Here is a 72,089-nt window from a genome sequence, read left to right on the forward strand (position 1 = left end):
TGTGAAATACCACATTAGTAATTAATTAAAATTTTTAAATTTTAAATTTTTAATATTTTATATGTTTTGAATTTTTAAAAATTAATTAATTGTTTATGTGGCATACATGTAAACTATCACACGAATGCTATGTCAGCAAAGTTAGCCGATGTTAACTTTTCCACCTGCTTTTGAGTAATTTAACAAACAACACAAATTTAAGGGCTAAAAAAGATGAAAGATTACATGAAGAACTAAAATGACATTTTGTTAATTTATGCCATTTTTCATTTGATTTTCGATAGATAATAATCACCAAATAAAATGGACTTTAAGCTACTCCCTCACCGCTGCAACATTTACTTTAGGTTAAGAAAGAAGGTGTGGGTTTTAGGTCTTTACCAAAAAAAAAAAAACTGTTTGAACCCAGATAAAAACATCGTCTTGATGTGCTCTTTCTGCCATCAACATTGCCTACCCAATTTGCATTGTTGTAGTCAACCAAGCTCATATTGTTGTTTTTTAAGAGCCATAGCCCAAGCTTAATTGTGCCATTAACATATCTAATAATTCTTTTCACTACCTTAATGTGTGACTCTTTTGGACTAGTACCTTGCACAAAGACCTACATTAAAACACAAGCTTGGTCTATTAGTAGTTAAGTAAAATAACTGTCAATCATACTTCTGTAGGTGGTTGGGTTGCAATTCTCCTTATATCTACAAAAATCTTATCAACATTTAACATAGGAGTTCTTATAGTCTTTGCACCCTCCAACCCAAACTTCACAAGATTTTTGTAGTACTTCTCTTATGACAAGAATATTTCATTTTTCAATTGTTTAATTTGGAAAACAAGGACATATGAGAGTTCTCCCACCATGCTAATTTCAAATTTCTATTGCATCACCTTCATAAAACCATCTTTTGCTTGTAGAGAAGTAGAACCAAATATGATGTCATCCACATAAATTTGAGCAATAGTATGTTCAATCTCTTAAAATGTAACAGATACTTTTAAAAATATCAAAGTATTTGATAGAAAGCTTCATTCTTCTCCATATATCGTAGGGCGTTATCCTTGTTTTTGGCTTCAAGAGAGTCTGTTAATGCCATGAACATCTGTATTGATTTCTTAGCCCAAAACTTATGAAAGATATTCTTGCTATTAAGCATCACTTGAGCTATATCTTGTGTGGTGTGATTCTTTCTTTTCACAACACCATTTTGACGAGGCCTTTTTGTTGCAAAAACTTATTGTTAGATCATTTCTTCATCATAATAAGTGGAGAATTCTTCATTCTTAAATTCTCTTCCATGACCACTCTAGCCTCTGATGATCTTGCCAATTAATTACCTTCTTTTTTGTTCATCAGTTTCCTGTAAAGCTTTCTAAATTTAGCAAATGTCTTTGAATTTATCTCAAGAATCTAAATGAAGTATACCTTGAGTAGTCATCAAAACATACTAGCACATATCTTTAAGGGATTTGTTGTCTAGACCAATTACAATTGAGGGTGTGACCCCTTTTGTTGCTTACCCTTTATGCAGTCTTCACACACATTCAGAATGACTCCTTTTAGCTTTGGAAAACCTCTCACGGCATCAAATCATACAAGGAATTGTAGGCCTTTGTAATACACAACTTTTCACACCCAACTTCTAGCTTTGAAGAACTAGAATTTGTACACTTTATAGGTTCAACCAGCTTGTAGCAATTGTCAAAAGTTATGGCTCTTTGCATCACTGGTTCCTCTAATTTGTTGATCATTAGAAACTTATTTTTGGTAAAATTCACAAGCATCCCTTATTCAAAAAGTTGGTTGATGCTTATGAGCTTGGCCTTTAAACCTTCAAGTAGAAAAACACTCTAATGCTTTGGATACCACCAACATTGAAGGACCTTTTCCTAAGATCTGACTATTTTTTCATTGCTAAAAGTCACACTACTTTTAAAATTTTCCTCAAAGTTTGTGAGACAAGATCTATTATTGGTTATATGACATGAGCATCCGTTGTTGAAATACCTCAAGATCAATAATTTGTTTTAGATATTTGTGAGCAATAGTTATACATATTTGATATTTTCTTCTCCACACCAAGTTTTATTTTTGACTTTTAACAATTATACACCTAGTTGTAACTTGTGTTGTATCTACTTGCTTCATTCTCAAATCTCTTAGCATTTTAAAGTATTGTGGCCTAATGTGACCTAGTAGACCACAATAGTGATGGACAACCTTGTGGTTTTGTTTGATCTGTTTCCTTGTATGCATCACTTTAACCTTCTTGGAATGTTTAACTTGATCAACGACATTTTTTTGCCTTAACAAACATAGTTTGTGCCCCACCTTCTCCTTTCTCTTATCATAACCAAGACATCTCTATCATGGATCTCTCTTTTTTAAAAGCTAAGATTTTATCAAAGCTTCAAGTTGCTAGAATTGAAAATTTTCAACATAGATAAAGTTGAAGCAAATTTTCTCAAGGTGGCATTCAACCTTGTTTTCTTGTCTTCTAAAATAGAGCATTTAACTTTCATTTGCTTGATAAGTTTTTGATTCTCTAATATCTTAAAAGAATTCTTATCAGTAAGATTTGCATTAATATTGCACTTGCTCCCATTTATCTAACATTTTATTGTAAGTCTCCAAGAAATCTACATTTGACTCAAATTAGAATCACTGTTAGCTTCACAGTTAGTTGCAACTAAATTATCTCTCTAAGTGGTAAAGGTAACATAATTGCTGACATTCTTTTTATCTTTATCTAAATTGTTGGATGAGCTTTTTATCGCTTTAAATGACACACATTGACTTATTATTCTTTTTGTGTATTTGCATATTTAGCTTGGATGTGATCAATTCCATGGATTTTATGACATTGAATACCTTTCTTTTTCTCTTTGGTGGATTTTGTTGGGATATAGTGCCCTTAGTGTAGTATTTTCATCTAAGTATACTTGTATTTTTGAACAATTTGATTAATAAAATATCCATTAATTATATTAATATCCTTTGTATATTGTTCTTAATATTTTTGCATGCAAAGCAAAATAGAAGTAAAGATTGACTCAATGGTTAACTAACATTTAACTAATACTAAGCGATATTACGTGGTCAGATCATAATACAAAAAGATAACTTGTATTAGTATATGAACTTATATATGTCCTTAGTCTAATTGAAAATGAGCAAATTGATTGAAAGACTAATATACCATCTATCAAGTCCAATTCGAAAATGCTTTGTCTCGAGAATCGGAGCGGATGACTCCCATAAGATAAAAACATAGATATGATTGACTGAACTAACAATACATCAGAAATGACCTAAATAGAATAGATCCTAGATCCGTTTATGGATTTATTCACTTGTGACGTTCATAACGTGGCATACCTTAATATTGAGTGGATGTTGGACTATGTATGCATGATTCGTATACTTTGATTTAAGTAGAAACTTAAGTTTCAAATAGATAAGGAACCGAAAGTTGGTACGTATGGTGTATGACTTCTGTAGTATGTAGCATCATTCACAATAGTGGAATTCATAGCCCAAGAAATGGGTAAATGATATCCTCTTATTGGCATTACATGATAGATGAAGAGTAAACATGATCATGAGTCATTTGTCTTTATGATAAATGACTTGATTCCTATTTGATAGTAAATGACTTTTTATGAAGGAAGATATAATGGTTACCATAAGGTAAAATAGAATCATATTGGGAGAACAAATTTATCCCAAAAAAATTAAGGATATCCTATTAAGGTAACAAACTTATGACAAGGTCATTAGACGAGAACTTATTAAGTAGCTTTTGTAATGGTATGTACTAAAGGAGAGCTTAGTCATGATACTATAGTGGAATGACTTCGTGATTCAATAAGTTTATAATTAATAGACGAAAAACTAGAACATAATTATAAATTATTTGAGCCCTAATTATATATTTCTAATCAGTCCCTCCACTAGCTCATTGAAACCAAAATGAATTTCATGTAGAATAAAATGAATAGAAATGGATGGAAATGATGAAGTTAGAGAAATGTGTCACATTCGCAAATGAATGCGATTTCTCACTAAGTATAGAAATAAATTTAGAATAAATTTAAGGTTTTCAATTATTATTTAATTAAATAATTAAAATTCTAAAATGGAATTAAATTAACTTATCATTGTGAACCTGTTCAATATGGAAATAAATTATATTTACTTATAAATTCTTTTACAAGAAAGTTGTCTTGGTTTTAACGAATTGAATTGGGTTGAGAAAATTATTTAATTGGAAAATTAATTTAATTAAATAATATTTATTTAGGAAATAGAAAAACATGTATTGGGTTGGATTAAATTATAAACTGGGTTAAAAGTCTAAGAAGCACATATAATTGGACCAAATACATGAGAGGCCCAAAAACCCTCATAATAGAGGAGAGGAGAGACAACCTTGGTATTATTAACTAGGGTGTGCTACCCACCTTTACTCTACTTAGGATAGGATTGCGTTCTCTTTTAAAATAATGTTATTTCTCTAAGCCTTATTCAACCAGGTTTCTTCTTTATCTCCCTATAAATAAATGACACCGAATGACCTAAAAAAAACACTTCTTGTATATACAATTATCATTATTTTTCCAGAAAATAGTGGTAATTTATTTACTTAAAATAAATTCTATTTTATGGGAATTACGATCTTTATTTCTTTTTATGGAGAGAATTAATTTCCTACTGAAAGTAATAATACCATTTCTTGTTCTATGTTTGGTTCGTGTTGCTCGAGCTCACACTCAATGCAATTTGAGGTACGAGGATAGTGGAGAAGACTATTTGGTTAAAAGCGAGGACCAACTCAAGTCCGTCTCACACAAAGCACATGTACTTTTTCGGTAAAAGTTTATTGCTAAAATATCACAAATCGGCTCGATGATGAAAATTTTTACACTTCTACTATAACTATAAACCATTTTTTAATATAAATTTTCCAATAGATTCTTCATTGATTATAACACCTTTATTCTTATTTTTAGGGAAGTTTTTGGTCAGCATCTCACTTCCTGTTTCTTGTAAGCATCTTCTTGAAGGTTTTGGTGAAATTTTGAATGAGTAAAACCATATGGTCTTAGAGTTCTTGCATGGCAATGTTGCCTTTAGTTGCAACTACGGTTGTAGCTTGAAGTGCAATGTTCTTTCCTCCCTTTCTCTTGTTTCTCCTTGATTCATCTCATAAGTTTGCAATGAACCAATGAGTTGATTAATACATATGGTGTCAATATCCTTGGCCTATTAAATTGTTGTTACTTTGATAGAAAATTTCTTAGGTAGAGATCTAATAACCTTCCTAAAAAGCTTTAGGTTCAAATATTCTTCTCCTAGAGCAAACACTTGATTGGAAATATCACACAACTTTGCTTAAAACTTTACAAGAGTTTCATAAGACTAGTTCCTTAATGGGCAGTTTTAAGTAAAACTCAGGCTTGTTTAGCAACTATGCACTTAGAATTCCTCTTGAACTTTTGCTCATCTACACCATAAAAAATGGCATTTAAGGCCTTAGAATTGGTATTAGCAAGTTTACTTGATTAGTAGTCCAATTAATCTCAGGATTTGGAGTCTTCACACCAAAGGCATTAGTAGTTGGATGTTTTAAGCTTGTAGCGATCGAGCACCATTCCTTATTGTCCATAGAATTTATGAATGTCATTATTCTTACTTTCCAATAGGTATAGTTGGATTCATCCAACATAGGGGGTCATGACATAAAAGATCCTTTCATTTCAAGAAAAAATGAAACAAAAGATCAACACTTAGTATGTCAAGTGTATAGCTTTGATATTAGATTGAAAGGAAATTTGATTTTTTGGTAAATATAAGCCCATATATTGGCTAAATTGAAAGTAGATCAAGTGACAAGTGAGGAAAATATCAATGAACACAAAAAAACTTGGTCATGTAGTTCGAATTCCTCTTAAGTTCGCGGGGCCTTACTTAAAGAGTTAGTGTAATATACTTCAACGAGTACAAGTCATGATGTAAGTCATATACATTACCATGTAGCAACCTCACTCTTATAATAGAATCTGGATCACTATCACTAAGACTTTTCCCTTGAAAGTTTAGTTATAAACTAAGTGACTTGAGTTTACTTACAAAATGCATTAAAAAATAGGTTCATCAATGAAAAAAATGATAAATGCTCTCTCTAGTATGTCCCACCTAATACAATTCTATCATATATAAGAGTTTTTGACTTTCTAGGTTAAAAATCAATTACAATCAAATTATCCCACAAGTATCACAAGTGAACATTATTGATGGGGCATAGGAAATTTTCACACGATCAACAATTCAGACCCCAATATGTTTTGGATCAAAAGATTGCCAACATAGATAAGGTAAGTTATGGTTTAATCTAGCCATGCTCAAGTTTTAACTATCATTATAACTAAAGCCATAATTTATTTTTTGAAAGAAAAAAGATCACAAGGGTCAATTCAATTAAATTGCATCACTGATAACAAGTTCATGGATTTCCAAAAGGTCCATGTAAAAAAAACCAATTACAAGAATTAGAACTCACTTTTTTACAAATGAAATCTGCCACCATGTTACAACATTGATTAGCCCAACATAATGTTGTTTATTTAAAAATTTCCATGGCTTTAATACTATCTTTGATGCGTACACCAATGATAGTGACATCCGTACTATGATGATTCACTCTATTAACGAGGCTTGCATTGTTAGCTCAAACACCATAGCTATCTTGATATTTGGAGCATACGCCATCTTTATGCTTTCTTCAAAAGCATAAATTTTAGCTCATTCTGCTGACATCATCTCGTTTTTGTCCCCCCCCACCGCCTATAACGAAACCCTCATAATCCCCAGTAATAACCTGAAATCCAGTTCTATTGTTACTTACAAAAGCATCAAAGTTTATTTTCACGTGACCTTTGGAGGTTTCTCCCACCTTTTAACAGCAGGGTTAGCAGGTAACAAAGGGTTGTTAATCAAGTTAAAAATGCAAAAGTCCTGACTGAATGTTCTAGCTCTCTCCCACACAACATGCATCTCTTCTTCTTTCCCACAGAAGATGAAGTTATTCCTATTGTTCCAGCTGTTCCATAAAGTGGTCATGAGATTGACAGTAACTCTTTTATCCAACACCCGCTTCACGTCTTCCAACCAGTCCATGCAACAGTGATAGTTTTTCGTAATGAGGCTATTATCAAGGCCACCAGTAGAGAGGATTTCCCTAGCTATTGGAAAGTCTTTAACGGTATGAATAAGGGTTTTTTTTCTGAGCACCGCACTTAGGACACTCCAGAATAAAGCCTTGTCTAATAGATGCAATCTTGACGTTAGTGGGAAGGATCTCATGCGCCACCTGCCAAGTGAAGTCCTGGATTTTAGGAAGGGTGTCGAGCTTCCAAATAGCTTTCCAAAAGAAACGATGAGGGCTGAGTCCCATTTGCTTCAACATAAGCTAGGAGTATACAGAATTAGTCGAGAACAAACCAAAAAGGTTGTGGAACCACACCACTCAATCGCTTTGGCTTTCATCACCAATCGGTAAATTATAAATTTGGTCCCCCAAGTCTTTCCCATATAACTCGCACACCCTTTCATTGTTCCATCTCCTATTATTTTCGATCCACAAGTCTTTCACCCTTATCTCATTAGGGTTCATAATGTTGGATGTTAAAGCATCACCATTTAAACCTTCCAGTCTCCAATTATCAGTACGAATATTAATGCATTCACAATTGCCAGCCTGCCAGCCAAAACCATCCTTAAGAACTTTAGCCGCTTCAACAATGCTCAACCAAGTAAAAGAGGGTTTGTCCACTCTTTTGGGATGGAAAATGTCACCTTCGGGAAAATACTTATGGCTCAAAACTTTGTAACATAAAGTATCTTTGAAGGTTATAAGACTCCACACTTGTCTTTCGAGATCCAAATTATAGCCGAATATCCCTAAACCCGAGCCTGCCCATGCCATTTGGGTGGTAAATTCTCTTCCACAGAAGCATTGTCCAAAACCTGTCTCTCTCCTTGCCCGTCCACCACGTCTTACAAATCTTGCCTTGCATATATTCTATAACACCCTTAGGAGCTAAAAACATTGAAAAAGCATAAGTTGGAAGAGATTGAAGGACAACTTTGATAAAGATTTCTTAACCACCAAAGGATAGAAGTCTCTTTAACCAGCTATTTATCCTGCAAGGAAAACAATTAGTAATCTCTTGGAGAGACAAAGTTTTCTTCTTGGTAACTGAGAGAGGTAAACCAATATAGTTGTCCAATTTGTCCACCACCTTCATACCAAGTAAATCACCAAAAAGTTGACGTTGCACCCTAGGAGTATTCGGGCTAAAAAGGATCATTGATTTGTCAAAATTAATTTTTTGACCAAAAAAATTAGCAAACTCCCTAAGAATATTAAGAAGGGCATCAACATCACATTTTTTATTCCTCACAAAAAAGGGCATCACTGGTAAAAAAGAGGTGGTTAATTCGAGGGCTATTCGTAATGGCTCGGATACCCTTCAACCAATTATTACTTCGAGCATGAATGAGCATCCTCGAGAGTGCCTCCATGCCAAACAAAAAAAAGATAAGGGGAGAGGGAATCCCCTTGACGAAGTCTCCTATTGGGATTAATTACCTCCGATAAAATGGTGTTGCATTTAACAACGTATCTCATAGACCGAACACAATGCATGATTTTGTTGATCCAATTTTCCTTGAATCATCTTCTTCATGACCTCCTCAATAAAGATCCACTCCACGCTGTCATAAGCTTTACTCATATTGAGCTTAATGACAAAGCCTTTATTAAGGCCATTTTTCGAACTTTAGAGATAATGCATTAATTCGTGGGCAATCAGAATATTGTCATGTATCATTCTCCCCGGGACAAACGCACTTTGGTTTTGACTAATGCAACAAGGGAGGGCAACTTTGAGCCGGTTAGCAAGCACTTTAGAAATAACCTTGTAAATAAACCTGCATAAACTACTAGGGCGGAAGTGAGTCATATCACTCGGGCCCTTAATTTTTGGGATAAGGATAATCATTGTGTCATTTAGACAAGAAATATCTTTGTTCCCATTAACATCTAAATAAAACAAAATAATTTCACTTCCCACAATCTCCCAATTATTTTTGAAAAAGCTACTCGAGAGGCAATCAACCCCAGGAGCTTTCTAGGGTCAATCTGTTTGATTGCTTGAATAATATCACCCTCTTTGAAATCTTTTGTGAGCCAATCGTTGGTCTCATTGGTAACACACTGGTGAATGTAACTCATATTGTGTTCTTCATAACAAGAGGCATTAGAACGAAACAAACTACTAAAATAATCCCTCGCCACTTTACAAATGTTTTTTTGTTTCAGTCAACCATCTCCTGTTCGAGTCTTTCAGCTTAATAATGTTGTTCTTCTTTAAACGACTAGTAGCCCTTACGTGAAAGTAGCGTGTATTTTTGTCACCTTCTTTGAGCCATTTGATTCAGGACCTTTAAGCCCAATATATTTCTTCTTTTGCGTAAAGGTGATTGCGTTTAAAATGAGCCTCTTTCAACAGTATTCTTGTACCGTGAACTACTTCAAGTGTGGGCTCGAACCAATTGAATCAAAACACAGAATTAGAAATAGTTTTCTGTTCCTTTTGGGGTGAAAACAAAAATTCTCTCTTTTTTAATAAAAACCGATAGAATTGTTATTCAAGAAAAATATATTTAATAGTTAAGAATAAATTCTCTCTATTTTTCGATAGAGTAACAAACTCTCAAAGTTGTGTTAATAGCTCTACCAGTGTCATCTATTTATAGGACGAGAAGTAGAATCCTTGTTGAATTGTAGACGTTTATTGCAACTAGAAAAATAACTTCCTACTTAGAGTAGGATTAGGGTGGATGACATCCCGTAGTATTCCTACTAGGGTTGTCGCCCCCTCATATGCATGAGGAATTTTTGGAACTCTCTCTCATCTAGTCCAATTACGAGTACTTACCGGACTTTTGACCCAATACCTTGTAATCTGATCCAACCCGAATCTTTTTTTCGATTTCCCAAAATAAACTTCAATATATTTATATTAAATAATTTTCTCATCCCAATTTTACCCCAATAAAATTATGACAATTTTACCTTTGGTAAAATTTCTGAAAAATATAGTTAATATTTCACAACTCAACTTGTTCACTATGATCGAATGATTTGTTTTCATTTTTGTGCTTTAAAATAACGCAAAAACATAAGCCCATTATCCCAATCATTTTTAACTCATTCATATACATTTGCAATTGAATCATTTCTCATTTTCATTTCTATTTCTACATTTTGAAGAAAACCATAATCATTTCTTAATGTTTTCCATTTCTCTATTTCTATTCATTTTGTTTATTTTGATTCAAACATGTAATTCATTTATGGTTTCAATGAGCTAGTGGAGGGACCGATTGGACGTATGTAATTATGACTCAAATAATTTATAATTAAGTTTCGGCTTTTTGCCTATTAATTATAAATTCATTTAGTCACGAAGTCATTCCACTATAGTATCTGACGGAGCACTCCCTAACGACATAGCATTACGAAAGCAACTACTCAGTGCTCGTCTAACGAGCTTGTCATAAGTGTGTCTCCATCATAGGATATCATTGATCTCTTTGGGATAAGATATGTTCTCCTAATATGATCCTATTTTATCTCATGATAACTATTACATCTCCCTTCATGAAAAATCAATTATTATTAAATAGTAATCAAGTCATTCATCACAAAGACAAATTACCCGTGACCACATTTACAAGTGAGTAAATCCATAAATGGATTTAGGATCTAGGTATGCCACATTATGAATGTCACAAGTGAATAAATATATAAATGGATTTAGGATCTATTCTTCTTGGGTCCTGTCCGATGTACTGTTAGTCTAGTCAGTTACATCTATGTCTCTATCTTTTGGAAGTCATCCGTTCCGATGCCCAAGACAAAGCATCTCCCCAATTGGACTTGATAAATGACATATTAGTCTTTCAATCAGTTTGTTCAGTTCTTATTAGATTGAGGACATGTTTAAGTTCGTCTACAAGCTGTCTTTTTGTATTACAATCTGACCACGTAACACCGCTTAGTATCAGTTAAACATCAAACAACCAGTGAACAACATTTGCTTTCATTTTGTTTTGAGTGCAAAACCCATGTGAGGAATCCATACAAAGTATTAATGTAATTAATAAATAAATTTATTAACCAATTTGTTTGAAAAATTACAAGTGTACTTAGACAAAAATATTAAACTTAAGGCACTAGATCTAACACGTTGTTTCACAGATTCTTCAAACGAGCTCTATACTCTCAATGGCGAAAATGTCCACCATACGAAACTTACCCTCAACTTTACCCAAATTAGTTTGGTTCCATGCTCTCTTTCTCTGTTCGGTTCATCCATGCTCGACTTCTAATCAAGCTTGCTTGGGAATATCCAAGAAGGTTTAGATTAATTTTATCATTTGCTTAACTTTATTCATTAGAAAATAAAAGAAAAGGAAAAGAATAATGTATAAAATTCTGTAAAAATTTGGAAATGAAAAAAATATTTTTTTGAATATAAAGAATTCAGTTTATGTTTAGATTTGATTAATGAAATGATTTTTATATTGATTAGTTAGATCTAATTTTAGTTTCAAAATTAGGTTATACTCAAATCGAGATTTGATTAAGAATTATTGTTATTCAATTTTGAATGAAATTGAATTTAAGAATCATGTGAAAAAAACAAATACTTGGTTTATTTGGTGGGCAAAGATTATGTTTCTATTGTGAAGAATTTGTGAAGAGAGAAAATACAAAGGAAGAAGAAAAGGAAAATAAAGAAATAAAAAGAAAAAAATTAAATTGTTCAAAAAAATTATATGGACTATTGTAACAAATGGAAAACATAGAAAACCACGTTAAAAGAAATAGAGAAGGAGGAAAACGGAGGGAGAAGCGTAAGAGAATGGAACATAAAGAAAAAAAAGAAAGTTAAAAGAACATAAAAGAAAAAAATTGCTCAAAATAAAAAAATATAGGGACCAATTGTATAAGTTAACCTAAAATTTTCGTTTGAAATGATGATTTAACATGTCACATCAACTTATTGTTACATCTTTAATGACAATTAACAACTTAGTGACTAAAACGTTACAACACGATAATATAAATGACTAAAACATAATATTTTAAACATAAGTAACTATAATGTAACTTGAGGCAAACAAAAGTGACTATTTTGATAGTTTACCGTTATAGGTCTTGTTTGATATATCGTTGAAAAGTATTAAATTAATTTGTAATTAATATTTTCAATTATTTAATGCTTTACACATGTTTGATTATCCAAAATAAAAACAAATTGATAGAAATTTTTCTACAAAAAATTAAAAAATGATAAGTAGATAAGAACTACTTATTACTTAATTGAGAATATTTTCAATTAATTTGAAATGTTTAAAATTAAGGATAAAATGTAAAATATAATTTTTTATAATTTAAAATTTATATTAATCAAAGAATCTAATTATATTTTGTAATTAATTTTAAGTAATACATGAAATAAATTTTATAACTTAAATTCAATACTTAAATTTTTAATACTAATTTTTAACTAGTTTTTTTAACACTTAATTTTTCATTTTATCAAAAGACATCTTTTTTTCTAAAATAAATTAAAATATTAATAAAAAGATAAAACAAAAATACAAATTCACATAATTTAAAATTTACATTTATAAAATAATTTAATCATATTCAACTTAATTTTAATTAATATGCCAACATTTTATAAATTAAATTTAGTATTTAAATTTTGAATACTTAATTTTATCATTTAATTTCTCATCATTTAATTTTTTAATTTTTAAAAACATTGATTTGGTAAATTAAATATTAGATATTTTGTTTTATTTTATAGTATATATATTTAATTTGATCTAAATTAATAAGATATCAAATTCAGCTTTTAAAAAAATAGTTAAAATAAACTGATATATTTGCTGCGAATAGTGCTTGTCGGTTTCAAATGAACGCCATTTACAAATAAATCTCAATTATAAAGAGATTTATATAACATAAATTTCCTAAGAAATATGAACGTGTTGACTTTTATAATGATGAAAGCAAAGTTTAAACCAACCAAAGTTTGTATCAAGGAAATCTAATCAGGGTAAATATTATGCTTACTTTTAGTCAAACTGAATCTGGAATTGGGCCATAGTTTAGGTCCTACAAATTTATATTCCCTCATTTTCTTTTTATAACTTTGCTTACCAAGAAGTTAATAGACTCGGTGTAGGATTTAAGATTTTAAGTGTAGTAATTTCGTCTATGTATATTTGTATTTTTTAAATAAATTGCTTTAATAATATCCATCAATTACATTAATATCCTTTGAATATTGTCTTAAATAATTTTTACACATTAAACAAAATGGAAGCAAATATTGGTTATCTAACGTTTAACTAATACTAAATGGTATTATATGGTCGGATCGTGATACGGAAAGACAACTTGTATTAGTAGATGAAACTAAATATATCCTTAGTCTAATCAAAATTGAGCAAACTATTGAAAAACTAATATACAGTCTATCAAGTCCAATTGGGGAGATGCTTTGTCTTAAGCATTGGATAGGATGACTCCGAGAAGATAGATACGAATATGTAACTGATTGAAATGATAGTACATCAAAAAGGACCCAAGAAGAATAGATCCAAAATCCATTTATGGATTTATTCACTTTTGACAAAGAAGAGGGGCCCGACACACCCTAGTTAAATACACTAGGTTTGTCGCCCATCATATGTAATATAAGGGGAATTGAGTCTCTCCTATATTGGGTCCAATTATATGTGTTTCTTGAACTTTTAACCCAACACTTTATCATTTAATCCAATCTAGTATATGTTTTCTATTTTCCTAAATCAATATTATTCATTTAATTAACTTAAGTAGATAAATTAATATTCCAATTAAATAATTTTCTCAACCCAGTTCTAATTCTGTTAAAGCCATGCAACTTTACCATAACTAGGGTGTGTCAGGCCCCTCTTCTTGTTCATATTGTGACATACATTAATCTTGAGTGGATGTTGGACTATCTATGCGTGACTTGTATACTTTGATGTAATTAAAAGCATAAATTCAAATAGATAAGGAACCGAACAATAGTGCGTTGGGTATACGACTTCTATAGTATGTAGCATCATTCACAATAGTGAAATTTAGAGCGCAACTAATAAGTACATGATATTCTCTCATCGACATTACATGATAGATGAAAAGTAAACATTGCCGCGAGTCGTTTGTCTTTGCGATCAATGACTTGATTACTATTTGATAGTAATCGACTTTTCATGAAGGAAGATGTAATGGTTACCATGAGATAAAACATGATCATATTGGGAGAATAGATTTATCCCAAAGAGATTAATGATATCCTATTAGGGTAACACACTTATGACAAAGTCATTGATAGAGGGGCCCCTCAATTCCCCTTATATTACATATTATTTGTGTTTTACTAATTCAACCAGAATTCTCTTATCTTTTCCTATAAATAGATGGCATTGATAGTGCTTCAAATAAATTTATATACAAGTTTCACATAACTTTGAGATATTTTTATTCTGCCAAAAATGAGAGATAAATTATTTTCTAAGTATAAATTCTTTTTCCTGAGAATTACAATTCTATCGGTTTCTATTAAGAGAGAATTACTTTCCTACTAAAAGTAATAAATCATTTCTGGCTTTGAGTTTGCTTCATAATTATTTGAGCCTACATTTGAAACAATTCATGGTATAAGAATAGTAAAGAAGGTCGCTCGATTGAAAGTTGGGAATGTCTAGGATTCGTCTCTCTCAAAGCACATGTATTTTTTTGGGAAAAGACTTATTACTATAAATATCACAAACAAGCTAAATTTCAAATTTTAATTTTGAGTTGTGACAGAAAACTAATTTCTAAACTGGAACTTTCCAACTCTAGGGGCCGTTGGGACTTAGCTGCCATCGTTGGTGTCTTCTCCTTTTCTCTCAAATTCAATATGAGTTCCTGGAGCTTTGGTAAAAACCTTTTGCTTCTATTAGAATTTTCCAGAATTTGCTGTCCTTGTTGTTCCCTATCCTTCATCTTAATTTTTTAGGGTTTTTTCCTCCTCAACTGTTGGATTGTTTATGGTTTCTTCTTCTTCATTGTTTGTCTCGAGGTTTTGAGGTTTAAGAGTTGTTTTTCTCCTATTTTCATAGTTTTATTTTTTTCGGAGGAGCTGGTGACCTGCCACAAATCGTAGTGACAATTTAATTATCTTTTATTGCTTTTTTTATTTCGTAGTTTAGATTCAAATTATTGCCAAATAGGCATTTTAATGCAATATTTCGAGTTAGTTGACCAATTCGACCAATACTGGCCTTAAGGTATTTTAATGCTTTCATTGAGTGTGTAGGACACCTAATTTTAGGCCCAAAAAAACCAGGAATGATAGCCGAGTCACAACACAATCAATCCAATTCAAGATTTTACATTTAAAGTTGTGTGTCGCAACACGCACTAGGTTGTGTCGTGATACATGTCTGACGGAGGGAAAGAATTAATTAAGGGCATTTCTGTCTGCACAATCCATATTTAGTGCGATTAAAGCTTGTTTTTACCTAAATTGAGCAGCTAACTTTGCCTATAAATAGTTAAGCATAGGTTAAGCTTGGGAGCTTTTTGCCAAGCCATTTTAGGGTTTAGTTAGTAGATTTAGGATTTTAATTTAGGTTTTATATTATTCTAAAATAGTTTTATTTTCTTGTTCTTCGACTGGGATTGGATTTGAATCCAAGTCTTCGTTCTTAAATATTTTCACATTTTTCATTCACTTCCTGTTTACAAATGATGACATCTCAATCAACGTTAAAGGATTTCACGAATTCGAGCACATCTTGTTTATCAAACGGACCAATTTTGTATCTTTCTCTCTTTTAATATAAATTGTGTGTTTTGCATGATTAATTTAATTGTAATGAAGATGGTTCTTAAATCGAAGAGTGGTTAAGTCTTTTAGAGAGATTAACGACTGGATATGAGAGTGATTAACGAAAGAATGAGGGTTTCCTATAAGAATGAATGGATATGAGAGTGATCAATCGACCACTCTATTTCATTGAATTAGTATTTTTGTACTTTTGACTTTTGTTCAATTTAGTCCTTTTAGGGATAACTTAGCTTAATCAACTTGGAATTATGGATTGTCGTAATTTAACACTTGACCATTAGCTATTTAGACTTCTTAGTTGCATGCTTGATCGTCGTCCATTCACTTTATTACCCAATCTCTCTTAGGTACAATCTTTGGAATACTCCAAGTGTTCTATTCTATACTTACAAATATTACAACTGATCTCTCACACTTACAGCCAAAATTAATTTCAAATCTAAATTTGTGTTAATTCTCTACTCGGCATACGTACGTCGTGGTGTGATCATGCCACCAGTAGCGGTCAAAATAGGTCAAGTTCACTCATGTTCAATAGCTTCCTAGGTTGTTTCATTAATAGATATGGTGAAAGTCCTCATACGAGCCTTCCAATATGCATAGTTTTTTTAACCAAGTAGCAACAGGGGTCAAGTAATCAAACTACCTTCCTTTATGGATTCCATGATTTGAACATAGGATCACCTTCAAACAACTCTTGAAGTCTACTCAGATACTAATTGAAAAAGTTTTCAGTTTACTCTTTGTCTCAATTTGATGTTGCAACTTATGTTGCAATAGAAGTTGAAACACAACAATTTAACAAACAAAATATAAAAAGAGAGTAAGCCAATGAGAGAAATCAACATATGGTATTTGTTAGCGTAGTTCGAATTCACCAATCCTACACTGTGGAGCCTCGCTCAGTGAATGATTTTATTCAACAATAGATCTGAAATCCCATTGGCTAAAGCCCAATCTACCCTTGTAAAAAGAAGCAATTTTCACTCCCAATCAAGTACCCCAATGTTACAATCACTCACCCCAAATAACCTCACTTTCAACAAGTTTTAGGGTTAGTTATCCATTGTTGTTGTAGTTGAAAAGTGCATGTAGTAGAAAAGTGGTGTGAAAAAGTAAGTGTGTTAGTTTTTAGTGTTTTCCATTGCTGCCAAAAAATGTGGTTGAAAGTTAAAATGTCATTTTTAGGCATGATAGTAGAAAGTAAAAAATTAGTTAAGTTTAAGATATTTAAATAATTAATATAATGATACATGAAAATAAATTTTAAATACCTTTTAAGTAAATAATATAAATTATTTGTAAATTTGATGATCTATAAAATATTTCTTAAAAATTAAATATAAATGAACTAAATTTAAATGATTTAATATAATGATAAATTATATTTAAATAATTTAATATAATGATACATAAAATATTTGATTAATTTAATATAATGATATATAAAATATAAATTAATCTATTTTTATATACCTTTTAAATAGTTGAAATAAATAAGGGTATTTTAATATTTTTCACTTTCAAATGCAAAAGCCAAAAAAAATTACATCCCAAATTTTACGTTTAGGTGGAAAAACACTTTTAACCCCTAAAGTCTTTCCAACAACAATGAAGAACAAACCCTTACTCTTCAAAGCATACTTAAACAAAAGAGTACAAAGAATATATAATAAAGATAAATAAATAGTCAACCAAAAGCACACCAACATGTGTGACAAAACATCTTATTTATAGGTTGAAAATCAATAACTCTCCAAGTAATTTTGATGAGATAATTCAGCATATTAATCTAAGATAATTATCCTCAAAACTCTCTTTTAATTTTAAAAAATGCTTCCCTTTCAAGTAAATCTGATCAGTTTTATCTCGAACGAAAATAAATTGATTTAAGCCTTAATGGATAAAGATAAGGTTTGCATTCAATCAACCTCTCTTCTCTCTTCTTCCATTTGAAATTATATCTATCAACCAAGAGAAAAATAATTGCAACTTCAATCTAAGAATCATCTGCTGATAAAAAAACTAATCAAGATGAATCAAATAAAAAATGCCGACAAACTTACAGCATTTTAACTGACCCAACATGTTATCCAAAGTTTCGAACAAGGAATGAAATATGTTGTCTCAAGTGTTGTGCTAAGAGATGTTTGAGCAATGAGTATAACAAGAATGTATTAGACAGCTAAAATCTCAGCAATTTCAAAATTCATCGTTTTAAAAATGTTAATGTATATTTCTATTTCGTTTGGAAAAGTAATTTTCAGAATTATTTAATGGAAAAAGTAGTTTCAAATTTGTTAAATAATTTTGCAAATTCCTTGACATATTTGAATGTAGAGAGAAATAAACTTGGGTTTATATAGAAAGAAGATAAGGGAGAAGAAAGAAAAAGAAAAAAAAGATAGATTTAATGATTAAATATAAATTACACTTGAAAATGATAGTTAAAATATCTTAAATTTTAAGGCTCAAGGGTCAAAAAAAAAGTTTTTAGTAAAAAATAATAATGCAATTAAGCTTTTAGGAAAAAAATCATACTATTGAGTCTATAATGATTCCAAAAAAAAATCAATTAGGTCATTTCATCAACGAAAACCATCAATTGATCGGTTTGATTGTAAACTTTGATAACTTGGCAAAATGTGCTGACGTGACATGCTGGAACGTTAAATAGTGTTGATGTTGAATGACACATCAGCAAAAAAATAAAAAAATATATGTAAAAAATAAATTAATAAAAAACACATATAGATCTAGAATGAATCTGGACAACAGTTTGTCTAGATTCATTTAAATCTCGACAACCATTTGTCTAGATTCATTCAAGGAGAGTGCAAAACTGTCTTTTTTTTAAATTATAAAATTATTAAAATTAAATATGTAAAAAATTCAAAAATATTAATAATATATAAAAAATTAATAAAAATGCATATCTTGAATGAATCTGTACAAATGATTGTTTAGATTTAGATGAATCTATGTCCAGATTCATTTGGGTTAGTGCAAAACTATAGAAGAAAATTATAATCTATCTTACCTTTGGCGGATTCTGAAACCGCAGAAGTTTAAAGTCTGATGGTGAACTTCGGTCTCTTTAAGTTGAAATGTTCTGCGGTTGCTGATGTGTGTTTGGGACAATGTTTTTCATATGTTTTGCTGATGTCTTTTAGGTGTTGTGTATTCAGTATTCATGTTCTGGATACTGTTTTAGTGATGGTATGTGTTTTGTAAATACGGTTTTGTGGTTTTCTACATGTGGTTTCTGGGCTTAGTATTCCTTATTGTAGCAGCAGAGTTTGCCCTTCTTTGTTTTCAATAAAAAAATATATTTCATCTTATTCATTTTTATAAATTATAATTTTTTTTATAGTTTTGCACTAACTAAAATGAGTCCAGACATACATTTGTCCTGATTCATTTGAATCTAAACAATTGTTGTCCAGATTTATTCTAGATCTGCGTTTTATTCTTTTTATTTTTAAACTTTTTACATATTTAAATTTATATAAAATTTAGAAATTTTTCTATAATTTTTTTAAAATGTATAGTTTTAGACTCATCTAGAATGAATCTAGACAACCGTTTGTCTAGATTCATTCTAAATGTATATATATTATTAACTTCAAACTATTTTTTAGAATTTTTAATTTTTCTTGCTTGGCACTGAATTTTAAATTTTTTTTTGCTAATATGGTATGCTACATCAACATCGTTTTCCACGCCAGCAAAGTTAACTATCAAATTGGTCAATTGACAGTTTTCGTTAACAAAAGGACTTAATTAATTTTTTTACAATCATTAAAGACTTAACTGGATGATTTTTTTTTTCTGAGCTTAATTGTATTTTTATTTTTTACTAAAACTTTTATACCCTTAAGCCAATTTTTAAATATAAATGAAACTTATATATTTAATTTCAAGTTCACTCCATCTTTATATGAGAAAGAATTACCTTACTTTGGGAGAGAAAAATATTTAAAATTTAATTTAAAACACAAAAAATGCTCAAATTTTAATTCTAGACTTTTTGAAAAAGAAATAGACACGACAGATAGAGGAAAATAACAGAAGATTTAGGATCATCTTTCTCTATATGGCTAAAGTCTTTTAACAATTAAGAAAACTTGAGTCTACTTTGATAGCAAGGAATCATCTGCTAATTTAGCAAGGAAATTTCTAGGGTTCTTTCTTTGTCAACTATGGTCCTATTTACTTTCAAAACAAATTGATTGATTACAAACCAAGAATATAAGAAGCGTGATAGCAGTTCTTTTATAACCAAGTCGCCACGTTAAGGACGATTCATCGATGGAGAAATACATGACAGATCTACGCTTTGAAGATAAGGAAGAAGTCTTACAATTTGGGAGGAGATTATTCCACAAAAATCAGGCTATGATCTTTGTTTGGTGGGTTGTTGTCTTATAGCAAGGGTGGTTCACTTTCTTGCTTTAAAAAACACCATGGCAAATTTGTGACATCCTTTGGGGGGAATTCAAATATCAGATCTAGGAGTTAAATGATATTTCTTTCTTTTTTTTCCTTGAAGTTGACGTGGAGTGTGTAACACCCCAAACCCGTCTCCGTTGCCAGATTAGTGTTATAGAACATTACCATGCAGTCGGAAAACAATTAACATCATAACATTTAAATAAATTAAACATAGTATATATCATTCAATGACATGCATTTTATCCTTAAATCGAGCCTTTAAGGCTCTAAAAATAGCTTAGAAGTAATTCGGGACTAATTGGAAACAAAACAAGAAGTTTAAGAAAAAGTTACAAAAATTGGAAAACAAGGGTCACACGGCCGTGTGACATAGCCCAAGCCGTGTAACATTCGAACAAGGGACACACGGCCGTGTCCCAGCCCGTGTCCTCACTCGTGTAACTTACTGAGATGCCTCACACGCCCGTGTGCCAGGCTGTGTAGCTCTCTGAGTTGCCACACACCCCTGTGTGCCAAGCAGTGTGCTAGATCGTGTAACTCACTGACTTGGAATACTAAGAAATCTCAAATGACACATGACTGTGTCGCCAGGCCGTCTGTACCCAAAATTTACCTAAAATCAAGCCATTTCATAACCAATTCATGCATAACTAACCAATCCATTTGTGCACACTTTCAAGGGACTTAAGCATCATTCAAATACACATAATCATGCCATTTCAAAAAACCTAATTAACCTAACTAATATGCCATTCAAAGGTACCACAATTGCATCCAAACATCATTTACCTAAACATGTCAATATTTCCATTTTCCAAACATAATAACCTAGTTCAAATATGTACTAAAACATGTCACAAGTAACCATTTTCAAGCCAACATCAACATGCCAAAAGAACCTTATAAACAAGCATTAGAAGATAACCAAAATGACATAATTTGGTGAGAAAATAAGGTTCACCAAACCAAACATGAAATTCAAAGCTCATACATATCAAATCACCATTAACACATTTACAAAGTACCATTACTAAACAACCTATACATGCCATTATTAACCTTGACCAAAATACACAAAATCTACCAAATTAGTTGCTGGATAGTGTGATAGGTCTCCGACGAGTTTTCAACTGATCGAGCTTTCGATAATCTATAGAACAAAGGAAAATAACTATGTAAGCAACGAGTGCTTAGTAAGCTCGTATAAACTTTAAACATAACTTACCACTTCCAATAATACAATTCATAGATTAAGTATAAACCATTACCAATGCCATAAGCTTAGTAAAAGCCTATACAACATCATCAAATTCACAAGTTAGTATACTTGTTCATGATACATATGAAATCAACCATAATATATGTAGTTTACCATGTATATACATAACATTTAACTCATCAATGTTGCCATAAGATCATGATTCATTCCATTTGCATACGTACCATTTTATTTCCCTTTTCTTACCCATGGAACCATCTAAAATCACATCGGATGCTTAAGAAAGCTCACACATAGTGTGTCTTTACATATAACCATAACCTTTCCTTCACATCAATGCTCACACGAGCTACGAAATGGGCCTACTCACACAAGCTGCGCTTCGAAATGTAAGCTACACGATGCTACTTACATGAGCTATGAAGAATCAGCAACAAATGCAGGACCTCAGACATCGGTAGGACATTCAAGACCATCACCCGAAACATGAAATCCCTAATGACATGTCATTTGTATCCAAAGAATTCTTAAAGTTCAACCGGGACTCGTTATCTGTCAATTCATCATAGCATTGATACATTTGTATTCAAATTAAATTATATTAAAACAACATGGTAAATAGTTAATTTGGCTAACATTAAAACAATTGTAGTTCATACGAACTTACCTTGATAATTAGGGGCATAGAAATAAAGTCGAACTAATCTAAAGCTTTAGCTTTTCCTCGATTTAAGTTCGAATGTGGTTTATCTTGATTAAATTGATAATTTCAATCAATTAAGTACTTATAGTATTCAATTTAATGCATAGTTCATATTTATGCAAAAATTATGAAATTATCCTTAACATTTGAACTTTTCACAATTTAGTAATTAAGCTCACAACTTGAAATTCAACCATTTTAATCATCCATACTAACTAACTAATTTTCATAGGGACTTATACCAACTCACTTAAACCAACATTTCATAATTTAAACATGAAATTTTTCTATTTTCACAAATAAATCACTAAATGCAATTTCACCAAAAATCACTTAACAAAACTTGTTTATTTCACAACCAAGGTTAATAATCTATCAAATAACTACAAAACCAATTCAAAAACATCTATGTCAAGGCCCTCAATGTAACAACCCATTTTTAGTGAAATCGGAATAGTGATTTCAAGACCACAAATCGAAAGTCAAAAAATTTATTTTAATATTATTTTGTGATCTAAAACATGATAGTATTATAGTAAAAAATTTCGTTAAGAAATTTTTCCGTTTACATGCTCAATTTGATGAAAAGGACTAAATCGCGTAAAGTGTGAAAGTTGTATTCTATTAGCTAAAGGTGTTAAATTGCTATAGAAATTTAAAGTGGAGGTCCTTATATGGTAATTAGACCATTAAAGGTGATAGTGGATGTGCATGGCTTGGTAATTATGAAATTTTTAAAGGGTAATTTAGTAATTAGCCAATTAATGATAAAAATAAAATAAACCAAAATGGACATCATCTTCACACATGCATTGTAACACCCCAACCCGTGTCCATCGACGGATTAGAGTTACGAGGCATTACCGATCAAAATTTAATATCATAAATCAAGCAGTTATCCAAACATTTATGTCATTTCAATTTACTAACTATACTACATATAATACAAATATTATTTTCAAATTAGGCTTAACTATACTAATTTATAAAACTATTTACAAATATGCTAAACACATCACACTAACATATAAATAACCGAAATTTTTGCATAAGCTTAAACATCATATATATATATCAAATAGATCACAACCATAAAACCAAACTTAACCAAAATGAATAAGCCATTTTCGCATGGCTCAAATTCACACATCCCAAAATTTAACATATAAACTAGACTATACATGCCATAGGTTCAATTCAAAATTTATAAAATACCAAAGACAATGATAGTGTGATAGACTATGCTTGATGATCCCGAGCTCGTAACGCGACTCCAAAATCTATAAAAAGAGTAAACAAATACAAACACACATTAAGCTATTAAAGCTTAGTAAGTTATACAAAAAAATCATTTATATATAAATGCATAATAATACTTATTCCATCATTAAGATAAAATAAACCAAATATCCTAATATTTCATACCATCTAACACTTTAAATAAAAAAATCACATTGTATTTTCATATAAACAAACCATATGGCAGATACACATAAATATTTAGCAAAGCCAAATATTCAATAAATCATTATGTCAAAACATGCTTATATTCAAATGGTAAACTCATACTATATATTTCATTTGAAACTATTATCAAATTATAACAATCAACTTACCTTAACACTAATTAAGCAAATGGCTAACACATACCTGAATAATTTAGCTTTTACTATTACTCACGTAAGATTTTTATAACATAGAGACTTGTATAAAACACCGGCATAAAGCCTGCTAGGCGCAAAGCCCGATACATTCCACCGGCACAAAGCCTGCTAGACATAAGGTCTGATACATTTCACCGGCACTAAGCCTGCTAGACATAAAGTCTGAAGTAATTCACCGGCATCAAGCCTGCTAGACGTAAAGTCTGAAATAATTCACCGGCATCAAGCCTGCTAGACGTAAAGTCTGAAATAATTCACCGGCATCAAGCCTGCTAGACGTAAAGTCTGAAATAATTCACCGGCATCAAGCCTGCTAGACGTAAAGTCTGAAACATCTTATTTTCAAACTATATATATAGTATATAAAATCCATGTATAGAGATTCAGCTCAAAATTCATTACTTATATTTTTAAAACACATGGATATATAAATCTCCATCACCAAATCTAACTTGATAATTCAATAATTCAACCAAAACATATTTGTATATATAACCTCATACTTTTGATTCTACTACTAATATCATAAGATTTAACTTATAATATACTATGTGTCTTTAACATTCAAACATATTAAAATAATCTAAGCTAATAATTTCATACCATTTATTCAATACAAAACTTGTACATTTGCATATACGTTCACATTTGACTTCATGTATACATATATAATTCCAAACCTAATTTCAATTCAAGAAATTATACATGTACATTTATACATATTCGAATCTACCATATAAATATATAAATTCATACTCAATTTCAAAACATAAACTTATACATATATATATGACATATCTAAATTCAATACACAACACATATATCTGCATACTCATTAAAAATCTATATATATACAATTATAACATACATATACCACAAATCAAATCCAAGAGTTTATATATAAATGTACTTATATAATCATTCAAACCTTATACATATATATATATATACATATGCCTTATACATATCTTTGATTAATCTAATAATTTATACATGTATATACTTATACATCGTTTATACTTCGACTAAATTTAAAGGTTTATATAAGTATAAACCTATATATATATTCAAACATTAATAATACATGTATATCATTCGTACTTTATTTTATTTCAATCAATATGCCTTTAAATTTAAGTTCAACAAAATACAATACATTTACATACCTATATATCAATTTAACAACATTAAATAGCTATTAGACTTACCTCGGATATCAGCGGACACGATCGACTACTCGACTACTTTCGTTTTCCCCCGATCCAATTCCGTTTTCCTCGTTTCTTGATCTAAACACATTCAAATTTAACCTTTTTATTCATCAAAATATTCAATTAACTCCAAAAATACATAAATGGACAAATTACTATTTTGCCCCTGACATTTTACACTTTTTACAATTTAGTCCATTTTTGCACAAAACACAAAATACATAAATTTTGCCCACATTATGTTAGGGCCGAATATTTCATAGACCCATATAGATCCTTGCATGTCATTTATTTCACCTTTTAGTCCCTCAATTAAATATTTTTTTACAAATTAATCCAAAATAATTAAATTCATCAAAAATTCAAGAACACACATTATAATCTATCACATATCTTTCATATTTGATCATCCAACTATTACCAAGCTCAAGTATTCATAAATGGCATGTCTCAAAATCACTATCAAATTCTAAAATTAAAGCATGGGCTAGATATAACACAAAGCAACGATCACAAAAACGTAAAAATCATCAAAAACCGAAACCAAACATACCTTAAATCAAGCATCAAAGATGGCCGAATAGCTTGGTTGTTCTTCTTTTATTTTCTTTTCTTAGTTTCGAATAGATGATAAGGAAATAAAAGATGATGGTGGTCTTTATTTGTTTAATTATAATATTATAATATACTATATATTATAACATTTATAATTAATATAAAAACTATATATATATATTATACACATAATGCCGCCCACTATTCTTATTAATGGTTAAATTGCAAAACTAAACCTCCATATTAAAAGAACAACCACTATTCAGCCCCTTTTTAAAAATAACCATTAAACTTTTATTTTACGCGATTTAATCCTTTTTATTTAATCGGACACTCAAACGGCGTAAATTAAAGCACCTAAATTTTTACACTAGTAAATTCACACATAATAAACACGAAAATAATATTAAAATATTTTTTGACTCGGACTTGTAGTCCCGAAACCACTATGTCCGATTAGAGTCAAAACCGGGTTGTTACATGCTTGAACCGATTTTTATAGCAAGAAACACCATTGGAAAAGTTTGAAAATTTTGCAAAGAAAGTCCCTTGCATGTAAGTGTCATCTTGTCTCGTTTTTGTTAATTTTTATGTTTTCAGTATCGTTGTAGCTTAATCTAGCTAAATAGAGGACTAATTTGCAATATGGTATGTAACACCCCTAACCCATAATCATCGTCAAATTAGGGTTAGGAGGCAGTATCATACATGATACCACTCAGAGCAGATATACATTAAAACTTCATAAGAACTTAATTTATTTTCGTAATTAAAATATATTCACTCACATTCATACAAAATATAATCCACATAACAATCATCTAGTTTATACATGCCACACTTAAAATTTAAAAACATTTTAAATAACAAAACTATAGATAGGGTGATGATCTTGCTGACGGTTCCCGAGCTTGAAGCTTGATCTTTAAAAACTATAAACCAAAAAGATATAAACAAATAAAGTAAGCCATTATAGCTTAGTGAGTCTATAGCCTATCAAAATCACATGAATAAAATACATGAATATCAAATAATTTTCTGATTCTATAAATATACTTTGAAATCTTTAGATCTACTTCTAAGTGAAACACAGAACCAAATATACGTACACATCATTATAAAACTGAATAATAGTTCTTATACACATATAATTTTTCAACTGTTAAAACGAATATACATATGTATATATAATAGAACACATATTTACTAACCAAGTTTCAAATCGTTGAACTCATAAAACTTAATAAATATATATATATATAAAAGCTCCACGAATATAAAGGTATGATTGATACATGTTTATCACAAACATATAATAAAGATAAAAATATACTTACCTCGTACATTAATTCAATGTAATTATAATTATTCTATCCACCTTTCATAACTTATCACATATACCTGTACATTTATCATAATTACTCGAATTCTTTTCTTGATCAACAATTCCTTATAAACAATATCAATATATAATTTAAGTTCCAATATACACATAGGAATATTCCTTCAATTTCTTAAGCTAATCAATCACATACCAACACACACACATATATATATATATCTTTCAAGTTCCTTTTGTAAATCAATAGGTATAAACACAAATTTGTCAGTTACTTAGACCGAATGTAAATGTAACTTCCTCAAATAATTGAATCTGTTCAAATCACATATATAAATAAATTCACCGGCAATTGGCCTGTTAGGTTTCAGAAACTTGATTCAATTTCATCGGCAATTAGCCTGCTAGATTTATCGTTCAAATAATTTTACCGGCATTAAGCCTGCTAGACAAAAGTCCGAATTACTTCACTGGCATTAAGCCTGCTAGGATTTAAACCTGAAAATTTCATTTCACATATACAAAGTACTTTCTCAAATAATTCTTTACAACAAACACATATTTGGGGTACACCATAATCAATCAATGAAGAGTTTGTAAATCTTATCTTTAATTCAACATAAACATTTAATAATTTCATAAACACTCACACGTATATATATCCTACTACTTAACTAAATTTAATACAAAACTTTACATATACTTACACTTATACGAAATAACTATATATGTATATTATTACCTATTCGATGTTATCCATTTATATATGAATATACTTCACATTTAAACTTTGAAATATGTTCAGACTTATTCAAAAATATACATATATACTTCAATTCACATAGAGACATTAATTGGATTTATTTAAGCATATACAATATATATACCCTTAATCAAACTCAAAGATTATACTTAATTATACATATACATATACATATTCGAAAATTGTTTTTGCAATTATAGCCCTTATATTATCAAATATTTCCAAATGAAGATTCAAACATATAGATGTACATATATATAATTATATCCATCTATGCACCATTCTTAACTACATTTAATCCCAAAGCTTAATTAGACTTATATTCATATAGTCGAATATAAGTGTACACATATAAGCCATCCATATATCGAACTTAATCAACCAAAGTATTTTTGATTATAACTTAACATACAAATACAATAGATATTCATACTCATATATATATATATATATATATATATATATATATATATATATTGAATTACTAACATTAAATAGCTAGTCAACTTACCTCGGACGATGAAAAATCGAAGTCGGACGATTATTCGACTATTTTGGCTTTTCCCCGATCTAACTCCGATATATTTGATTCTCGATATAAATATATTCAAAACGAGCTAATTTAATTATTAACACATTGAATTTAGTCCAAAAACACATAAATGGGAAAATTACCATTTTCCCCTAACATTTACACTTTCTACAATTTAGTCCCTATTGCATAAAACTCAAAATACAAAAAATTTGCCCACACCATACTAGGGCCAAATATTCCTAGTGTTCATACAAGTCCACACATTTCATTTATTTCACATTTTAGTCCCTCAAAAATTTTGATTTCACAATTTAGCCCTAATTACTCAATTTCATCAAAAATTCAAATACAAAACATATTAATATTTCACCTATCTTTCATATTTCATCATCAACTAACAAAAAGCTCAAGCATTCATCAATGGTAAAACTCAAAATCACCATCAAATTCTAAAATTAAAACATGGGCTAAATAGTATACAAAGCAACGATCACAAAAACATAAAAATCATCAAAAACTAAGACTAAAATATACCTTAATTAAGCTAAGCAATTTTTGAAACCCTAAAAGCCATGGTTGAGTTCTTCCTAGCTTAGTTTCGGCTTTGGAGAGATGAATGAATTATGATTTTAACCTAATTTTAATTATAAAACATAATTTGCTATTTGACCAAATTAACCTTATTATTAATTTATAAAACATATATACTAAGGTTAGTATTGTAATGTGCCACCCACTAACTAGTTTATGGGATAATTAGTATTCAACTCCTTCCACTTTAAAAGACAACCTCATTTAAGTACTTTTAAAATTTAACCTCTAACTTTTTATTTTACGCGATTAAGCCCTTTTTACCGAATTGAGCCTTCAAACTATCAAATTTTCACATGAAATTTTCACATATATAACTTAAAATGTAATAGACACTAAAAAAATATTAAAATATTTTTCTAACTCGGATTCGTAGTCCCGAAACCACTTTGTCCGATTAAGGTCAAAAATGGGCGGTTACATGGTAGGTCTAGGGTTTTTCCATGAGAAAATTTTAGTTATTCTTGAATTTTAATGGAATAAAATGAATCTTTTTTGTTAATTAAACAACTTCTGTTAAGTGATTTTTAATGAAATTGTCAAACAGGGATTAAATTGAGAAATATTAAAATTATGTGTTAAATATGTGAAATTGTGTAATGTATGGGCTAGTATAGGCTTATAAGATATCTAGCTAGGCTTGGGTGTAGTGAAATTACATGAATTTCATTTTAACGAGCCTAGGGACTAAATTGTAAAGAAGTCAAAAGTATAGGGGCAAAATAGTAATTTTAATAACATGAATTTTGGTTAATTTGAATAGAATGATGCTTAAATTAGTTAAATTTTATTATATAGATCAAGAAAAGAAACATTCAGATTTAAATTGGGGAAAGGATAAAGTCGTGGAGTAAACGGTCAAATTTCTATCGTACGAGTTCGAGGTAAGTTCGTGTAATTAAATTGCATTTTTATATGCTTTAATTGAATTATGGTTTAATTATTATGTATAATTATCGAGCGCATAACTAACGATTTACGAAATACCGAGTCCCATTTTTAGGAATTTGTAGGATACAAATGACATGTCATTAGGGTTATTGATTTGGTTGTGGACTTGCATGTGTTTCGGGCACACCACAGCTCGTATGAGCTTACCAATTTCAGCTCATGAGAGCTTACCAATTCACAGCTCGTATAAGCTTACCGTTATTCAGCTCAGAGGAACTTACCATTTATCGCTCGTATGAGCATACATGTACAAGAATTGACGGATTACAATTGAGTAACCTCGTGTGTACTACCCGCGTATCTAACGATATTGTAAGTGGTTCAACGGGCATAGTGTTATTACCAGATTATACAAGTTCAATACGAACTAGTACAGGTATTTACATGGAGATGGTTGATATATATATGATATACGAATATATGGTAGAGATGTTACATGTATATGGAATTGGAATAATTTTTGAATTCATACATAGTTCACGACTTTTATGTGTATACATGGCTAACTTGGTGAATGGATATGTGATAGGCTTTGGCCAAGTTGAATTGAGTTATGCTTTGAGTTGCTTACCTAAATTTGTGGTTATATGGTAAGTTTAATTCCATGTTTTATGAACTTACTAAGCTTAATTGCTTACTCCGTTTATTTTTCCGTGTTCTATAGTGTCTCAGAAGCTCGTTCAGATTGGAAGTCGTCAAGGATCGCATCACACTATTAAACAATATTTTGGTACTTTTGACATATATATATTTAGGTTAAATGGCATGTATAGGTCTTTTGGCTTTTGGAAGCCCATATGTTTTGTTTTGTTGTGTTGTAGCCATTTAATTTGGCATGAATTTGGTTATGTATATATGTAAATAGCCTTATAGTATATGATGTATAGAACTTATGTGAATGCCTTTATTTTGAATTAGTATTTTGGGTATCAAATGGTTGAGATTTATAAGTGGCATACATGCTAAGTTTTAGGCACAAAGATTTCATATATGTATTTGACCAATTAGGTAAAATTGGATACATAGTTGGCATGATTATGAGTGGCCATTTGAGGTGTCTATATGTATCATGATGATATGTGATATTATTACATGTTATAAACTTGACATTGGTTGGTTTTGAGTTCCTCTTTATGCCATGGTTGTATGCATATTGATGTGTGTAGGTTGGCACCGATTTGGGTGAGAAATATGACTTGGAAAATGACCTATTTTTGTCCACTCGGGTAGAGACACCGGCGTGTGTCTCAACCGTATGTGACACACAACCAGATGACATGGCTGTGTGTCTCCTATAACTCCTTAGAAATTAAGTTAGTATATTCACACGGCCAAGTACACGAGCGTGTGGCTTGACCATGTAGCACAAGTCAATATATCCTCTAATTTACAAACGGCCTAGAACACGGCCTAGCACACGGGCGTGTGGTCTAGCCGTGTGATCGAAGTTAGTATGCTTTCTAGTTTGGACACAGGCTAGGACACAGGTGTGTGACCCCATTTCGAATGTCCACACGACCTTAGACATGACCGTGTCTCTTGGCCGTGTGAGACACACGGCTTAGGCCTCGAAGGCTCGTATTAGGGACTATATGAATGAATTTGAATGGTTATTGATTTGAATGTGAAATGTACATGAGATGTTTATTTAATTGATTTATAAGTTTGGTAATGCTTCGTAACCCTGTTTCGGCATCGGATATAGGTTATGGTTGTTACATTTATTGGTATTAGAGCTACAGTTTAGTCGATTCTCAGACTATCGTAGTGTATGTGAGTCTAGCTATACATGCTATTTTATAACCTGTGATAGTGTGGTATCTCTTGATAGTTTAAATCATGTTTTCATATAGTAATGGATTCCAATCGAGCAAACTCCGATGATGTTGAAAGTAACGTGTCAACGTCCGTTCACAGAATGGCTTCTTCAGGATCGAGACTCGTATCTGAGGGTCGTGGAGGAGAGGCTAAGGAAGCCATCTTCCATTTGATGAATGAGTGGTTCACTGAGTTTGTTCGAACTAATCCGGCTGCTTAGCAACTTCTACCCCCACCTTTTCCCCAGCCGGTCCCCGTAGCTTCGCAAGTTTTGGAACCTGTACACATGAGCAAACTACCCGTTGATAAAATCCACAAATATGGGGCCGAAGAGTTTAGGGCTACTACTGGTGACAATCCAGAAATAACCGAGTTTTGGCTAGAGAATACGATTAGGGTTTTTGATTAACTATCTTGTACGCCAATAGAATGTGTTAAATGCACTGTATCTCTTTTGAAAGATTCGACATATCAATGGTGGAACACGTTAATTTATGTAGTACGAAGAGAACGGATCACAATGGAATTCTTTCAAACAGATTTAAGAAAGAAGTATATAAGTCAACGGTTTCTTGATCAAAAGCATAAAGAATTTTCGGAGCTAAAACAGGGTCGTATGACCATATCTGAATATGAAAGAGAGTTTGTCAGACTGAGCAAGTATGCCCGTGAGTGCATTCCAACCTAGGTGGTTATGTGTAAAAGGTTTGAAAATGGGTTGAATGAAGACATTAAGCTTTTAGTTGGAATACTTGAATTGAAATAATTTGTTGTATTAGTAGACAGAGCACACAAAGCTAAGGAGCTTAGTAAAGAAAAGAGAAAAGTTGAATTTGAAGCGAGAGATTCGAGAAAGAGATTTACGGGAAAGTCACATCAGTCAGCATCGAATAAATCTAAAGAACATTATTATCGTCCTACTATTTTTTGGGGCATTTTAATATAGATATAGATGCGAGACACTCTAGTCCTGAACCCCAGGTTACGTCTGTAGTTAATGTGGGTAGTGTTAGAAATGCTAGACCCAAGTGCAAACACTGTAACAGGCCACATTATGGCGAGTGTCGAGTGAAAATTGAAGCATGTTTCAGATGTGGTTCCTTCAACCACTACATTAGATATTGTCCTGAGAAGTCTGAGAAAGAAAAAACTTAAATCGTGAGGACGACCAATACAGTTGCTACTGGTAGTCGAGGTGCAACAAGAAATTCTGCAGTGAGATCCGAAGCACGGGCACCAGCTAGAGCTTATGCTATTCGCTTTAGCGAAGATGCGTCGGCACTAGATATTATCACTGGTACTTTTTCTCTTTATAAAACTGATGTAACTGCTTTGATTGATCCCAGATCAACCCATTCTTATGTATGTACAAATTTAGTGTCTAATAAGAGTTTACCAGTTGAGTCCACTAAATTCATGGTTAAAGTGTCGAACCCCTTAGGTCAGTATGTCTTAATTGATAAAGTCTGCAAGAATTGTCCTTTGATGACTCAGGGTTACAATTTTTCGACCGATTTGATGCTTTTACCATTTGATGAATTCGATGTGATTTTGGGCATGGATTGGCTGACTCTACATGATGCTGTTGTAAACTACAGACGAAAGCTTATTATATTAAAATGTCAGAACGGTAAGACTCTTCATATTGAATCCAATGATTCGAGTGGGTTGCCTATTGTGATATCGGCTATGTTAGCACAGAAGTATGTGAGAAAAGGTTGCGATGTTTACCTTGCATATGTACTGGATACAAAGGTGTCTGAATTGAAGATTGAATCAGTGGCAGTGGTTTGTGAATATTTAGATGTGTTTCCAGAAGAGTTACATTGGTTGCCACCTATCAGAGAGGTTGCTTTTGCTATTGAGTTATTACCGAAAATGTCACCGATATTGATAGCTCCGTACAGAATGACTCCTACAGAGTTGAAAGAATTGAAAGCTCAGTTGCAAATGTTAATAGATAGAAGTTTTGCACGACCGAGTTTCTCGTACTAGGGTGCACCAGTTTTGTTCGTAAAGAAGAAAGATGGTTCAATGAGATTGTATATTGACTATCATCAGCTTAACAAAGCTACGATAAAAAATAAGTACCCATTACCACATATCGATGATTTATTTGATTAGTTGAAACGTGTAACGATATTTTCAAAGATTGATTTGCGATTTGGTTATTATTAGTTGCAGGTCAAAGATTTGGATGTGCCGAACACTGCATTCAAAACCAGGTACAGACATTTTGAATTTCTTGTTATGCCGTTTAGGTTAACTAACGCTCCTGCAGTTTTTATGGATTTGATGAATAGAATTTTTAGACCGTATTTAGACAGATTCGTAGTTGTATTCATTGATGATATTTTGATCTATTCTCGAGATGAGTCTGAACACGCCGAGCATTTGAGAATTATGTTACGAACTTTGAGAGATAAACAATTATGTGCTAAATTTAGCAAGTACGAGTTTTGGCTCCGTGAAGTTGAATTTTTCGGTAACATTGTTTCAGCGGAAGGCGTCAGAGTTGATTCGAGCAAGATTTCAGCATTTGAGACAGCGAAGGTGGCTTGAACTGTTGAAAGATTATGAACTAATTATTGATTATCATCCGGGTAAAGCGAATGTAGTCGCGGATGCTTTGAGTAAAAAATCCTTGTTTGCCTAAAGAGCGATGAATGCGCGATTGACTTTGTCAAATGATGGATCGATATTAGCTGGGTTAAAAGTCAAATCGGAGTTTCTTCAGCAAATCTGCGAGGCTTAGAAATGTGATAATGAATTGCAAGCTAAAAGAGTACAGTGTGAGTCAACTACAGATTCAGAAGATTGGATTCGATGATTGTTTGTTGTTCCGAGGTAGAGTTTGTGAGACAAATGTACTGGTGGTCCAGTATGAAACACGACATTTCTGACTTTGTGTTCAGATTTTTAATTTTTCAACAGGCTAAAGTTGAACATCAAGTGCCTTCAGGATTATTACAGCCAGTGATAATACCGTAGTGGGAATAGGATAGAGTTACGATAGATTTTGTATCGAGATTACCTCTATCTTCAAAAAAGAAAGGTGCTATCTGGGTCATTGTCGATCGTTTTCCAAAGTCCACACATTTTATTCTGGTGCGTACAGACTTTTCACTTGATAGGTTGGTTGAGTTGTATATTTTTGAAATCGTCAGATTAGATGGAGTGTCAGTCTCTATTATTTCGGATAGGGATCCGCGATCTACATCACGATTTTTGAAGAAGCTATAAGAATCTTTGGGTACGCGGTTGCATTTTAGCATCGCATTTCATCCTCAAACCGATGGTCAGTTTGAGAGAGTGATTCAAATTCTTGAAGATTTGCTTCGATGCTCTGTTTTAAAGTTCGAAGGTAATTGGAAAAAATATTTACCGTTGGTTGAATTCACGTATAATAATAGTTTTCAATTCGCGACAGAGTGTTTTTGAAAGTATATTCTCCGTTTTGGTCACAAAGAAAAGTTAAGTCCGTGATTTATAGGACCGTACGAGAATATTGAGAGAATAAGGCCAGTGGCATATCGACTTGATTTACCATCAGAAATTTAGAAGATTCATAATGTATTTCATGTATCTATGTTACGACGGTACCGATCGGACCCTTCACATATAATTTCTTCGACAGAGGTTGAGATTCAGCCCGACATGTCGTATAACGAAGAACCGATCAGAATTTTGACACGAGAGATCAAAGAATTAAGAAACAAAAGTATAGCTTTATTAAAGGTTCTTTGGCAACGTCACTGGGTTGAGGCTACTTGGGAACCCGAGGAAGCTATGAGAAAACAATACCCTAACTTGTTTTCTGGTAAGATTTTTGGGGACAAAAATTCCTAAGGGGGGAGAGTTGTAACAACCCGTTTTTAGTGAAATCGAAATAGTGGTTTTGAGCCCACAAATCTAAAGTCAAAAAATTTATTTTAATATTATTTTCTAATCTACAACATGATAGTATTATAGTATAAAAATTTCGATAAGAAATTTTACCGTTTACATGCTCAATTTGATAAAAAGGACTAAATCGCATAAAGTGAGAAAGTTGTGTTCTATTAGCTAAAGGTGTTAAATAGCTAGAGAACTTTAAAGTGGAGGTCCTTATATGGCAATTGGACCATTAAAGGTGATAGTGGATATGCATGGCTTGGTAATTATGAAATTTTTAAAGTTAGGTAAGATTAATTTAGTAATTAGCCAATTAATGATAAAAATAAAATAAAACAAAATGGCCATCATCTTCACACATGCATGAACCGATTTTACAGCAAGAAAAACCATTGGAAAAGCTTGAAAATTTTTCAAAGAAAGTCCCTTGCATGTAAGTGTTATCTTGTCCCGTTTTTGTTGATTTTTATGTTTTCAGGATCGTTGTAGCTTATTCTAGCTAAATAGAGGACTAATTTGCAATATGGTTGAAGGTCTAGGGGTTTTCCATGAGAAAATTTTAGTTTTTCTTGAAGTTTAATTAAAGAAAATGAATATTTGTTGTTAATTAAACTATTTTTAAGTGATTTTAATGAAATTGTTAAATAGGGATTAAATTGAGAAACATGAAAATTATGTGTTAAATATGTGAAATTGTGAAATTATGAAATTTATAAGCTAGTATAGGATTATAAGATATTCGGCTAGGCTTGGGTACGGTGAAATTACATGAATTTCATTTTAACGAGCTAGGGACTAAATTGTAAAAAAGTCAAAAGTATAGGGGTAAAATAGTAATTTTAAATAATATGAATTTTGGTTAATTTGAATAGAATGATGCTTAAATTAGTTGAATTTTATTATATAGATCAAGAAAAGAAACATTCAGAATTAAATTGGGGAAAGGATAAAGTCGTGGACTAAACGGTCTTATTTCTATCGTACGAGTTCGAGGTAAGTTCGTGTAATTAAATTGCCTATTTATATGCTTTAATTGAATTATATGTATGTGAATGGTTTAATTATTTGTATAATTATCGAGCACATAGCTAGCGATTTACGAAGAATACCGAGTCCCATTTGCACCTTAGGAATTTGTAGGATACAAATGACATGTCATTAGGGTTACCGATTTGGTTGTGGTCTTGCATGTGTTGCGGACACACCACAGCTCGTATGAGCTTACCGATTTTAGCTCTTGAGAGCTTACCAATTCACATCTCGAATGAGCTTACCGTTATTCAGCTCAGAGGAACATACCATTTATCGCTCGTATGAGCATACATGTACAAGAATTGACGGATTATAGTTGAGTAACCTCGTGTGTACTACTCGTGTATCTAACGATATTCTAAGTGGTTCAACGAGCATAGTGTTACTAAAAGATTATACAAGTTTAATACGAACTAGTACAGGTATTTACATGAAGATGGTTGATATATATATGATATACGAATATACGGTAGAGATGTTACATGTATATGGAATTGGAATAATTGTTGAATTCATACATAGTTCACGATTTTTATGTGTATACGTGGCTAACTTGGTGAATGGATACGTGATAGGCTTTGGCCAAGTTGAATTGAGTTATGCTTTGAGTTACTTACCTAAATTTGTGGTTATATGGTTATGTGGTAATGTACAAGGACGGCAGGATTTTATTTGGACGGTGGAGCTAGTACTCTAAGCTAGTAAAATTCATCATTTGAAAGTCATCATTCATAATTCTGATTCTTTTTTTTTTAATTTTTAAACAATCAACCCTACATCACTTAAACAGTCTCAACTTTCAACCACTTGAATCGGCAGATTTGCTTCAATTTGATCGCACATTACTTCCTTACATTAGAGTATTCCCTTGCATAATAGAGAGGCTACAACTTACTGATTTTTTTACATTACTAATCAGCCTCTAATTTCAGCGAAAAATCACTCCAATTAGCACTTTAATTAGCCAACAATCCTTCGATAAAAAACTAAAAATCAAGATGAACTCCCAATTGAATTAACTAGCCTAGAGAAGGTGAGTCAATATCATTCAAGTTTGGTTCAATATCTGGAGGTAAATCAATAAAATTGGGGTATTAAGGCTTCAAATTGGCTAACTAATTGAAGATAGTGTCAAGGTCGGCCTATGTGGGTAACGTGGCTTGCATCCTAATGCCTCTTAAATCATGTTCATGTGGATTAAACGTATTACTAGACTCAATAAGATCTAAAGCAAGTTCTAGATTAATTGATAATTGATAACAATAATCACACATGAATAAATAATAATGCTCTCACAAGTTAGAATGGATTTCCCAACTTCACACTCTAGGCTCAAATTTCTCACAAGGACCACATAATTGATCAATTTAGCAAACTAAATTTAATCCAATTCTGATTTTAAAGTACAAAATTAAGTATGAAATTGATTTTAAAGTACACAATTTAGCAACTCCTCCAACTCTTGCAGCTTCAATTTGCGCTCTTCCCCTGCTAAACTATAGTCCAAATTGCATTGCTTAACAACCTAAAATGACCTATGTTCTAGCTCTATGGGAAGATGACATGCCTTACCAAAGACAACCCTATAAGGCGACATCCCTATTGAAGTTTTGTTGGCTGTTCGAACAGCCCACAATGCTTCATCTAGTTTATGGCTCCAATCTTTCCTATTAGGCTTGACAATTTTCTCTAAAATTCCCTTAATTTCTTTGTTGCTACTCTCGGCTTGCCCATTGGTTTAAGGGTGATAGGTTGTCGATACCTTATGGGTAACTCTATATTGTGCAAGTAAGGCTCTCAAGGTTCAATTACAAAAGTGGGTTCCCTTATCACTAATTATAGCCCTTGGTACCCCATACCTATTCAAGATGTTGGCCTTAAGAAGTTTCACAATGGTTTTAGCATCATCGATCCTAGTTGGAAATGCTTCTACCCATTTCAACAAGTAATCAACACACACAAGAATGTATAAATAACCGAAAGAGGAAGGGAAAGGCCCTATAAAATCAATGCCCCACACGTCAAATATATCACAAACATAGAAATTATGTAATGGAATTTGATTTCTACTACTTAAGTTACCGATTCTTTGACATGATGCACAATTTTTACAAAATGCATATGAGTCCTTATGAATGGTCAGCCAAAATAACCCACACTCAAGTATCTTATAGGTTGTTTTCTTTGGTCCAAAATGTCCTCTACCCTCTTGAGAATGACAAAAATTAAGCACGAATTCTATCTCACTATCATCGACACAACGCCTAATCGTTTGGTCGCTACAAAATCGCCAAAGGTATGGCTCATGCCACAAGTAGAATCGGGATTGACTTGTAATTTTTTTCCTCAAGTGTCTAGGTGCATTCGTGGGAAACTCTTTGGTCACTAAGTAGTTCACCATGTCGGCATACCATGGTAAGGCACTAGACACACTATAAAGTCTCTCATCAGGAAATAGATCACTGGGCTCACTCCTCACATCCCCGGTCTTTATCCTACCCAAATGATCAACCACAAAGTTCTCTTTACCCTTCTTATATTTAATCTCTAAGTCGAATTCTTGCAAGAGAAAAATCCACCTAATCAATCTAGGCTTGGCTTCTTTCTTATGCAGTAAGTATTTAAGAGCACTATGATTAGAAAATACAATGACTTTAACTCTTAACAAGTATGCTCTAAATTTCTCTAAGGCAAAGACTATGGCATAGAGTTCTTTCTCGGTTGTGGTGTAATTGCATTGAGCTGGGTTTAATAGCTCACTAGCATACCTAATTACATAGGACTCTCTACCATTTCTTTGTCCCAGTGCCACACCAACAGCCCTATCACTAGCATCACATAAAATCTCGAAGGGTAATGCATAATTTGGTCCTTGAATGATAAGTGTTGTGATCAATTTTAGTTTCAATTCATCAAAAGATTTTTTACAATTCTCATTAAATTCAAATGTGACATCCTTACCTAGCAATGCACATAAAGGTGAAGATATTTGTGAAAAATTCTTGATGCACCTACGATAGAAACCTACATGCCCTAAGAAAGATCGAATTTCTTTTACAGTGCTCGGATAGGGTAAGTTTTTAATTACCTCAACCTTAGCTTGGTCAACTTTTAAATCTCTAGCGGAAACGACATGACCCAAAACCACACCTTTCTCAACCGTGAAATGACATTTTTCAAAGTTTAATATCAAATTTGTAACAATGCAACGCCTAAGCACTAATGCAAGATGATGCAAACATTGATCAAATAAATCACCATGAACAGTAAAGTCATCCATAAACACCTCCATTAAATGTAAAATAAAATCTGAAAAAATGCTCATTATACCTCTTTGAAATGTGGCCGGTGCATTGCACAATCCGAAAGGCATTCTCTTGAAGGCATAGGTTCCAAACGGGCAAGTGAAAGTGGTCTTTTCTTGATCCTCGGGTGCGATTGGAACCTGTAAGTAACCTGAATAGCCATTTAATAAACAAAAATGTGAATGACCAGCTAGCGTTTCTAACATTTGATCCATGAATGGGAGAGGATAGTGGTCTTTCTTAGTGGCTTTGTTTAGCTTCCTATAGTCTATGCAAACCCGCCAACCATTTTGCACTCTTGTAGGAATTTCTAACCCTTCCTCATTGGTAACTATTGTGGTTCCTCCTTTCTTAGGGACAACGTGGATCGGACTTTACCCATTCTGAATCAGCTATAAGATAGATAACATTAGCCTCTAACCATTTTAAAATTTCTTTCTTAACCACCTCCATCATTGGTGGATTCAATCGGCGTTGGAGGTCTCTCTTAGGGGCTGAATTTGGTTCTAGGGCTATCTTGTGAGTGCACAAGGTTGTACTAAGTCCCCTAATATTAGCTAGTGTCCAACCGAAAGCTTCCCTATGCTCCCTAAGAACTCTAATCAGCTTGGACTCTTGGATTTCGGTCAAGGCATTCGACACTATCAACGGCAAAGTTTGATTCTCACCTAAATAGATATACTTTAAATTTTCGGGCAGCCCTTTTAGCTCAAGTTTAGGTGGTGAAATTAGTGAGGGAATTTGTTTATCGGTCACCTCAATGCTAGGGAAAATCAGTTTAGAGTATGTCAATTGAGGAGAATTTAATACACAAACCGAATCAATCAAAAAATTAGAAACAACAAATTCATGATTATTCATATCGGCATCAAAAATACTTTTAGTTAGAACACTCTCTAACTCATCATCCTCTCCTAATTTATAGACATTTTGAACAAGATTATCAATTACATCAAGGGCATACACAGAATTAATATCGGTGGGATATCTCATAGCATCATATATGTTAAATTTTATTATCTCACCATCAAACTCCATAGTTAAGTTCCCCCTATGTACATCAATTTTTGTTCTAGAGGTCTTAAGAAAAGGTCTACCTAGGAGTAAGGGTACATCACTCGAACTAATATTAGGTCCCATGTCCAAGACATAAAAATCGACCTGAAAGACTAACTCGTTTACTTGCACTAGGACATCTTCTAAGATGCCATCGGGGTAGGCATTACTCCTATCAGCAAGTTGAATTATCAATCCCGTTTCTTTTAATGAACCTAAGTGTACCTTGTCATAGATACTCCTAGGCATGACATTTATAGAGGCTCCTAAATTGAGCATAACACTATCAATTTTAAGGCCTCCTATCTTACAAGGTATCGAAAACATTCCATGATCTTTGTACTTAAGTGGGAGTTTCTTTTGAAATACCGCGGATACATTTTCACCTAAACCAATCCTCTCGTTTCCAATCAATTTTATTTTATATGTGCATAATTCTTTTAAAAACTTAGCATATCTAGGCACTTGTTTAATTGCATCAATTAATGGAATATTAACTTGTACCTTACGGAAAGTTTCCAGAATTTCAGCGTTGACGTCGTCTGATTTTTCCTTCCTCATACGCTGCGAAAAAAGGGCTTTCGGCACATAAGATCGCTGCTGATTATTAGTTCTCGAACCACCTTCAATTTCTGGCTCAAGGGGCTACGTTTGCTGCTCTAATTTGTTGCGTGGTGCGAAACAGTGGACTGCTGTAGGTGTGATTTTTCTGCCTCCCTTAGGGCTGTTCGTGGCTGTTGTATATCAGCCCTTGGCATGGCTGAAATCTCCTTTATTTTATCACTGAATCGGACGTCTTTTACATGGGTTTCGTCCTCTTCATCGCTATATTGGACCTTTTTCAGAATAGGTCTTAATTCCTTTCCACTTCTCAAAGTTATTGCACTAACATTGTCCCTCATATTTGTCACCGGTTGTGATGGCAATCGATTGTTTACTTGAGCCAGCAAATTTCCAAGGTTAACATCGGTCGAAGAAGCTCAATTTTTTAATTGTTTCACGGCTGATTTAAGAGCCTGAAATTTCCCATCGGTCTCTTTCTTTTGATCGAACATCATCTTCATCATTTGCTCAAGTAAGGCATGTGTCTTAGTCCCGACATTTAGGTTTTGTTGGGGCTGTTGTGGTGTATTATATGCTCAGAAATTTTGCTGTTCAAATCCAGGGGGTGTGGCTCGGTTTTGGTACCTTAAATTAGGGTGGTCTCTCCATCCTTCATTGTAGGTGGCTGAATACGGATCATACCTTCTTTGATTTGGGAAAACGTCATTAACTTCCCCTTCTCGCAATGTAGGACACATATCCGTGGCATGTCCCTCTAAATAGCAAATACCACATAGTGAAGCTTCCGAATTGCTTCTAGTCATCAACTTACTCACCATAGCTCTTAAGTTAGCTAATTGAGCTTCCATCATACTCCATTGCCCCTCATCCACTCGTCTACCCAAATCAGCCATCCTCAGGCCAAATTGCTGCGTGTTTTGAGCCATATTAGTAATTAAATTTTGGGCTTGCTCAGGTGTCCTGTCGATCAGCGCACCTCCACTCGCTGCATCAATCATACCTCGGTCTTGTGGCGTCAACCCTTCATAAAAGTATTGTACCAAAAGCTGCTCACTAATTTGATGTTGCGGAAAGCTTGCACATAACCGTTTGAATCTCTCGCAATACTCATATAATGACTCACCTACCAACTGTTTTATCCCACAAATTTTCTTCCTAATCGATCCTATCCGTGATGCCAGAAAGAATTTCTCAAGAAAGGTTTTGTGCAGCCCCGTCCAAGTCGTGAATGAACCCGGTGGCATGTAATATAACCAGTCCTTTGCCAATCCTTGTAATGAGAAAGGAAAGGCTCGGAGCTTGATTTGTTCTTCCTCAATACCATTTGGCTGCATGGTTGAACAAGTGACAATAAATTCATTAATATGTCGGTATGGATCTTCACTCGGCAGTCAATTAAATTTCAGCAACAAATTTAGGAATCCCGAGTTTAGTTTTAAGGGACTATCAAGGGTAGGGTAAGTGATAGATAGAGGCCGGACAGTGAGGTTAGGTGCAGCCAATTGCTTTAAAGTCTGGTTGGCCATACCGATGTCTTCTAAATCAGTAGTCTCGGTGTGAGGGTTGCAAGTTTAAGCTTGCTGATCGGTGGTTCTAGCAGGGGACTTTGATGTTCATCGTCCGCTCCTTAATAACATAAACTAAAGGAATAAATCTAGCTGCAAAAACAAAAGCAAGAAAAAAAATAAGTTCTGAAAATCAAATAGATTCGACAACGTCGCTTCCCCAGCAACGACACCAAAATTTGGTGCAATGTCGTTACATCCACCAAATTAAATCTACTACTCAACAATATTAACTAGTAATAAAGGGCAAATAGGGTATTGATCCCATGAGGGAGCTTGTGTTAAATAAAACTAAATGTAAACCGCACACACGCACACAAAGGGGGGTTTGTTTCAATGTTTGCTTGCTGAAAATTAAAGTAATGAATGAAAGTAAATTTAAATCGAGAACGCTTGAAATTGAGAATCAAATAGATAGAAAGAATTATTAGTTATCGACACATTAATTCACCAAACACAAGTAATTGTGACTCAAAATTATCCTAGAAAACTAATTCAATAGCAAGACTGTAAAATCACTTACGAAGCGACTTCCTATCTCTACTAATTTTAATCCAATTAAGAAACGTTCTTGACTGAAAACTACCCTTAATCAGCCTATGTTTTATTGATTAAAGATGCTGTGGGTACTAGAGAGACTTCACCTAACATTACCCATAGAAAATCCTCCAGCGGCTTCTATATAATTAAAACCGTAGTTGTTCTAATTAGTGGCCAGCCAATTAGTTGTCACCAATTCTAAGTCTAATTAAGAAATACGATTCCTCAATTTTAAATTAGATGAATATAAGAGAATTCCTAAATTAACTAGGTAACCAATCCAATTGATTTAGAAAAACCCTTGAACAATAAAAATAAACAACTATAGAATACCGAATTTAAATTCAGAATAAATTGTGCCTTTGAATCAATTTGTATTTGGCTTCATGAGTGTCTAACTAAGCAAAAGAAATTTAGCCACTCATAGCAAATAAAACAAAGCAGGAATTAATTGAAAACATAGTGAATTTTGAATCAATCTTGTCTAGAAATACTACTCTAATTGTCGAGCATTCCTCCTTTCAAAGTTGCTGAATTCTTGGACTGATTTTCAGCTCTTTGATCGACACTCGCTAGATTGATTAGAGGTGTTTGTGCTTGCTGAATTACTCGATCCTCTCTCTCAATTTTTCTCTCCAATTTTTTGTCCTCCTCTTGCTGGTTCTTCTCACTCTGTTTTGACTCCATGCTGGTAGGAGTCCTCTCTTTTTTATAGGATAGAATCAACCGCAAATCAGGTAAGGAAATCAAAATAAAAAATCTGATCTGGTCCCCTTAATTTTTGCTCATCCTATCGCATAAAATCAGCTCAAGCCAATTAGAGTTTCACTCCAATTTAACTACTTAAAGGCTTAATTGGATTGTCTATTTTATACACTAGGGTCGGTCATAGCTAGGGGAAGGGGAATTAAAATCAGAATTAAATTTGATTCCCTTGCTGACTGGTCGCACAATTTCAGTTTCATTTACCTCCAAATTGGACTGAATCTTGCTCTTATTTTCAAGGTCTTTTTTAGTTGACTTGGTTAATTCGGATTTGCAGTTTTTACCAAGTCAATTTTAATTTTAAAATCAGCATGCGATCAGCCCTATCCATCAGCTCCATTCGTGGGTGGGAATTGGATTCCCAATTGGGTCCATTCGAACCATCTGAATGTACCTACCTTGCACCATGACTTAAAACAACATTAAATCATTGAATTGGAACGAAAATAAATTAGCAAGGCATAAGATACACTTAATTTAAATTGAGCTAATTAGAAACCAATTGATCAAGAATTCATCAATAATTAAGGTAATTAGTGGAATAAGTTTAGCTCAAAATTGAACTTAATAGTACTACTCCCGTATCTAACGATATTCTAAGTGGTTCAACGAGCATAGTGTTATTACGAGATTTTACAAGTTCAATACGAACTAGTACAGGTATTTACATGAAGATGGTTGATATATATATGATATACGGATATACGGTAGAGATATTAAATGTATATGGAATTGGAATAATTGTTGAATTCATACATAGTTCACGGTTTTTATGTGTATACATGGCTATCTTGGTGAATGGATATGTGATGGGCTTTGGCCAAGTTGAATTGAGTTATGCTTTGAGTTACTTACCTAAATTTGTGGTTATATGGTAAGTTTAATTCCATGTTTTACGAACTTACTAAGCTTAATTGCTTACTCCGTTTTTTTTTCCGTGTTCTATAGTGTCTTAGAAGTTCGTTTGGATTGGAAGTCGTCAAGGATTGTATCACAATATCAAACAATATTTTGGTACTTTTGGCATATATATATTTGGATTAAATGGCATGTATAGGTCTTTTGGCTTTTGGAAGCCCATATGTTTTGTTGTGTTGTAGCCATTTAATTTGGCATGAACTTGGTTATGTATATTGGTAAATAGCCTTATAGTATATGATGTGTGGAATTTATGTTAATGTCTTTATTTTGAATTGGTATTTTAGGTATCAAATGGTTGAGATTTATAAGTGGCATACATGCTAAGTTTTAGGCACAAAGATTTCATGTATGTGTTTGACCAATTAGGTAAAACTAGATACATAGTTTGCATGATTATGAGTGGTCATTTAAGGTGTCTATATGTATCATTATGATATGTGATATTATTACATGTTATAAACTTGAAATTAGTTGTTTTTGAATGCCTATTTATGCCATGGTTGTATGCATATTGATGTGTGTAGGTTGGTACCAATTTGAGTGAGAAATATGGCTTGAAAAATTGCCTATTTTTGTCCACACGGGTAGAGACACAGACATGTGTCTCAACTGTGTGTGACACACGGGCATGTGTCCCCTCTAACTTCCTTACAAATTAAGTTACTAGCTTCACACAGCCTTGCACACGAGCGTGTGGCTTGGCCATGTAGCACAAGTTAGTATACCCTCCAATTTACACACGGCCTGGCACACAGTCGTGGGAGGCCATTTCAAAGGGTACACTACTTGGCACACGGGTGTGTGGTCTAACCGTGTGACCCAAGGTAATATGCTCACTAATTTGGACACGAGCTAGGATTGGGATAGGACTCGGGCATGTGGCCCCATTTAGAATGTACACACGTCTTGAGACACGGCCGTGTCTCTTGGCCGTATGAGACACACGGCCTAGCCACACTGTCGTGTGTCCCTTGTACCTTTGAAAATTTTTCATATTTTTTGAAAAATTCCTTGAGTACTTAGTTTAGGCCTAAACCATTTTTAATTTTTATTTTGGGCCTCGAAGGCTCGTATTAGGGACTATGTGAATGAATTTGAATGGTTATTGATTTGTATGTGAAATGTACATGAGATATTTGTTTAATTGAGTTATAAATCTGGTAATGCTCCGTAACCCTGTTTCGACGTCGAATACGGGTTAGGGGTGTTACATTCGACCTTTAACAGTTTTACAAATTAGCCCTAGGGCTAGCTAAATTAAGCTAAAATGAACTCAAAAACATAAAAATCATTAAAAATGAGGGTTGAATTCATTTACATGCATGAAACTAAGCTTGAAAAAATGTTCTTCTCCAATGGAAAATTTTTGGTTTTCCAATGATAGAATAAGGAAGATGATACAGAGTTTTAGTTTATCTTTTTCATTTATTTATTAAATTACCAATTTAACCTTTATAAATCATTTAAAGCGCCATAAAACCTATCGATCACAATCCACTATCTTAATTATGGTATATTTACCATCCAAGTCCTTCATTTAGTATTTCATAGCCATTAGACCCTTTAGCTAAAAGAACTTAACTTTTATACATTTTCAATTTAGTCCTTTTCACTTCATTAACCATTTAAACATTAAAATTTCTTAACAAAATTTAATACGACTTTAATATAATCCTGTAGAGATTAAATAAACATTAAAATAATAATTTACTTATCAAAATTATGGTCCCAAAACCACTATTTTTTACACTATCAAAACAGGTTATTACAACTCTCCCCCTTAAAGGAATTTTCGTCCCCAAAAATCCTACCAGAAAATAGGTTCGAGTATTGCACTTTCATAGCTTTTTTCCATTCCCAAGTAGCTTCCTCAACTCTGTGACGTTGCCTGAGAATTTTAACTAAAGCTATACATTTATTTCATAACTCTTTAACTTCTCGAGATAATATTCAGATTGGTTCTTCATTGTACGCCATATCTAGCTAAACCTCAACATCAACAGGTGAAATTACATGTGAACAAAAAGTGTAGATATAGAGGATGATGGTGAAAAACTTTCTCTGATGAATAGCGAAAGAAAAAAAAAGGCCTAGATCAGATAAAAAAAATTTGAGGAAAACTATCGGATCTTTCATGGTTGAAGTGACTAAGAAACGTAAGGATATTTAAAAAAAAAGGCAGCTGCCAATGGGCAAGCCAACCGGACACAATGAAAATCATAAGCTGGAACGTCTATAGTTTGGGGAATCCACAGAGCGTTAGGAGGTTTCAGCATACGTTGAAGCAACATAATCCTCAAATTATCTTTTTGATGGAGACAAAGTTGGTTAGCAAGTGAATGGAAGGTGTGCGATCATAGTGTAGGTTCTATAATGGGATTGATGTGTTAGCTTTGGGCACAATAAGGGGTTTGAGTTTAGGATGGAAATGAGATTTACTTGTCAACTTAAGAATTTTTTTAACCATATTGATGTTAATATTGAAGAAGATGAAGGTGGAGCAAGGTGGAAAATGGCAGGATTTTATGGGGGCCTAGAAGCACGGGGAAGAAGTGGAGCATAGGACCTTTTAAGAAGATTGGGCATATAACATAATTCTCCATGGCTGGATTTTAGGGATTTTAATTAAATTCTTTATTCATTTGAAAAAGAGGGAGGTCTACCAAAGCGACAAGGAGCATGGAGGAATTTAGGATAGCATTTAATGATTGTCGCCTTGAGGATGTAGGATATGTAGGGCATTGGTTTACATGGGAAAGGCGCAACCTTTCGGAGACAAATATTAAAGAGTGTCTTAATAGAAGGGTGGAAAATTTGGAGTAGATTAATTTATTTCCTGAATATACAGTAAGACATTTATCTCATTCTTTTTCTTATCACTGCCCTCTTTTGTTTCAAACAAAACTTGAAAAGGTGAAAATGAAGAGTTTAAATTTTAAATTTGAAGCATGATGGACTATGAATGAGTCATGTAAGGAGGAGGTGAAACAGTTATGGTAACAAGGTAGGGGAACTATGGTCGAGCGATTAGCAATGCTAGGAAAAGGGTTACAAAGTTGAGGAGTGAAAATTAAAAACCAAAGAAAAGAGGCATCAGGACGACTGTTTGAGAAATTGGAAGAAATTGATGAAAAGGAAACAACTAATGAAAATTTAGAAGACTTGATAGACACGAAAATAAAATTAAATGTGGAAGTTGAAAAAGATAGAGAGATTTTGGGACCAAAAGGATAAGGTTGGGAGATAATAACACAAAGTTCTTTCACAACTTTGTTGCCCAAAGAAGAGGAATAAATCAAATTGATGAATTAGAGAATGGATTAGGAGAAGCAACGACGGATCAACAAAAGATGGTCGTGGTGGCAAAAAAGATATTTCAAAAATATATTTTCGTCGAAAGACATTGGGAGTTTGGATTATACTCTTTCTGGTATTGAAAATTGCATTACAACAAACGTGAATCAGGGGATGACTTCTAAATACACTATAGAGGAAGTGGTTCTTGCGTTAAAAGGTATGGAGCCAACTAAGGCTTTTGGAAATGACGATTTTTCGGCATTATTTTTTCAAAAATTTTGACATATTATAGGGCATGAGGTAGGAGGATCCTGTCGCGACATTCTAAATAAATGGGGATTTATTGATGAAGTTAATCTGACAAATATAGTTTTGATTCCAAATGTGGCCCATCCAATCAACCTCAAAAACTTTAGACTTATCAGCCTCTGCACAATTATCTACGAAATTATTTGAAAACAGTTGCAAATCGACTCCAAAAAGTTTTGCACATGTATTGATGAAGCACAAAGTGCATTTGTTCCAAGAAGACTCGTTACTCATAATATCCTTCTTTCGTATGAATTAATGCACACTCTTAAACAACGAAGGATGGGATCTCAAGGAAGGATAGTGCTTAAACTCGATAGGAGTAAAGAGTATGATAGAGTTGAATAGGAATTTTTTAGAAAAAGCTATGTTAAAGATTGGTTTTGCAAGATCTCTCATGGAATTGGTTTTAAGATGTATCAGTTTAGTGAGTTATTCGGTATGCCTAAATGGTGAGATGAGAAAGCACTTCAAACCTACAAGGGGCTTGTGACAAGGTGATCCCCTAAGCCCCTATTTGTTTCTAATTTGCAGCGAAGGTTTATCGTGAAAGTTTGTCGTAAAGGACCGATCATTATTCATCTTTTGTTTACAGATAATTGTATTCTTTTTGGAGATGCTACAATTAGGAGAGCTCAAAATTGAAAATCCATTTTTATAGGAATGTGAATTTTGCTCGAGGCAATGTATTAATTTTGAAAAATCAATCGTTTTTTTCAGCTCAAATGTTGACAATCAAATGAAGGAGCAGATTGTTAATATTTTAGAAGTACGAAGGTCACAAAATCCAGAAAAATACTTGGGCTTACCTAATATGGTGGGGAGGGATAAAAAGAGATCTTTTCAAATTCTGAAGGATAGGGTACTTAGTGAAATTATTAGATGAAGTACAAGGCATCTATCCCATGGTGGTAAAGAAGTATTCGTTAAATCAGTTCTGCAAGCAATTCCTACCTATTCTATGGCTTCTTTTTTGCTTCCAAAATATTTTTACGATAAGTTGGAAAAAATATTGGGATGATTCTGGTGGCAAAAACAATACAATAAAAATGGAATTCATTGTGTGACTGGAGGAAACTAAACGAATTGAAAGAAATCTGATGTATGTGTTTTAGATGTTTATCAAATTTTAATATAGTGCTCTTAGCCAAGCAGGGTTGGCGATTAGTGTGTTACACATATTCATTATTAACAAAGTCTCTAAAAGTAAAATATAATCCATTTTAAAGTTTTACGAATGCACAATTAGGGAACTTACCATCTTATACCTGGAAAAGTATATGGTCCACTAGGGGATTGCTTGAGAAAGAGGTTTGTTGGCGTGTGTGATCAAGTGACTAAATTGCGGTTTTGACCAATGCGTGGATACCAGGTGCTGTGAACCATAAGGTCCAAACATTAGAAAATGTTTAAAGTATCCATCTTGTTTCTAATTTAATTGATTAGTTAACCAACTGTTGGAAAGAGGATGTGATCAAAAATACTTTATATGCCGAAGATGTGGATAGAATTCTTTGCATCCCTCTCCCAGTGGATCGACAAGACGACATGGTGTTATGGAGTGAAGAGAGATCAGGGGACTACTCGATTCGAAGTGGTTACAAAATATTCTTACAGAGCGATAGAACAAATTTACAAACCGATGAGAATAATTACAGACAAATATACAAGAAATTATGGTTGCTTGATCTACCCTCAAAAATTAAGATATGGTATGGAAATCTTTACATAACTATTTACCAACTATGGGTAATCCATATCAACGATGGTTGGTGAGTTTAGCAAACTGTCCAAAATGCCAAGAAGGGGTAGAGAGTCTAGTGCATGCTTTTAGGGACTACCCTGTAGCATCAGAAATTTGGGCAAATCTATAGGTTGAATAGCCACAATAGCAGAGTGATGCACTATTTAAAGATTAGATATTGCTCCTTTTTAACAGTCTTCAAAGTCAGAATTGCAATTTAATTGTTTGCATAGTATGGGCAATATGGACGTCCAGAAATAAATTTGTTCATGAAGGAAAACAACAATCAGGGGAAGACATGAAACGCTTTATTGAAAATTAATGGAAAAAGCAGAAATTACCTGTCCAAAGGATTGAAACTAAGCGTTGGAGACCACCAGAGACCTCGCATGTCAAGGTGAACTTTGATGTTGCTTTTAGCCAACAACATAAGGAATTGTGTTTTGGAATAGTGACTAGAAATGAAGAAGGACAAATCCTAAAAGCAAAAGTGTGTTAGAATAAATACATACCAAATGCCTTTGCAGCAGAAGCCCTTACTTGTGTTCAGGCAATCCTATTTGGGGCTGAGAATTGTTTTTTAAGAGTTGAGATAGGTGATGCGCTCTCAGTGATCAATAAATTACAAAAATATTTTAAAGATAGGTCAGTAATTATTGCCTATATTCTTAATGCAAAACGACTTAAAAGAAATTTCATTAATTGTATTTTCAAACACGTTTTAAGAACAGGAAATATTGTTGCACTCACCCTTGCGACAGAGGGCTTAAATGAATGAGCGAGCACTTATCCATGTAACGGGTTATCTACAGCAGTGCTATGGGCTGCAATGGAGGATTGTCGAGTAAGAACAAGCATCGGGTAGAATATTGTGGTAAGGGTGATTTTCTGATGATCAAAATGAGAAGCAAAATCCAGACCCATTCAAGGAACCATCAGTGTTTATAAGAAGTAGAAATTGCATCTAAAGGTCTACAAAATAGATAAATGGAATACAAAGGGTGAAGGCTCTCTGACTGTATTGATAGGGAAATGTAACTAAATGGTGATGTGGGCAGGGAGATTATCAGAGATGCCTCGAGCATAGGTTTTCGGGAACCGTCGGTTTGCTCAAGAACATTGGAAATGGAAAAAAAAAAGTTGAAAAGGAACAATATAGAGACCAACTAATTTGAGAGGCTGACTACTATTTTGTTATTAAGGGTCCGTTTGTTTGTCAGGAAGGTGTTTGGTTACCTGAAAACCATTACATGAGGAAAATATTTTCCAAAACACGATAAATGAGATGAGTTTTTTAGGGAAAATGTCTTACATATTTTTAATCAGTAAGACATTTTTCGAAAAATTTTCCTCCACTCTCACCATATTCTTTCTCCTTCCGTTCTTCATCTTCCTTCTCATTGTTCATTCAATTCCATTCTTTATCCGTTCTATAAGTTTTTTATACTTTTTATTTTCTGTATTTCATCTGTCTGTTGACGAATCTTCTTATTCTGCCTTTTTTCTGCTTTTTATGATTGCAGATTGGCTCATCCAGGAGGACCTTTAACAATTAATAAAGCTGCTGCTTTTGCTAAATTCCTCGAAAGAAAACTCCAAGATCCCAACGGCGTGTCTTCCATTAATCTTCAACTCCTTGAATTGGCTGTCAATAACGCTAAAGCTACCATATTTCAAAGTATTCTTTTTATTCATTTCTTTTTCTTCTTTAATATGATTTTTTTTGGAATTTTTGCTTAATTTTGCATCACAGATTTGATCTAGTTCATAGAAAAATTAATTGTGTGCTAAAATTTGTCCCTTTTTTAGCTTAGTTTAAGTTTCTTTCTTCTTATTTGTAAATTAAACCATCGTTCTCAGCATTAAGTAGACTTCTATTTTCTTGCTGGTTTTACTTTTACTTGTTACAGTTGTACAATATGTGTAAAAAATTCTGTAATTTGTTTAATATACATTCAAATTTGCATCTTTTTACCTAAAAAAGTATGTATATATATATCAAAACTTAACGTCTTTGTAAAAATTAGTAAACAAAATGAAAAAGCAAAAAGAAATTTGTTGGGGGTATTCATGACGCCAAAGCAATCCAATAACTTGCTGTACATGTACTTGTTGGTGTGCCAATTATCTATATCCATACCCATTGCTTATCCTGAACTTCTCGAATTTCTGCCAAATGCACCATTTAATAAATTTCATGACTTTCTTATCTATTTCTCAATACAAAGCTTAAAGCAAGGATTTTTCCATTTCCATTGAGATTCTGTTGCATGTTTAAAGTTGCTTGATCATTGTAGATCCCAGAAATGTTTTAATAGGAAACTTGAACAAAATAATGTAAAGAACTTAACTTGAGTTTTTGCCTAGTCTGTGATGACATTTTCTAGATTGATTTGTTTTCTTTTGTTTGTTTGCATTACTCTATAATTGTTTTGATTGAGTAAATTTAAATAGTTGTTCTTATTTCAGTTTTGGAGTTATGATATATTGCCATATTGGTGGTTGATTTAATGTTAATAAAAAAATTTGGTCCTGCAACTAGTTAAACGTGTCGAGTTTTGGGTAAAGGAGTTGGCTCTTAGTAACATGTAAGGCTTTTGAAACTTTAAATGTTTGCCTTTTATGCCTCTTTGCTTCATTGTTAAGGTTTGCTCAATTTTCCTTTTATGTATTTTGCTGAATTTGGTTGTAATGATTTTACATGCATTTGATTGAGTTGAGACACGGAGAGAAAGGAGCAAAGCGCTATCTGAATCCTATTTATGAATAGTCATCATGAACTTCCCTTCCCTTCCTTTCTCACCTCACTCAATGTTTGTTTCCTTGGTCATCATTTAACTTTTGTTTCTTGTCATTGTATAATTTATAATCTTGATTTCATTAGACAAAAGGCCTTCACTCGCTGTTTATTGTTGTGTTTGATTAAAAAACAATGGCTTAGATAAGGAAGCAGACGAGTTGTGTTAATGTTGGAAAATTCTTCTACAAGGATAATAAAGATAGAATTTTGATTTTCTCTCAAATGGAAACGTATAGGATTAATCAGTTGGAGTTTAACTATTTTGGTCTTATGAGTTCCTATATATATACTGATCTTTATTTTTCTGGTTTCATGCGATGTTGATGACTTTTTAGAATGTACTTGTTGTTGTCCTGCTTTTGGTTTTGAAATATTCTTTCACAGATTCTAGATGAAAACTAGAGATTTAAGCTTATTAAATGCCAAGTTATGTGTATCTTTCCATAAACTGCCTGCTTTGGCACTGCCTTGCAAGTCCTTTACCCTTTCTTGTATAGAACTATCAATACAAGATTAGAAGTTAGAAACAAAGCTTGCTCTGGTTTAACATTATACTCAGGTTTCTTTGTTTTCAAGTGTTTAAATACCTAGTACTGGAAATTTCTGGCTTGTTTGCTTATGATATTAAAGAATTACCCCAGGGAGAAATAATAAGCAAGTACATGATCTATGTTACTTAAGTCACACAAAAAATGTTAAAGTAATGGGTAAATCTGTCATTTTGATATTTGACCTCTATTTTAATGCTCTAAATATAATATTAATTATCTTTTAATACAAATTAATAATTATTAAAAATTATTTATAGAATTGAAATTTGATTCCAACTAATTAATATGATAATACAAAGGTTGGCTTTTGTATCCAATTGTATCTACAACCGAGATTTTAATTGGAAGAGCCAAATTGATACAAAATGTAAACATTAAAGGCTAAATTTGATATTATGCCTATCTTCAATGTTTAGCCGAAAGATACAATTAAAAATATTAATTAGAAGAATTTCACATTAATAAAAAAAGGTAATGAAATAATACCACCATTAAAATAAATTAAAATTTAATATAATAATTTTTTACAATTTAAATACTTAATTTTAAAAATTCTTTTGACATAAAATTTAAAATAATTAAGTCCAAAAATTTTGAAGTAAAAAATCTAATTAAATCATATGTACGTTTAAAAGGGAAAGTGTAATAAAAATATTAAATAGAAGAATAAAATATTAAATAAAATAACATTTTTACTACTACCACTGTACATCATGTCATTTACAAATAACTTAAAAAGAAGAGGAAGTGGTTGCAATATTTATTGAAGAATAGAATAACGATATGAAATGATGAATAAGTATAGGTCCGGTGTCCATTTTCAACATTACATGTGTACATTATATTATTACCAATCATTGGTTTATTCTCAAGTTGAATCATATCTAATTTTAGTTGTGTCACTAAATTGGTACAAATAATGTAGCTTAATTTCTCAAAAAATTATTAATGCAATTATAATTAGCTTAATATGTATGTATGCACTTTAGTCATGGTAACTTTAGTCATATATGTGATATTATGAAAATCTTGCATCTTTTTTGTAGTGATCAAATATTTGTGTGGCATTATTTTGTGTAGATGGATCATAATCAAGATCAAAATGCAATTGTCGGAGTCGTGGCTTCAGTTTTAGCTTTTGGGGCTCTTTGGATTAAAAAATTAAAAACTAGGAAGGAAATTGCTTCTCACCCTCGTGTGAATCGAGATTATGAAAGAGAAAATTATATTAATAGTATTTTATATAGTGGTGACCAGCATTGTATTGATGTGATAAGGATGAGACCTATTGCCTTTTTTAATTTGTGTGATATTCTTAGTAGGAATAATTTGTTACAATCAACTAAATCTGTGAATATTAGGGAGCAAGTAGTTATATTTTTACATATAATTGGTCATAATGTAAGGTTTCGAGTGATTGAATCTAGATATTATAGATCAATTGAGACAATTCACCGTTACTTTAGGGTTGTATTGAGAGCTATTTTGAAATTGTATAAACTAGTTATTAGATTACCTGATGAGTCAACTCCTAGTGAAATTAGAAACAATCCAAGGTTTTATCCTTATTTTAAAGATTGTATTGGAGCATTAGATAGAACTCATGTTCGTGCATCTGTTTCGCTTAGTATTCAAGGAAGACTTCATAGCCGTAAAGGGAGGACGACGCAAAATGTATTAGCTGCCATTACATTTGATTTGAAATTTTCCTATGTCCTAGCTGGTTGGGAAGGTAGTGCACATAATTCTCGTATTTTAAGTGATGCACTTTCACGCCCAAGAGGATTAAGAATTCTGGAAGGTAATGATTATCATTAAATACCAAATAGTTCTAGTAAGCTCATAATTTATTAGTATTAATTATGTTTTGTAAAATTGTAGGTAAATATTATTTTGCTGATGCTGGATATGGCATCCGAAATGGATATATTACCCCATATCATGGTGTCCGATATCATTTAAAAGAGTTTAATGCTCAAGGGCCTGAAAATGCAAAGGAACTCTTTAATCTTCGTCATTCATCATTATGAATCACTATTGAACGTGTTTTTGGGATTTTGAAGAAACAGTTTCGTGTATTAGATGCTGAACCATTTTGGAATTTTCAAACTCAAGTATATATAGTTTTGGCTTGTTGTATCATTCATAATCATATAATAGGAGTTGATCCTAGTGATTTACTTAATCAAGGATTATACGAGGAGTCTGAGTCTGATTTGATAATACTAACTTTTACGGAGCGAGAAGAAAGAGAAGAAGCAAGAGAATGGTCTGCTAAGAGAGACGAAATTGCACAAACTACGTGGACTAATTATATGGTTAGAAATATTAGGTATGTTTAGGGCTTAGGTTATTGTTTCTATGTTATGTATGTTTTAGTATTAAAATTTTTTTTTTGGTTAATGTTGGTTGGATAATGATTGAAATTTTAGTTTGTTGGATTTTGAAATTATTATGTCTTGAATTTGTTAGATATTGAATTTATTATGTTTTAAGCTTGTTGGATATTGAAGTGATTGACAATGACAATTATTAATTTAGAAAGGGTAAGGGCGACAAAGAAGGGACCTCCAAGCAATTCAGGTGGACAAAATCGATGGAACATCTTTTTCTTGAAATTCTAGCAAATGAGGCCTAGAGAGGAAATAATCTTTCTAATACTTTCAAAGCAGTTTCTATTAATCGAGTTGCCAAAGCTATTTCTGAAAGATTTCAAGTTCAATGTGATGTGAAGCATGTGGAAAATCATTTGGGGATTGTAAAAAACCAGTGGCAGATTATATGCACAATTTGGGGTGAAAGTGGTTTTGGATGGGATGATAACATGAAAATGATCACATGTGATAGGGTGACATATGATACAGCAGTGATGGTAATATATGTATATATATGTTAAGTATATTTCAATTGTTTTTTACTTGTTATTCTAATTGTGTATAATATCCAATAGGCATAGAAGAAGTATGAACCATTTTTGAATAAAAGCATTGATCATTAGGATGAAATGGTTTTGGTTGTTGGCAAATATATGGCAACAGGGAGTTTTGCCAGAACATTTGCTGACATAGATTTGGATGATGGTAACCAAGATTCAGTGCCTATAGACTACGACAATGAAGAGACTGAAGAGGTAAGAACAATAGTATCTTCATCTGGCACATCCAAACGTAAAAGAAAAAATGTTCAAGAAAGTGTCGTTGATGAACAAATTAAATTTGTGGGTGAACAACTTGGCAAAATTGCTAATGCTTTGGAACAATTTACTGCGGATAAGACACCACATCTTTACGAAGAAGTGATGTTGATGGAGGAAAAAGGATTTGATGATGGCTTCCTGTGTTCTGTATTTGATTATCTAGTGAGTTATGATCCGAAGCCAAAGCTTTTTTAGTTAAAAGTAAGAAGCATAAAAAAATTTGGCTTCAAAAATTTTCTCAAGGTTGAAAATATTGATACTTTTAATGTGGTGTAATATTAGTTATGCACTTGGACAATGTTGTTGTTATTATGTGGTGTACTACTAATTATGCATTTGGATAATACTATTAATTTCTAGTATTAATTGTGGTTTGGAAGCTAATTTATAATTATTCAATCCTTGTTTTTATTTTTTATAACACAATTACAAATAATTTATTTGACTTTGGTTGTTTTCAATTTATAACGGTTAATATTCTAGCTTAATAATTGAGTATTATTATGTATTTAATTTGATTTATTTATAAATAAATCATTGCAATATATGTAAAAACAATTTAAAATATAAATTTATTAATATATGTAAAAACAGCTTTTCCGGAAAATATTTTCAGGAAATCTGCCAAACAACAGAAAACATTTTACACAGATTCATCCAAATACTAGAAAAGTAAATCATTTCCAGAAAAATAAATCATTTTCTAGAAAACATTTTACTAGTAAACAAACAGAGCCTAAAGTTTTTAATTTGGATTAAATTGTGGACTCTTTCTGTTTTTTTTTTTTTTTGGCCTGATATGTTGTTTTAGGAATTTTGTTTGTTTGTTTGTTTTGTTTAAAGTTTTTTTAATAAAAACAGTTGAGCATTTTTATTCAGAAAAAGAAAAAGAAATAGACACAAAACGTTTTCCTCTTTATTTATCGTGCCCATTTTCACTACATATGTTTCAAAGAAGAGCCTGATTGGTATGTGAAAAAAATACCTATTATTCTTTCCCTTTCTGTGAGTTTGACAAAGGGATTAAATAAGTTATAGGCTCATACATGAGAGATTGGTGTAGGTCATGGCCGACCAAATGAACTTGCTAAATAAAAGTGGATCATATCTGACACAATATTTGAATGCTTAAAGAAGAAACATAGACTTCTGTTCAAGAGAAATAAAAAGCCATAAACTTTAAGGTAATATAAAAATATATTTGACGTACTAATTAGGAGGTAAAATTATCTTTCTACAAACTTTAAAGACTTGGAAGATTTGGCATCTTCTTTTTCAAAATTGAGTGTGATTTGGGGCATTTATATTTCATAGGAGGTGAGAGGATCTTTTCTCCCCGTTTACCAAACAACATCTTTCCCACCTTTTCAAACACTAGCACCTTAATCAATTGAGGATATGGTGTAATATTAAAAGATTATTGATGTCAATCAAAGATGCCTTGGGATTGTACATAAATTTACTTTGAGATTTCTATAAATAAAATCATAATGGGAGTTTTTCAATTGGATGGGCGGTGGGATTTCTTCATATTTTTGGCATTTCATATACACAAAGGGGGAGGAGTGTCTAATCTTTAATGCCTTCTTATCTTAATTGTGATCACCAACAAAAAATCATCATATTTGAGGATAGGTTTGGATTGATTTGATTCTTCGGAATTGGTGGAGGTGGAAATGAATCTTTGCATCTCTATTATTTCAAACCTTCATGTTATGATCCAAGGAAGCGTACACAAGATTTCGTCCTTTTCAACTTTTTCTCTTAGAACAAAACCTAAAGTAATCTTCCGTTAAATGTTTTACTTCTTGGATTATTTTGGTAATTAATTTTTAATCCATGCTATGTTTATTATTTTTATGTTATTTATATAAAAAATTCACCAATATGAAAGCTTTTATAAAATTATACTAATTATAAGTTTAAAACGGAATAAGTATCTTATAAATTATAGTCAAAATAAAAATTAACATTCTCAATATGTTTTTGATATTTTACAGTGTATCAATAATTACCCTTTATTTAAATATTTTTTTTATACATTTCATTACAGTTGTATGTTTTAAATTGTGAAACTACTTCAACTTGAAAACATAATTTATTCTGAACCTTTGGTTTTTTGTTTTTTTTAATACACGAAAGAAATTAAAACTCATAATTAAATTAGGTGAGATCACCCTCTTTCATAGCAATCGTCATATATTGGTTGAAGGACTTCAGGTTGCATATAGGTATACATATCCAGAGGCTTTGTAAATGTCAATGCTGTCAAAACATCGACTATTCTATTACTCTCTCTGAAGACATGCGTAACCCGTACCATTCAAGACATACTCAACTGACTTTATTTGAATCAACTGAACAGGAATAGTATTATCCATCTCAAGCTCCAGCTATTTAAGATCAAGATTTCAAGTAGCTTGCTGTCTCTCTAAAGTACCCAAAGCTCGGTATCTAAGAGAAAGCAACAGCCAATATTCCTCGAAAACCCAACAACCCAAACCTTATACTGGTCCCGAATTAGACCACCCGCAGAAACATACTCAACCTCACTACTAACCGCATCATCAATTTTTATCTTATGCCATCCCTCCTTGAGGGGACTTACCTAATTAATCTGCAAACTTTAGCTTGCTCAGATCTCAAAACACTTCCCACTGCATGATTAGAATGTAAGTAAACATCTTTCATTCTACAGCTCTTCATCAAAACACTATCCTCATCGAAGAAATTTGGATTAAAGACAAAATTGTTCCTTCAAATCAAATCTGCTTAAAAGTTTAAGCCCTTCAAACTCCAACTTAATTTGATTTTTCGAACTAGAGATTCACCACATAATTCAATTTTTTATTAATAAAATCAAATTTTAATTTTCAAACGTATGTATGATATCAATAAAATAAATAAATATTTTTAAAATTGTATATGATATGACCTAAATCAGGCTTACATAGCCGGGCTTATTTAGAATCTGGTTCTGAAGTAGGCCCAACAAATATCAATTCGGGTTGCTCTAATGTATTAGCAGCACCTTTGTTTTTTCTGGCAAACAGCGTCTATAGTTGATGTTTCAAACTGAATAAATATTTATCCAAAACTTAACTTTGAAAGAAATAATTTTTTTAGAGTTATTTATTTGGATGATAATTCTATACATCGTCAGAATACAAAAGCTATATATAGGTTTTGAATGTTTTTATTTGTGTTATTTGTTATTTGTTATTTGTTTTTTGTTTTTTTTAATACATTATAAGAATATATGGTAACATCTTAAAAAGAGGCTAAATTTTTGTTGACCTAATTTTAGGGTGTTTTCTTCTGGTCACTCAACACAAAAATTTTGTAATTTTGTTGCCCAATTTTTAAAGCGCTTTAATTTTAGTCACACAAGACTATACACGTTATATCATGTTTACATTTCATTTTCATCACTCACTTCTAATTCTCTTTCATTTTGTCACCTACAAAATATCCTTTTAAATATTGATCGGGCAAAGGAAACATTAAGAATTAAATTAAAAATGATAGAAACTAAAATAATACATTAAAAATTTGATAAATTGCACTTCTTTATCACATTGCTGAAAGTTTTAATTTTCTTTTTTTAATATTAAAATTTTAAATTTCAAAACATCAAAATCAATTAAATAAATTATTAAAAAATTTATCCCTTGATAGTATTAATTGATTTTTACTATAATATTGAATTAAATAATTTAATTTTCTTATAAAATTTAAAATTTTATTTTATATTTCCAAATTAAAATCAACTCTATTAGAATTAAGTGACCGAATCCTTATTTAAATAAAAGATAGTGGTAAAATAAAATAAAAGTAAAATCCTATAAAATTATACTTCTTTTATTTTATTTTAGAATAAGGTTTTTTAAACCTTATTAAACTCCATCTATTTGATATTGATTAGAATAAGGTGTTTCAATCTTACTACACTCCTATTAGAATATGGTTTTAGAAGCCTATAAATAGACATAGTCTACTCCTCTTGTATTTATTCGAATTCGACATAGTGAATTTTCTTCTCCTCTGCCCGTGGTTTTTTTCCCAAAAGGGTTTCCACATAAAAATTTGTGTGCTCTTTATTTTTATTTCTCTTTTCTTTGTGATATATTATCATTACCGACATTCTATCTTTTACAAATTGGTATATGAGCTTCCGGGTTGTTCATCTCAATCACGGTAATGGCGTCTTTGAAGCATGAAATTTCGTTGTTGGATCACAACACCAAATTCGCGTTGTGGCAGATAAAGATACAGGCAGTTCTTGCACAGATGGACTTAGAGGAAGCTCTGCTAGGGGTAGATAAGATGCCTTCAACATTAACGGAGGAAGAGAAGAAGCGCAAGGATCGAAAGGCGTTAACACAGTTACATCTGCATTTACCTAGTGAAATTTTACAGGATGTGATGAATGAGAAGACCGCCGCTAGATTATGGAAGAGGTTGGAACAAATATGTATGTCGAAAACTCTAACTAGCAAGCTGCATATGAAGCAGCGTCTTTATGCTTATCATTTGGAGGAAGATGCGTCTGTGCACAAACACTTAACAGTGTTTAAAGAAATTCTCTCAAACTTGGAGGTCATGGAGGTTTAGTATGATAAGGAAGATCTAGGGTTGATTCTACTTTGTTCGTTGCCCCCGTCTTATTAAACCTTTAGAGATACAATTTTATATAGCCATGAGTCTCTCACAGTTGATGAGGTTTATGATTCTTTAACCTCGTATGATAAGATGAAGCATCTTGTGGTTAAAACCGACTCTCAGAAAAATGGTCTCATTGTTCGTGAGATACAAGATTGGAATGCTGCTAATGATCGTGGAAGGACACAGGAACAAAATCCTCGCGGTAAATCTAAAGGTAGATCGAAGTCTTCAAACAGAGGTAAAACTTGTAACTTCTGCAAGAAGAAAGGGCACATTAAATCTGGGTGTTGTAAGCTACAAAAAAAGATCAAAAGGGAGGCTGCGAATCATAATGGAAAACAACCAGAAAATTTTGGTAAAGCTGATGTTGTACAAGACTACAGCGATGGTGAACTTCTAGTCGCTTCTGTCAACAATTCTAAAGTGAGCAAGGAGTGGATCCTTCATTCGAGCTGCACCTTCCACATGACTCCTAATCGAGATTTGTTTACAACTTACAAAATAATGTTTGAAGGTGTTGTTTTGATGGGTAATAATGCTTCATGTAGAATTGTAGGTGTTGGAACAATTAAAGTTAAGATGTTTGATGGAGTTATCAAAACACTTAGTGACGTACGACATGTTCTAGAATTGAAGAGAAATTTAATTTCGTTGAGTACTCTTGATTCAAAAAGGTACAAATACACAGTTGAAAGTGGGGTTTTGAAGATTTCCAAAGGTTCCCTCGCTGTGATGAAAGCGTAGAGAAAGACTGCCAAGTTATATGTTTTGTAGGGTTCTACTGTTACTAGTGATACAGTTGTCGCATCCTCTTCCTTGTCAGATGATGATATTACTAAACTTTGTCATATGTGCTTAAGGCATATGAGTGAGAATGGCATGGCAGAATTGAGCAAAAGAGGACTTCTTGATGGGCAAGGAATTTGTAAACTGAAGTTCTGTGAGCACTGCATTTTTGGGAAGCAAAAGAGAGTTCGATTCACTAGAGGAATCCATAACACGAAGGAAACATTGGAGTATATTCATTCTGATCTGTGGGGCGCATCCAGAGTGCCTTCGAGAGGTGGAGCTAATTATATGCTAAATTTTATTGATGATTTTTCCAGAAAAGTGTGGGCGTTCTTCCTGAAGCAAAAAAATGATGTATTTTCTGCATTTAAGTCTTGGAAAACTATGATTGAAAAATAGACGGGAAAACAAATAAAATACCTCCGTACAGACAATGGCTTAGAGTTCTGTTCTGATGAGTTTAATAAACTGTGCAAGTCAGAAGGGATCGTGAGACACTTGACAGTTCATCATACTCCACAGCAAAACGGTGTTGCAGAATGAATGAACAGGACAATCATAGAGAAGGTTCGATGTATGTTTTCAAATGGCAACTTACCAAAGTCATTTTGGGCCGAAGCAACCTCTACTGCATGTTTTTTGATCAACCGATCTCCATCTATTGCCATTGAAAAAAAGACTCCACAAGAGGTATGGTATGGTAATCCTGTTGACTATTCTGATTTAAAAATCTTTGGGCGTCCTGCGTATGCTCATGTTGATAATGGAAAATTGGAACTAAGATCCATTAAATGTGTTTTTCTTGGTTATAAAGCTAGTGTAAAATGGTATAAGTTATGGTGTCCTGAAAATAGAAAAGTTGTGATTAGCAAATATGTTGTTTTTGATGAAACTACTATGCTACCTAACTTTTCTCTTAAAGACTCTTTCAATAAAGAAAATCAAAATCAGGTGGAGCATCAGATTAATCCAGAATCTACAACAGAGTCGACTCCTCAAGCTAGTACAAAAATTTAGAAAAGAGTTACTTTTTCACCACAATACTCTATCGCCAAAAACAGAACTAGAAGAGAAATTAAACCTCCAAAGAAGTATGCCGAGGCTGAGCTAGTTACTTATGCTTTAAATGTGGCTGAAGATATAGATGCAAACCAAGAGCCATCTAATTATTCTAATGCGGTTAGCTGTGAAGACTCAGAAAAGTGGATGTTTGCTATACAAAAGGATATAGAATCTCTCCACAAAAACAAAACATGGGATCTTGTGAAACTTTTTAAAGGTAAAAAGGTTGTTCAATGTAAATAGGTGTTTAAAAAGAAAGAAGGGACTCCAGGAGTTAAAAAACTCAGATATAAAGCAAGGCTTGTTGCAAAGGGTTATAGTCAAATTCCAGGAGTGGACTTCACAGATGTGTTCTCCCTAGTTGTGAAGCATAGTTCGATTCGAGCTTTGCTTGGTATTGTGGTCATGCATGATTTGGAGCTTGAGCAGTTAGATGTAAAAACTACATTTTTGCATGGAGAACTTGAGGAGAATATTTACATGTAACAACCATAGGGTTTCACAGTCTTAGAAAAAGAGGACTATGTTTGCTTGCTGAAAAAGTTCATTTACGATTTGAAACAGTCACCAAGACAGTGGTACAAGAGGTTTGATTTTTTTATGACTTTTCATGATTTCAAAAGAAGTAGTTTTGACAGTTGTGTTTACTTTAAGAAAAACAATGATGGTTCTTTTGTGTATCTACTCCTTTATGTTGATGACATGTTAATAGCAGCGAAAGATAAATGAGAGATAAGAAAGGTCAAAGCCCAACTAAGAGAAGAATTTGAGATGAAAGATTTGGGACCAACAAAGAAGATACTTGGTATGGAGATTCTCAAAAATAGAAAAGCAAGTAAATTGTACCTAAGTCAGAAGGGGTATATTGAGAAAGTTCTTTGCAAATTCAATATGCAGAATGCTAAGCCTGCTAGTACTTCTTTAGCAGCCCATTTGAGACTTTCATCGGCTTTGTCTCCATAATCAGATTATGAGATTAAGTACATGTCACATCTTCCATACTCTAGTGCGTTAGTAGATACATAGCGAATCCCTGTAAAGAACATTGGAAAGCAGTTCAGTGGATTTTAAGATACTTACGAGGTACTACTGATGTTTGCTTACAGTTTGGAAGAACCAGAGATGGAGTCATTGGGTATGTTGATGTTGATTTTGCCGGAGACCTTGATAGAAGAAGATCTCTCACAGGTTATGTCTTTACAATCGAAGGTTGTGCAATCAGTTGGAAAGTCACTTTGCAAACTACAGTTGCTTTTTCTACCACTGAAGCTGAGTACATGACGATTATTGAGGCTTGTAAAGAAGCTATTTGGTTGAAGGGACTCTTTAGTGAACTCAATGAAGACCTTCAAATCAATACAGTATTTTGTGATAGTCAGAGTGCCATCTTCCTTACAAAAGATCAAATGTTTCATGAGAGAACAAAACACATTGACGTTTGGTATCATTTTGTTTGTGATATTATTGCTCGTGGCGATATTGTTGTGAACAAAATTAGTACTCATGAAAACCCTGCAGATATGATGACTAAGTCACTTCCTATAACCAAGTTTGAGCATTGCTTAGACTTGGTTGGTGTTTATTGTTGAAGTTAAACCCTTAAGGGGTTTTATGGAAGAGGTGGAGAACTTGTTCATTGAGAGTTTGCGATGAAGAACTTGTTCATTAAGAATTCGTGTCAAGGTGAAGATTGTTAGAATTAAGTGACAAGAATCCTTATTTAAATAAAATACAGTGGTAAAATAAAATAAAAGTAGAATCCCTATAGAATTATACTTCTTTTATTTTATTTTAGAATAAGGTTTTTTAAACCTTAATCAACTTCATCTATTTGATATTGATTAGAATAAAGTGTTTCAATCTTACTAGAGTCCTATTAGAATATGGTTTTACAAGCCTATAAATAGACATAGTCTACTCCTCTTGTATTTATTCGAATTCGACATAGTGAATTTTCTTCTTCTCTGCCCGTAGTTTTTTCCCAAAAGGGTTTCCACGTAAAAATTTGTGTGTTCTTTATTTTTATTTCTCTTTTCTTTGTGATATATTGTCATTACCGACATTCTATTTTTTACAAACTCAAATAATTAATTTTTAATAATTGTGTACAAAACTCAAATTTCTTTTGATTATATGATCTTGAATCTTTCATGCTAAGCTAAAGGCAAAGAAAATCCTTGTAATTAATTAAATTTATCTTTCATGCCAAACAAAACCTAAATTTTTTCTCATTACTTCATTACTAAACTTGTTGAAGAGATGAAATATAACCAAGGTATATCTTTTTGATCACAGGTTGAATCGATCATCATCAGAAGAATTAGGCCAAAAATTAGGATACATTCTGAGAAAATAAAACTTCCATCGAAGAGAAGCAAATGAAAGGCTTTCATAAAAATTCTCGTAGAATCAAGAATGAAGTTTTCATTCTGTACATGCCAGATCATGAATTAGTAACTGCATTACCCAAGTGAAGAACAAACGATTAATTTGACTAATTGTAATGATTTTTCTTTGCTTTTAGTTTAGAATGGAAGATTCGAGATCATATAATCAAAAGAAATTTTTCATAGACAATTACTAAATATGAGTTAATTTTGTTAAAGATAATGTAGAAACATAAAATAAAATATTAAAATTTATAAGGAGATTAAATTAATTAAAATAATTAATTTCAATGTTATAGTAACAAATCGATTGACATTATCAAGGGATAAAAAAATTCTACAATTTATTTAATTGGTTTTGATGTTTTAAAATTTAAATTTTCAATAATGAATAGAAGAAATTTAAAATTTTGGTAATGAAATAAATAAGTACAATTTGACACCTTTTAATACATTGTTTTAGTTTTTACTGCTTTTTCATTTTAATTCTTAATTTTTTACTTCTCGATCAATACTTTAAAAATATATTTTATGGGGTGACTAAAATGAAAGTGATCTGGAAGTTTAAGCGACCAAAATGCAAGTGTAAACATGATATGACATATATAAGCAACCAACATTAGAGGTTTAACATTTGGATGACTAAAATGAAAACATCCTAAAAGTTAGATGATGAAATTTCAAAAATTTCTTTTTGGATGACTAAATTTTTTTTTGGCACACTTTAACCAAACAAGAGAGACTAGAATTCCTTTCCTTTACTTTTGTTTATAAATTTTAAAGTATCCATAATATTTTATTTCCTTTCCTTTAATCTTCCCCTATTTTTCTTTTCTTTTCATTTTCTTTCCTTTAATTAAATTTATTCAAATATAAGGTGAATGCATATGTAATAGTTGTTTCAGATCTCACATTCCCAGAGCTCATAATGAAGTTGCAGACTTTATGGCTAAACATGCTGCTCCAAGTTTCACCAGTATTCAGGTGTTCTCCATCCCTCCTCAAGTTATACGGGGATTGATTCAAAAGGACAATTTGAGTTTTGATTTATGATTTTATTGTAATCGCTTAGAGTGTTGTTTATTATTTACTAAAAAAACTAAGTTGTTACGTATCAACTTAATGTATATTTTGATAACGCGAAATTTTCAATACATTAAAAAAACAGTTTGCGGTCATTTGTGTTAACTTGTGTATATTGAAGAAAAAGATGTTGAATGAAATAAGAAGTCGAAAGGCACTTATCATTAATATAAAAGATGTTACAACCCCGGCTTAATGGATATAGGTATTCATCACTTGGATATAGGTATTCATCACTTGGATATAGTCTGGATTCGAGTCACATTAATTATCTTTATTGTTCAGACTTTATTTTGTTAATGTAATTAATCAAAAACAATTATATAAAAGATGTTAAATCGAAAATATTATACCCTTATGATTTTTATGTAGAATTATTCAAAATTATATAATATTTTATTTAGAAGTTGGCAGAACCAGGGTGTCTACGTATGGAAGGTATAGCTGTCCTTATTATGAACCTAGAAGATATTCTCGTCTGTGAAAAAAAAATTCAAATCTGTACTTATATATTATTGATAGATTATAGATTTATCTCCCACTTATCGCTCTCATATATTTTAAATTTATAAAATTGAAAATAATGTCGCCATTCTTCAATTATAGTAATAATATTATTATTGATAGATTATAAAAATGACTAAATTATCAATATATGTTGAAAAAGAAAAAATCTCAAAATTATATATGAACTTTGATTTAATATGCGTTATATATATGAATTTTAATTTGGTGTAATTATATACTTGAAACACTAATTGTGATTTAAATATATACTTGAAACTTTAATTTTGATTTAATCATACACATTTAAAGAAATAAATACATTAATTTATTTTTATATTGGATAAATATAATTATTTATTTATGCAATATATAAATATAAAATGATGTTATATCAATAATTGTGTTAATAATTTACAAGAATTGGATCAAATCAAAATTTCATATATAAAATTGCATAAAATCAAAATCCATGCATACAATTGCTCATTGAAACATAGTTCATGTATAATTTTGGTATTTATCCCAAAGAAAAAATTTAAGTAAATGTGCTTATTTTTAATAAAAAAACAATTTATCGCTTTATGCTATTTTTGGAGAGATAAAGGAAAACACGTCCTAAAGGGCGTGCTTTCAGCCACGTCAGTTGAAAACCCATCCTACAAGATGCGTTTCCTGTAACACCCCATGCCCGGCTTAGACGTTAAGATCGAGTCTGGAGAGCTACATCAAATTGTTTAAGAAAAATCCAACCTTAACTATTAAAATTTGTTAACCGAAAACATTTAAACAATTAAGTCATTAAGGTAATTCAAACTTAAATACTGTAATCCGAAAGAACATGCGATTGTGTAAGTTTATATAAACGACGAAAATAATAAAAAAGGAGAGATGACCGAGCTCCTGACACACCGAGCCTCTTAAGTCGATGGGTTACCTACAAATCAGCCAACAAACAGAATGAGTATAACTCAATGTGTAACCAACGCACATAATTGAATCATAAGAATGTATAAAATCTATAGGTATTCATTCTCTTTATTCAGACATTTCTTAGTTTCGAATATGAAGTCAGAACAGAGGATATTTGTTACGATTCTGAGCAGTGCGAATCTGAGATCGAGCAGATCGGATCGGATCTGAGATGCATTTTCCTACCTCTATCTACTACACACCATCTCCGACCATCCCAACACACCATATAGGGTATTAAATACTCATCCAACCCTACACACCACATAGTGTCGGTATAACACGTTTCAAAATTAATACAGACTAGCTGTCAGATCAATACGCGATAAATTGCCAGAATCAGATACGGAATTGTGGCTCAGCCACTCAATTCGACAGATCATTAAACTGCCAACACTTCCTTTTTTATATCATTCCCACCCCATGTAGATACAGATTACAGATGTCAGATATTAAGGATGCACATACAGTTATCCAAACACAATTCATTATCAGATAATACAGATCATTCAACAGTTATCACATCAATGATACATACAATAATTGATTATTCAACTTCAGAATATCAGATATCAAATAATACGGTCTAATTCAGATCATATTGACCCTACAGAAGGCCTACATTCGATGCGAACAACGCTAACGACCCTAGGAAAAATTTCAGTATTTTGGATATTTATAAAATTTAATTAGAACATATAAATTATATTTTAGATATTTAAATAAAACCATTAAATCTTGTAATTAAATATTAACATATTTGTATTATTTTAAAAAATAATATTGCGAAATAACAGGTTTCTTCCTTCTTTGCAGAGAAAAAGAAGAAGGGAAAGGGATGAAGGATGAAAAAGTAATTAAGCACTCAAAATGCTTTTGGGAGAAGAAAAGCTAAAATTTTTAGCTTCTCTATTTGGCCAAAAGTGCTTTTGAAAAGCAAAAATTTCATCCAAAAATTGCTTGTTTAGCACAATTTTCTTCCAAAAGTGTTTTTCCACAGCATTGCTAAATACAGCCTAACTAGCATTAGATCTCTACATATGATGGGGTTTTTAATTTTTAATTAAAAATTAATTAATTAATTTTAAAATTATTTTATTAAATAATAGTAATTATTTAATCAAAATTTTTATTTATAAATGGAATAATATTAATATATTTTAATTATGAAATTAAATTTATAATAATTATTTAAATATTGAGTACTAAGTTTCTTAAAAGTAGTCACTATTACTTAGGAAAGTTAAATTAAATTGGTTTTGATAACTCATGAGTTTTTCGAAAATAGACTAAATTTTCTTCCAAAATAAATAAATGTTTTAAATTAACTATTTTATAAATCCCGATCGTACTAGGCCATCTCGGTGGTCGATGTAATCTCCCGAATTTGAGTCTAACGTCTAAGCCAGGTTGGGGAGGTTAAATTTGGTGGTATCAAAGCTACAGGTTTACAAAACTTGAGCTGTGGAAATATAAATGAATCTGCATGCATGTCATAGAAAGGGGTCTTTCGGGAAAAATGATGACACAAGTTCTTGAAAAATTGATTTTCTACAGAAAATTGAATCTGAGGCTCTGATGTCGGTCCTACTTTAGTTACCATTACTCTTGAAACTTTAGATAAATTATGATCATTAGACTATAAAGTACGTAGGAAATAACTAATGTCTGAACTTTTTATTTGAAAACTATAGAATACCTTAGACTCAGAGAAACGGTAAGTGTTTTTGTTAAAATTGGGAATTTGGGGTAGAGGAAACTGTTAGTGAAGTTACCAAAAGGCAACCTGTGATAGTGAATATGATTTTCAAGAAAAGCAGTAGGAAGTATAGGGAGGAGAATTATACATAGAAATCAGAGTAGCGTAACGAAAGCGTAGTGGCAAATAACATACCAGTAATAGAAATTTCATAGAAGAAATTTTTTTAAGGAGGGGAGAACTGTAACACTCTAAAATATAGGGGGTTAATTGTAAAGAATGACCAAGTAAATGATTAAGCTTGATGTTAAGTGTTTAGTGTCCTCTCTAAAGGTCCTAGGTTCAATCCACACTTCTCCTAGTTCTTTTCTTTCTTTGTCAGCAACCTATGATCAAAACCATATTTGAATATATATTAAATAGAGTAGAAAATAATTAAGTGTGAGTAGTAGCCTAATGCTTAAGCATCATTTCTTTCTCCCTTGAACCCCAAGTTCAAGTTATGCACCCTCCCTCATTATTCTTTTAATTTTAGCAAAAAAGGGGGAAATTACCATGCAACCACCTAAGATTTTCAAACTCTACGTATTTACTCCAGTCTTTCCTACTTAGACATGGATTTTCTTTTTTTTCCAACACTAAATAGGATTTTCCTTTCTTCACTTTATATTATTCTTTTTATCTTATTTTCCCTTTTCTTTTATCAAACTTTATATATTTTTGCTGAGAATTATATTTCTATCCTGACTCAAAATTGATTTTTGTTAACTCGTTTTTTTCATCGGTTTCGTAATTTTTGATAACCACATCCTATATTTTAATCAAAAGTTAGGTAAGTACTCTCATTTTGATTTGTAAGAACTCGTAAATTCTGAAATAGCATTAGATCTCGCTAATCTTTCAATTCAATTACAATCCATTACGAATTTTGTCAAAACTCTTGATAATCTTGTTTAAATCTTGGAATTCGTCATTAATTCTTGCGTAAATATCATTTGAAGGACCCGATTTATGTACCCGAACCAGATCTGAACGAGAGGGATGTCACTTGATATCCCAGAGACAGGTGTGTATTCTTTTACAAGCAAATCAAGGCAAATCATGCTTTGGGATAGGGCCACACGGGCGTGTGGGCCACCTGTGTGGACTATATGGCCTCTCACACAAACATGTTCCCCTAAAACCCTAGGTTTTTCGATTTTCACACGACCTTAGTTTGTTACATGACCCAGCCACACGACCGTGTACCCCCTCCACACAATCTAGGGCTTCGCACACGGTCCAGCCGCACGACCGTGTGTCTCCTATTTTCCATATTTTATAGTTTGGCCCATGTTTTCTAGATTTTATAGTTTTGCCCATATTTTTTAAATTTTATAGTTTTACCCCTATTTTTTAGATTTTTACAATTTTGTCCATGTTTTTTAGATTTTACAATTTTCCCCTATTTTCAAATTTTATAGTTTTGCTCTTATTTTTATATATTACAATTTTGTCCTATTCTTTACAAATTTTAAAATTTACCCGAATTTTATGTTTTACTCAAATTAGTCCCTAATTGATTCTCGACT

At 32.2% G+C, this 72,089-nt stretch overlaps 1 protein-coding gene across 1 annotated transcript; it reads right to left on the bottom strand.

Moving 5' to 3' along the window:
- Positions 1–38,548: 38,548 nt before the first annotated feature.
- On the bottom strand, positions 38,549–41,666 carry LOC105779082 (uncharacterized). Its single transcript, XM_012602833.1, has 3 exons — positions 40,428–41,666; positions 40,075–40,189; positions 38,549–39,705 (listed from the first exon to the last, which is right to left on the bottom strand). The coding sequence occupies exons 1-3, from the start codon at positions 41,664–41,666 to the stop codon at positions 38,549–38,551; spliced, it is 2,511 nt and encodes an 836-aa protein (XP_012458287.1).
- Between the last annotated feature and the right edge of the window lie 30,423 nt (positions 41,667–72,089).

The sequence above is a fragment of the Gossypium raimondii genome, chromosome 4 (assembly GCF_025698545.1).
Source record: "Gossypium raimondii isolate GPD5lz chromosome 4, ASM2569854v1, whole genome shotgun sequence".
NCBI classification, from domain to species: Eukaryota; Viridiplantae; Streptophyta; class Magnoliopsida; order Malvales; family Malvaceae; genus Gossypium; species Gossypium raimondii.

Bases quoted from the DNA above. Each gene is read 5' to 3' on its own strand.
- LOC105779082 (XM_012602833.1), bottom strand. From the start codon at position 41,666: ATGAGGAAGGAAAAATCAGACGACGTCAACGCTGAAATTCTGGAAACT. The intron at 40,190-40,427 runs GTAAAGTCCGAT...GGTTACTTACAG, and splicing joins TTATAGCTGATTCAGAATGG to GTTCCAATCGCACCCGAGGA. The intron at 39,706-40,074 runs GTATAATGAGCA...GTGCATTGCTAG, and splicing joins ACCGGCCACATTTCAAAGAG to GTAAGGATGTCACATTTGAA.